Source organism: Lycium barbarum, chromosome 3 (genome assembly GCF_019175385.1).
Source record: "Lycium barbarum isolate Lr01 chromosome 3, ASM1917538v2, whole genome shotgun sequence".
Lineage (NCBI taxonomy): Eukaryota > Viridiplantae > Streptophyta > Magnoliopsida > Solanales > Solanaceae > Lycium > Lycium barbarum.
In genome coordinates, this window is record NC_083339.1 from 26091425 (window position 1) to 26163513 (window position 72089).

Here is a 72089-nt window from a genome sequence, read left to right on the forward strand (position 1 = left end):
AGTCTCACAATATAATATAATATAGGCAAGTGCGGAAGTGAATGAATCCACCCCAGTATCTGATCTGGTCATGCAAGAGCATATAAATACAAACACTAAGGTTTGAATAATAATAAATAAATATCTCAAATCATTTCTTGAGTGAAAAGTAAGACATAAGCCAAAGAAGAGTCTTCGAGGTCAGCGGACGCCATGCTCACCCTGGAAAGCTCAAGTAGAAGCTAAAGAGTCGATCAGCCACAAGAAAGAGAAGTAGATCCGACCTGATACTCTGCATTCATAAAAGAATGCAGCAAGTGCAGGTCAGTACAAACAACAGTACTGGTAGGCATCATAGGCCGACTAAGCATAGTTAACACAATTCAGAAAATAACAACGGTAAACAAGTAAACCAATCACGCATGGAACAATATAATCGTAACTGAGTATCCATCAATCACCTAGGTAAGTATCTAACCCCAATATGATAAGTCTGAGTATATCTAGTCCTGGAACAATCAACACAATAGAATCAACACCACAATCATCACAATACAATCATCACGACATCTCACTTAGGTCATAATGCAATGAAATACAATAATGGTATGAATGTGATACCATGTTATGCTATGAAAATGAGATGTACACATGTACTTGTTGTTTGTACTAACCTGCACTTGCTGCATTCTTTTATGAATGCAGAGTAACAGGTTGGATCTACTTCTACCCTCGTGGCTGATACTCGAGTATTGCTAATTCGAGTCTCTTCAGGGTGAGCATGAAGACGTTCACTGCCCGAAGACTCTTACTATTATTTATGTCTTGCTTTCCATTCTAAGACATGATTTGAGACCACTTATGTTTTATTATCCAGACTTGTAATATTTTGGATTAAATGCTCTTGTATGACTAGACTAGATACTGGGGTGGATTTCATTTACTTTCGTACTTATTTATATTATGTCTGTATGTTACTTTCTTTCGCTATTTTTCTATCATTTGTGAATGTTGGATTAAGGGTTCGCCTACCGAGGTGGGAAAGGTAGGTGCCCGCATGACTTAGTGCAATCGGGTCGTGACAATTCTTTTCATGAATCTTAAGCTGTATGGATTCATAAGATACTACCTTACCATGTTGCATTAGAATACACCCAAGAACAATTCCTGAAGCATCGCAATACACGATGAACCCTTCTGTTCCCTCTGGCAATGTCAAAACTGGAGCATATGTCAGTCTCATTTTCAACTCTCGAAACTTTGCTCACAGGCATCAGACCACTGGAACTTAGCTTTCTTCTGAGTCAATCTAGTCATCGGACCTGAGATAGAGGAAAAACCCTCTACAAAACACCTATAATAGCCTGCCAGACCCAAGAAACTCCTTATGTCTCGCTAAGGTGGTCTGGGCTAATTTTTTACTGCATCGATTTTTTTGAAAATCTACTTTCACACCTTCTCGTGAAATAACATGGCCTAGAAACAATACTGATTTAAAATAAAATTCACGCTTGGAGAATTTAGCAAAAATCTTGTGGTCCTAAGCTGACTATAACACTATCTTGAGGTGCTCTGCGTGATCTGTCTCACTACGGGAATAAACTAGGATGTTATCAATAAACAATTACGAATAGATGAAAATAAGTCTTGAAAACTCAGTTCATGAGGTCTATAAAATTAGCTGGTGCATTCGTCAAAGCAAACGACATCACAAAAATTCGAAATGCCCATATCGGATCCTGAAAGCTATTTTCGGGATATCAACTTCCTTGACCTTTAACTGATGGTAGACTGATCTGAGGTCAATCTTGGAATAACACTAGGCGCCTGAAGATGATCAAATAAGTCATCGATTCTGGGGAGAGGAAACTTGTTTTTAATGGTCACCCTATTCAACTGACCGTAGTCAATGTACATTCGCAAAGTCCCATCTTTGTTTCGGACAAATAAGACCGGTGCGCCCCAAGGTGAGACACTTCGCCTAATAAATCATTTGTCAAGAAGATCCTTCAACTGGGCTTTTAGTTCTTTTAACTCTGTTGGAGCCATGTGTATGGCAGAACAGATATCGGCTCTGTGTCGGGAAGTAAGTCAATCCAAAATTCGATTTCTCTATCAGGAGGAACTCCGGGAAAATCCTTGTAACGGTTCACTTTTTACGGGGCAGTTAAGGCATAAAAGGCTACTACGAACTCGTTGGTACTCTTTCGGACTTTGTTTTGAAAATAGTCGCCACCTAATTTTTAGGAAATTAGGAAAACCGGTTTTGAAGGGTTTATTCAAATACCGCGAAAAAACCTTCATAATCTAGTGTTCTAGGTAAGGGTTCTGATGATCCCCTGGGAAGGTGTTAGGCACCCTAGTATTAAGGATCTGTATTATACGGTTGGCCTTCGAATTCTAAAGTATGAGTATTTGCTTGAACTGTCTATTTTGTGTTTATTCTCATATTTAAAGAAACTGTCATTTTTTTGTAAATTGCATATCATTTTGGAAAGAATTTGAATATGTCCCCCAAATACATTGTGTATCGTAGTTTTTCGATTTATAATATTCGTGTATAAATAGTATCCTTTTATATATAAGGAGTATTTTTCATTTCATAAATGAAGAGAAAGGCAGGGTTCTTGATTTTTTTAGTACTAACTTTATGTCATGCAATACTTTGGCTCGTGTCGATCCGTTTTGGTACGCTCAGTCTTATCCGGAACATTACATTACAATTTGGTTTTTATGTTAAAAAGAGCGTTTTTGTATGTCCAAAGGAGTATATCTTGGTTGTATATACTCGTATTTTACGGCCTTTTCCTTGGCCCAAAACTGCAAACATAGGCAATGCTTTGATTTTGTTTTAATTTTAGAAAAAAAGGGTTTTATACATATTCGTTTAATCCAATTCTGGTCCCTGTTAGTTTTGAAAGGCTTAAGTATGGAATTGGTCCATTTTTTCCTAGAATTTAAAATAATACAAAGTTGGCCTTTGATTAGGGATTACCCGTGGGCTGAGCCCCAAAATTTGTTTTAAGTAGTTGTAAAAAGAAAGAAACTCTTTTGTGTAAACTTAAGAAAAAAAAACGAGTTTGTTTAAAGAAAAAGTTTGTCATTTTATTAAGTTTCTAAAAATGCTTTTGTTGTCAATAATCGTTTTTGCCCGTTTGGAGTTTAGAAAACCTCAAGTTCTGTAAAAAAGGATTTTCATGAAATCTCATTTTTATACTTAGCCTAAAAAACCTTTGAATTTGCTCGAAGTTTTGGAAATTCGTTGGGGACCTAAAGTCATCTAAACGGTATAAGCACCGTTGTCCTAAGATGGATAATTCGAACCATAACATTTCCACTATAATATGAGTTTGATACAAATTACAAGTACATCAAAAGCTCTAAACATATAATGCAAATGAAAAGAAATAGGATTAGACTAGGGGCGCACCAAGCCCCTAGTTTAGCCATTTTCACCTATGGCTAGGCCTTCTGTGCTCCTTGCTATTTGCTTTGCCTCCGCGGACTCGATTTTGAATTAATTTCCTATTGGGCCTTTGTCCCAATAGGTAGGCTTTGGCTGGACTCGAATGGCCATGCGAGTGAGGAGAGGGGGCGCGGGGGGGGGGGGGGGGGGGGGGACAAAGAGACCCGGTTAGTTTATAAACACTGAACTTATCACTAAAATAATAAAACTATACATGGTATAAAAACATGAAAGGGTACTCATATAATTTTACACTTACCCCGTTTCTCCTTGAGTGAATTTGCCTCGGTTGGAGATTTTGCAATGGCATGACGACTAAGTCCTTGCCTTGTATTCCTGATGTCACACAAGTTCCAAGGGGCTTCTAAGAACCCCAGGCATGGCTAACACCAACAAGGCCTGGACGACCCCAAACTACCATAGCTTATCTTCAACCAGTGCATCCAAGCAAGAGGAAATGGGTGTATAGAACTTGGGAATGGCAACATATTTCAAGCAAACTCATAAACAAACAACAACCAAGTGCCATACTTTAAAGGGAGGCATTTATATCAAACATAGAAAATAATAGCACCTAAGTGAGACTACATAATCAGCAAGTATAGAAGTAATGAGGGGGAAACTCAATATCATGACTAAAGGTAATGCACATAACTTCTTCAAAGGAAACACTGATAATGGTCAGTCAAGACATGGACTTGCTAAGACAATCCTAGTAACAGAAGGAATAAGAAGAACAATTCAGACATATCAAACCAAATACAGGAGGGTTTATGGTTAAATACAAGCTTGTCCCTTTTTAGACAATCACTTAGCCTATGGACTCCTCATAAATAAATAAAAAGACTATTCTAAATGCCCATGTTCAGATAGCCTAACCTATCCATTCATTAAGGTTCTAGTCACTTCCTAGAGGAAACAAGACCTGGTTATACTAATTAAAATGATGGCATTCACCCTATCTCAGCTAAGCTCATGACTGCACACAACCAAGTCCAAAACAAGCATAGTAATCTCAGAAAAAAGGGACCTGGGAAGACCTCACAGACAGCCAAGGCTCATGGCCATGTTTAGAACTTTTAGACTACACATTTAGAATTGGCATCCTTTAGAACTTACTCCTCTTTATTAACTTGAACACACCACAAGCTGGTGCATAAAGCAAGGCTATTGGTTAATAGACAAGTGAGCTTTGAAAACCTTTGTTAGAGAAAGGGAAATCCCAATAGGCAAGTCATATGGACACTCAACCAAACAACCTTACAATAGTTTTGGTTCCTAAAAAAGGGTCTTTCAACATATTTTAGACTAATCCAAGGCCTTTCCTAAAGAACAGAAAGGGAGGAAGAGAAAAGCAAGAAATGGATTTACAACATGATCACAGTTTTGGCAAATAAGGAAACCAAACATCACATAAAGAACAAGTCTAAACCAATAAACCAAGTGGTTCTGATGTGTTGCAGTTTTGTTACAACACTGAATTTGATTAGAGATCTGCATTCCTCTTATGGCTTATTTGCAGGAATTGTCTGAAAGAAATTGAATTTTGAAAGAGTGCTTGGATATGGTTTCCTATTATTATTTCAATTAAGCGAGATCTTTTTCAATATACTTGCATTTATGTCTATCAGAAAATGATATTTCATAAAGTTTAGTCTATCTGTATTAGTTGCACCAAAAGCAATATAAATTGTACAAAAAAGAGGGACGAACAAGGGCAATTTGGGGATATCAAATATTATTAATTTGTGCATCAGTGTACACGTGTACTACATTCTATAAACATGTCTCCTCTTGCTGAACTAAATTAAAAGACCTAATCACTACTATCGCGCATTGTAGAACAACAATTCCCTTTATCTTTCTCTTCCACCTTCAATTCCATCGCCATGCATAAATTTTTCTGTTCGAGTTTGCTGATGTTGGATTTTTATTCTGCAACAATTTTGGAATAGATAAATGCTGATAATCAAATCAAAATTGATGATTGAGTTGTTACAAAGCCGAGTTTATGTAAATGAGAGGAATTGGGTTCGTAAATTGCTTTGTAGTTGATACCCTCTTCGGACATTCTGTGCTCCTCATGTAGCATTTTTTCATTTGGTAAGAGTTAAATTTCTGTTTGGGTGCAATTTTTTTATTTCTAATGTTGTAATGTTGTTGCTACAGTCATTAGTTAGTTTATCTTCTAAGTTGATCAATTCCATTTTCAGTGATCTTCTTCATTGAATTTGTATTGGCTGGTTGAGTTGTTTACCTTTGATATTTTTCTTTGTCTGTTGTTCTCTGTTGTCTATCTTCTTCTTTTTTCCTTTTTTTTTTTGGCATTCAACTTTGGTCGTTTGTGCTATTTATTAACCTATGATTTTTATATGTACATGCAGAAACATCTATGGATGCACTCTCCAAAATTCATAATGAAAAGGTAAGAAATTTGATGCAACCAAGGTGTTTGAAGATATGCCTGAAACAACCTAATAATTTATTGAATTATTTTAAAAAATTGGGAAATTTCAAGACAAATTAGGATATTACAAAGCTTCGGTAAGTTCATTTTCTATATCTTATTTAGTATTCACTTTGTATATATTAGTAATTCTGCATATGCATGCTCTTATGACTGTCTTTTCTTTGTAATAATAATACTATAATTTTAGAAACTTCATTGTGTAACATGAATGTTATCATTAACAAATAAATTTACTTCATGATCGTGGCCTTTTATATTCTTGTGTTGTTCTTTACATTTTTCGTGTATTTACATTCCTAACACACATTGGATGTTTGAGAAAATGTCAGAATTAGAAATTTGGTCTTTGATGTTGCTGTTGAGAAGTAAAATTTCAGTTTTACATACTTTTAGCTCTTCTAATGTTCACTTAAGTTAATTTAGCTGTCATTGCAACAAAAATTCTTTTTTGGTCAATTAATGTTGATATCTTGCCATGACTTAGGTGCAAAAGAACTAATTCAAAGGTTTAAATGATTCAACTAACCAAGAGAATGAAATAAATAAATAAATTACAAAGTAACACCTCACTGAACCTATGAATTTAGCTGTTTATAAGCAAAAAAGGTTGTTCCTTGCCTCAAAGTAGGATTGGCTCCCTTGTGTCAGTATTTTATTACATGAGGCCTCTATATGAAGGTGTTGGATGGAATACTATGTGGGTTGTTATGGCAGTTGAAGTAGTATTTTTATTTCACTCTAGGTAGTATTCATATGTCGTACCTATGCTTCTTTCTTTTATTTAATTCATTGTGCATAAGACTTTTGAAAATGTTAGTGACTTGGAGTTAAAATTCCATTACCATATGTAGGTTCTACACTTTATAAGTGCGTAAATAGAGTTATGGCGACATGTCTCGCTAGATCCCTAGGAATTGGTGTTCATGGGTTGCAAGTCAATCTGGAGAAAGATTTGAACTTGTTATTCTCCAAGCTTAAGTCTTCCACTTAGGTATGTAGCAGTTTCTTTTAATGTCTATGAAAACTTTATACTAGCTTCATTAGGTAGATCTGAATCTCATTTGTGAATAAGTCGTCGACTGTTTAAGTTAACAAATACTCAATGTTGTAGCTTGATTATTTAAATCTAGTCTAGGGTCATAAATAACAAGCTTAATGGTGTGATTTAAGGGTTAAAAGTGGGAAAAATTAATTTCGGAAAGAATTAAAAAAATGTGGGCCAGGGAAGGATGACGCGGGCCGCTATAGCGGTCAAGGAACCGCCATAGAGGTATTTAGATCAACGCAGCGGTCCACGCGGAACAGTGACCACGTTTTTAGTCACTTAGTTTATTTTTCTCTTCTTTTTCAATAAAAGACTCCCAAAGGCTGCTCCTAGGGTTCCGTATGAAAGAAAACCCTTGATAACAAGAAAAAAGACCTTTCTAATTTCCTCCCCACGATTCCCTACGACTATTACCTCTCGTGGATTCGGATGAAAGCTAGGAAGACGAGCAATTCATGGAGATTCAATTAGCTATTCGTCAACGAGGTAGGTTATGGTTTACTTGAGTTAGACACTGATTAGCGAATCGTATATACTTTTAGAGTTGACGGGAGACTGCATGAATTGGTCTTCGGACATGGAGTTGGGTTGGACATATTCTATAATGTTATTAAAATCATGTTTAAATAGTAGCTAGGTTACCAATGAATAGTTATTAATAGGTTCTATTATCGCTGAGGGGTGCTTCGTGTTAATTTATGCATCCTCAGGAGTGGGTGATTTCCATCTTTCTTTTCGGTTGTATTGAAATATTTACATGGTTGTCTTACTTGTAAGTAAGAAATTTGTATTTAGAAGACCGAGTAAGTCGGATTAGCATAACTCTCATCAAGGGCATGATTTATGACTTGTTTGATTTATTGCATCATCCCATTGCATTGCATGGGTTCTGAGGAAATACATGCAGCAGAAAAGGCTGAGTATGAGCCATGGTGTTATCTGGTCTTTTGGCCGTTGAGTTGGATACGAGTATTCTATATGATATGGATCCGTGTCCGAGGTTCTTTTCGGAGCGGAGGATTTATGGCATGGGTTCGAGGAGTGGATCCAAAATGAGTGGTGCATGGATACCATGGTTCCCCTACAGGTCATGACTACTAAGCAATGACATCAGTTAGCATGTATGTACAGTGTGTTTAGGCCTTTGCATCGCATTTTGCATTGCACTACATCTCATATTTCCATGTTATGCACGTGTGTACCACCGCTGTTGGTATTGCTTATTTATCTTTAAGATTTCGTTAAGGTTGTGTGTGAAGGGGTGGCTAATATAAGATAAAGGTAGTAGTAGACTTCAGATAGTGAACCATTCTCTAGGTGCATCGTATTGTAGTAAGTAAATTGAGTAGGTGGACTTTACAGACAAAAAGTGTAAAAGCTAAAGGATATGAGGAGAGTGGAGACAAGAGTTAATAGGTTGAAGGAAAGGAAGAGAATGGTTGTGATTAAGTAGAACACCTGTAATTCTTGGAAATAAAAGAACCGAGCGTGTTGAGAGAGGAAAGGTAAGTGGTGAGGGTGTAATAATCTAAGTGATGAGAATCTTGAGGTTCATTGGCTTATCTTCTTATCTTATTGACTTTATATTGTATTACGTAAGCTAATCATAGTCGACCTATGATGCTTACCAGTACGTGTGGTGTACTGATACTACTCTTGCTGCGCCCTTCCTGGGTATAGATATGTTGTAGGTTTTAGTTGAAGTTTCGTCATGTAGATTTATCAGGCATTCTTTTACAACCCCGCTCATCTCCCTCCAGGCAGAGGCTGTGTCATTTATTTTGTCTTCCTGTATTGTAGGAGCTCTTGTACCAGTATAGACTAGATCCCGAGAATTAATTTTCAGTTTTGTTGTATTTCAAAATAGAGTCCGTACGAAGCTTTTACTTTAAAATTGTGTTTTTGAAAAGATTGTTGTAGCAACTGTTAAATGTTGGGTTAGTTGGTAAAGGTTCGCCTACTAGGGTAGTAATATGGTAGGTGCTCGCACGACCCGTGGGTTGGGTCGTGACAGTTGGTATCAGAGCCTAGGTTACCGGTCTCACAAGTACAAGAGCAAATGTCTAGCAAAGTCCTGTGGAATGGTACGAGGACGTCTGTACCCGTGCGCAAGAGGCTATAGGACATCTAGAAGTTTCCCTTCATTCATTCTATCATACCTCCCTAATATGCCATATCCTAGTTGGATCCATTTGGTATCTGGATGATTCTAATTGGTATCTTGACGGGCTAATTGGTATCTGTCGATTCCAATTGGCATCTCTCTATTTTGACTCGAGGAAGACTTTCTGTAGCAGGTGTGTAGTATTTGTGTGAACGGATGAAATTTCTATGATAATGTTGGTGTTATAGACTGGATGCTTATTCTGGGAGTATTAGCAAGTTAATAGAGCATTCGTACTCATAGGTGAAAACAATGTTTTTACGCGCTAATCATTTAAGTAAACCCCTATGCGATCCGAGCTGGAGGGAAAAAGTTTCGCCTACTGGCACTGTAGTACCGCTGTAGCGATACGGGGGCCGTTATAGCTGGCTTGCTATAGCGGGTATCGGACCACCATAGCGGACTCAAAATTTCTGCAAAGGTCCGCTATAGCGACATACTCATCGCCATAGCGGTACTGCTTTGACCAGTAGCCTCTTTCTTCTTCCCCTGTTTTGCCAACTTATATAATTCATCAACAAACCAAGAAGAAACCAATTTCCAAAGCAAATACATTCATAAAAGCATCCGCCCGACTAGGGCAATTGTCTTACGGGCACCCTTAAAACGGGGCACCCGCACCAAAACAACAAAAGAAAGATTATCCAACATGCCAAAAACAACCAAAAGCAAGCAAATTGTCTAAACATCAAAGCACTATAAGGGCAAGTGCTGACCAAAGCTGATAAAAGGGAGAGGGGGTCTCTAAGCCACTCCTCGGCTAGTCGCCTCGTCGCCACCATCCTCCGAGTCACTAAAGTCCTTACCAAGTCCGGATGCTCACCTTGGGAGGTTTCACCCTCGGGACTAGGGCCTTCAAGAGACTCTTGATGCCCTTCCACATCTTCACAAATAGCTTGTCCCTCGCCCGACTCTTCTTCTTCTCCTTGCCCAAGTCATCTTGGAGATCCACATGGCCTGAGCTAAGGATCCATAGGCGCCCTGCAAGGCATCCACAGCTTCTCCCATCTTGGTCTGGGTCTCCATGTAACTCTTCATCTGCTCCGTAGTAAAATAACCATTACCCGCAGCACTGCTAGACGACCCAGCCTCCATGGAAGGCCTCGCAAACCCCATCATAGCCTCCTTCACCGGAACCATATCAGCATTCATGCGCTCTAGGGTACCTAGGGTCTGTGACTGACCACTCCCGCCCTATGGGCCACCGCTGTCATCACTGTCATCCGAGCCAGTCCTCTTTTTTTTGCCTCTTTTTTTTGCCCCTGCACTGTGCTCCCCTGACCTTCAGCGGGTCAAAGGCAACATCACATTCCACATATCAGTCCCCAGGATCCAGAGGCACCCCAGCATTATGGCAAATATAGGTAATTAGGGAGGAAAATATCAAGCTTGAGCCAGCCTTGGCTATAAAACCTCGCCACTCCTCGATCACCTGCAAACCCACATTCACGGGTATACTATCCAGGATGCAAGCTACCACAAGGGCCCGCGGGTATGTGACATTAGTAGTGTTGCTCGAAGGGCAAACCCGTCGAGCAACGAGGTTTAACCATCTCCAAGCCTCAGGAGTAAAGTGTATTATACTGTTGATGGACAAATGGGAGACAACCCAGGTAGCCTTATTCCTCTTGGACTCTTTCACCAGCATTCTCACCAACCACGGACCGTTTCCCTCATGGTCCTTCTCTCAAAGCTCAACCTGTGAAGGGTTGTGTAGCCTATGAACAGCGTTGATGGCCTCAGCACCCACTTTTAAGTTAACCCCTCAGATAGGAATTTGCGGCTCCGGGACAGTCCAACCCACAGTATGGAGCATAGCATAGAACTCCCTGACCCAGTTATAGTTGATATCCTAAGGCTCTTCAACTAACGGGCCCTAATGAATGTGGTGTAGAGTCTGATAGAATTTCGGGGCCCGCTGGTGAAGCAAGCCCTTGGTCTTATATTCCATGAAATACCTCTTATAGGCATGGTTGGGGAACTTGACATATTGGCCAGACTCGAGGGTTGTTGTCTTTGTAGTCCTTGTTGTTGTTATTGTTGATCCGCTATAGTAAAATGAAAGGGTTAGCCTGAAATAGGGAAAAACAGAGTTAGAACAATGTGGTACTAAGAGTTAGCGGTGATAAACCATGCATGGAGTAGTAGATTGTTCCGATTTTTGGTTCTGCCTCAAGCAGCTCCGCTGCGACGGTGGTACAATCGCTGCAGTGAAGCCGCTATAGCGGTAATAGGGCTGCTACAGCGGAGAAGGCGTCGCGATAGCATTGCCTCGTCGCTGTAGCGGGATCTCTTGGAGACCGCTATAGCGGCTACCTCCCAAATTAGAAAATTCGCTCCCAGCGATCAATCTATCGCTACAGCGGTATCGCTGTAGCGATTGAAGGACCACCGCAGCGGGCCCATCTTCTCCAGTCCGAAAAATTCTACCCCAACCTTTTGCAAATCCAAAATTTTCACCATGATTTCCCTATTTTTGTCAAGGATCAAGTAGTATGATAGCATGCATGACTTTTACAATCTTTTATACCCTATTTCAATGACCATGGTTACCAAAATTTGAGCACGAACAACAAAAAATTGCACCACTACAAAATATTCCACCCAAACATAAAACTACCCCATATTTAGCATATTTTCAGTATAAAGTGTTGCTAAAACATTATGAACGTGAAATAGCCCTTCATGATCCAAGGAACTGCCCTCCCCAAGAACCAAAACCCCTTTTTGTCTGAGAAAATGAATTTCTTCCTAATCTAGCAAGTTAAGCCTAAAAATTTCAATTTAGGAAGCCAGAGACAAGCTATAGGACAATGAAGGAGAGCACATACCTTGAAATAACGAGAGATCTGCAAGCTTGGCAATAAAAATGAACTTTGGGGTGTAGAGAAAACCCTTTATTTTGTCAGACTTTTGTGTAGTATTTGGGTAAATGGAAGGGGGTAGGGTGGTTATAAGGAAGTGGGGAGGGAAATGAGGGGACTGAGTAGTGTATAAGGGGGAATGAATTTTGTAGGGAGAGGGGAAGTTTTTGGTTATCGGAGATAAGTGGGAAGTGGGTAGGGTGATCTGAGTTCACCCCATTTATTTTTGTTTCTGGCCAACGACCGCTGCGGGCGGCAATTCAACCGCTGCAACGGTACCGCTATAGCGGTCCTCTGGCTGCTATTGCGGTGGCAATGAAATTTTTTCGTTCTGTGTTCAAAAAATTTCCTTGGCCTTATGTCGATAGCTCAAAATCCTATCTCCTATGGTATAAGGCCCAAGAAGGTGACCCTAACCTCACCCCGCCATGTTCGGGACGAATAGTGGTTTAATTGGTATTTGATGTAATGACTCGTCCGGTCGTTATTTAATATTCCGCGAACCCATGCCTAATCTAGGTCTAGGATCGTAAATAATAAGCTCTATGGTGTGATTTAAGGGTTAAAAGTGGGAAAAATTAATTTCAGAAAGAATTAGAAAACTGTGGGCCAGGGAAGGATGCGGGACGCTATAGCGGTCAAGGAACCTCCAGAGCGGCACCGCTATAGCGGAATTTCGACCGCCGTAGCAATCCATGCGGAACAGTGACCACGTTTTTGGTCACTTAGTTTATTTTTCTCTCCTTTTTTCAGTAAAAGACTGCCAAAAGCTGCTCCTAGGGTTCCATATGAAAGAAAACCCTTGATACCAAGAAAAAGAGACCTTTCTAATTTCCTCCCCACCATTCCCTACGACTATTACCTCTCGTGGATTCAGATGAAAGCTAGGAAGATAAGTTATTCATGGAGATTCAATTAGTTGTTCGTCAACGAGGTAGGTTATGCTTTACTTGAGTTAGACTTTGATTAACGAATCGTATATACTTTTAGAGTTGACTGGGGACTGCATGAATAGGTCTTCGGACATGGAGTTGGTTTGGACATATTTTGTAATGTAATTAAAATTATGTGTAAACAGTAGCTAAGTTAACAATGAATAGTTATTAATGGCTGCTATTATCGCTGAGGGGTACTTTGTGTTAATTTATGCATCCCTAGGAGTGGGTGATTTCCGTCTTTATTTTCGGTTGTATTGAAATATTCACATGGCCATCTTACTTGTAAATAAGAAATTTGTATTGAGAGGACCGAGTAAGTCGGATTAGCATAACGCCCATCAAGGCATGATTCATGACTTGTTTGATTTATTGTATCATCGCATTGCGTTGCATGGATTCTGAGAAAATACATGTAGCAGAAAAGGCTGAGTATGAGCAATGGCGTTATCTGGTCTTTTGGCCGTTGAGTTTGATACGAGTATTCTATATGATATGGATCCGCGTCCAAGTTTCTTTCCAGAGCGGAGGATTTATGGCTGGGGTTCGAGGAGTGGATTCGGAACGAGTAGTACATGGACACCATGGTTCCCCTGCAGGTCATGACTACTGAGCAATGACATCAGTTAGCATGTATGTATAGTGTGTTTGGGCCCTTGCATCGCATTTTGCATTGCACTACATTTCATATTTCTATGTTATACACGTGTGTACCACCGTTGTTGGTATTGCTTATTTATCTTTAAGATTTCATTGAGGTTGTGTGTAGAGGGGTGGCTAATATAAGATAAAGGTTGTAGCGGAATTCAGATAGTGAACCATTCGCTAGATGCATCGTATTGTAGTAAGTAAATTGAGTAGGTGGACTTTACGGACAAAAAAGGTAGAAGCTAAAGGATATGAGGAGCATGGAGACAAGAGTTAATAGGTTAAATGAAAGGAAGAGAACGGTTGTGATTAAGTAGAACACCTATAATTCTTGGAAATAAAATAAGCGAGCATGTTGAGAGAGGAAAGGTAAATGGTGAGGGTGTAATAATCTAAGTTATGAGAATCTTGAGGTTCATTGACTTATCTGCTTATCTTATTGACTTTATATTGTATTGCGTAAACTAATCTTAGTCGACCTATGATGCTTACCAGTACGTGTAGTGTACTGATACTACTCTTGCTACGCCCTTCCTGGGTGTAGATATGTTGCAAGTTTTAGTTGAAGTTTCGTCGTGTGGATTTATCAGGCATTCTTCTACAGCCTCGCTCATCTCACTCCAGGCAGAGGCTGTGTCATTTATTTTGTCTTCTTGTATTACAGGAGCTCTTGTACCTGTCTAGACGAGATTCCAGGAATTGCTTTTCAGTTTTATTGTATTTCAAAACAGAGTCTGTACGAAGCTTTTACTTTAAAATTTTTATTTTGAAAAGATTGTTGTCGCAACTGTTAAATGTTGGGTTAGTTGGTAAGGGCTCACCTACTGATACGCTCAAATTACACCTATTAGTGGCGTAAAGCGGACGTTGTCAAATATAGTAACCCAAACAAGGTTGGGGTCGACTCCTACAGGGAATATGGAAGGGTACTGATTGTATGCGATATTAGTCTTTAAAGGCTTTAATCCTATTCCGAATAGTTTGAAATATTTGTTGTGTAATGTAAACAAATACTTTGACTTGAATTGTAATTAATGCGAGAGAGACAGACTAGGGTTGTGTTCCCAGCTTTGTTAGATATTATGCTTTAGGTTTCAATGTGATATATACTTCTAATAGTTTTTCTAAAGGTATGCACTCGATCTCTTAAGGACTTCCTAATGTTTCCCAACAGTTAGGCCGTATTTCCTCTTTATGATTTTTCCAAATATGAAAGAGTTGAAATCCAAGAGTGACCAATAATGTCAATTAGACTTGCTCTTATTCCTAAGTTAGTCTATTAAACGAGGGTTAACGCCCCGAGTTATCGTTATTCAATCTTACCAATGCTAATTCTCTTTTCTAAGAAAAGTTAGTATAATGGCTTAGGCTAATGCTTGCAATCATTACCCAACGCTAAAACACAAACATTGAATAAATACCAACAACCATTATGCATATATCAATAGTAGAAACTCATTCATATAATACCCATCATGGGGTCCACAACCTTAGAACTAAAATTAGTTACTCATCCTTTTGTTCAACAAAGAAAGCTTAAAAAGTAACATAATGTACTTACAATAGTAATACAATGTGGAATGAGGGTGAAGTTGATGCCTTAAATGCCCCAACAACTTCACAAATATCAAAGGCTTAAAGTTAATGCTCTCAAGATGCTGAATAAATGCTAAAAAAAACCTAAAGTATTTATAGGGCCAAAAATCGCACCAAGTTCTGGACAAAAACACCCTTCGCGGCATCGTTACGGATCATAACACGGGTTACGGTTCGTCCTTCGGTTCTATCCTTTGTCAGCTTGCTATTACGTCAACCGTTACGACTTCTTTCGACGGACCGTAACACAGATTACGGTCTGAATCTTCCATTGGATCATGGCTTCAGTCTTCAGTGGCCAATGCGTTACGCCATGACGTTACACCCCGTAACCTGTGTTACCGTCCTTTTGGTTGTAACATTTGACAATACTTAGGCTTTTTACTGGAATTTCCCTTCAGATTACGGTACACGTTACGGCCCGTAACACAAGTTACGGACAGTCCTTTTGAGCCGGCATGTATTTGGATCTTCTTCTCAGGTTACAGATCACGTTACGGTCCGTAACTCGAGTTACAAACCGTCCTTTTGCTCCAAGTTGTCCATTTTTCAGCAATTCTCATCATTTTCATTCCTTAGTCAACCAACCCTACAAAACATCAAAATAACATAAGAAACGATGTAAAACACTTAAAAGCAAGGAACACTTCTAGTGAAAAGACATCAAATGTGTCGAGTTTCACGGCACATCACCTACTAGGGTAGTAATATGGTAGGTGCCTGCACGACCCGTGGGTTGGGTCGTGACATTAACCCAACCAACAAATCATGATTTAGAAGCCTAGAACGAATATTCGTTATACCCATTTTTAATCTTCCATTACTTAATGAACTTACAGTCCATCACCGCTTTTGCGACGAGATGTCCGTTCCAGCAGCACCGCCCCTGCGGTCATGCCCAAATGGCACCGACCGCTTCAGCTGCAGGGTGACCGCTCCAGCGGTATTGCTGCCGCGGTGCTGGTGCCGCTAAAGCGGGCACCAGACACCAGATTTCACCCAAGTTTTCACTCTTCGATCCGATTTTTTGACTAATTCTCGAGGCTATCTGCTTACATACCACATACATAGACACCCATAAAAACACGCTACGAACGCGTTCGTGGCCTCAAAATTTCCAACGGAGATCTATTTGATCAAGTCAACCCCCGATATCTCAATTCCAACTTCCCAACCAAAGTCCCAAAATGCATCCGAGTGCATTGGGAAACGAACCAAATATAGACACAAGTTCTAAAGGACCATCTGGACCTCTCGAAAGTGACGTATTTTCGAAAATATTTGTTTGCCTAAAAGTCAACCTTCAGTCAACTCTTTTTCGGTTAAAGCCAATTTTTCCCAAAAAGTCAGCAAAATCAATCCCGAACACCTCAGAAAGCATGTCAACAGTCCCCTCAGGTCAAAAGTGAGCTAACCAATCTCTCACATCACTAAATCGAGTACCCATGTTACCTCACCTCCAGTCTTACGAACCTTAATCTCCTGAACCCAATAGCAAGATGTGTCATTGTAATCCTTCAATTCTCGTATTTCATTTCAATTCACTTTTATCACTATCGAGCAACAAACGCTCAAATCCACTCGATCCTCTAAACTAATCATCCATTTTAAGCCCGACAAACCACACAACAATATCCATACTTCTCCTCAAATCTAAGGGAAACAACTAGTAATTCCTCAAGTCATTAACTCATCGTATTCGCCCATAATTGAAGTCATTTCCATTAGTAGATTACTAACTTCTCAGAAGTCTACAACCCAGTCTATTTACCGATCAACGATGTGCCCATAGCATTCACTTAATAACCGAGTAGTCTTTTAACATAAACGAGCCTATATCAAGAATAGATTTTTGCACCAGTCGCATCCTTATTCTGACATCCGTGTCAGATACCAATTTTTCCTTTCCCAATCTCACGAAAAGTACTCCTGTCCAAGATATTTTGAGAAGTCTTACTTCGCTACACATTTGTACAAAAGCTTCCTTCATGTCCTTATTGTCAATTTCCTTTCTTTATTACACGTGATCACAATACCACATTCGATGTCATCACCGAACTTACACTTGTGCTCACATACCGAAGTCTAATACTCTACCGTTGCTGAATCGTCGACCTGCCATTGGTTCACCAGTGTCACGCACACCATCATAAAGCCCTAACGAAGCTGAAGTCAACTGATCATATCACCGATCTCCCCACCAATGAAACATGGAGATCATGTAACCTTCTAAACTATCTTTCCTATTTCTCACGAACCCCCATAATAAACGAGTCTAATCGCGACTCCACACAATTGAATCCTTAGGCCATAACTAGTGATCGAACTGGATCACGCGTCCGAATCAGGATAACACATCTCGTACCATACCACGACACGTCATAGATCAACCATTTGCATAAGAATTAAGCGATTGTTCATCACCCGAGGATGATCAGGATAAGAGAGTTCAGATACCAATTGGAATAGACTAGATACCAATTGGAATAAAGTCGCACGAGGGAATGAAAGAATTTGAAGTTTTTTAAATGTCTTATAGCCTCTCGTAGAAAAGTATGGAGCTTATTGTACCGATCCACAAGACTCTACTAGACATGCTCTTTTATTATAGAGCGGGTAACCTAGGGCTCTGATATCAACTTGTCACGACCCAATTTTACTAAGTCGTGTGGGCACCTACCTTTCCCACCTCGGTAGGGGAACCTTTAACTCAGCATTCACAAATAATAGAAAATAGCGGAAGAATTAAAATCACGAAAGTCTCATAATTATAATATAAATAAGAAAATGCGGAAGTAAATGAAATCCGCCCCAGTATCTGGTCTGGTCATACAAGAGCATCTAACTAAAATCTACAAGTCTGGAATATCAATAATACATCAAGTCCTAATATGTCTCAAAATAGGAAATAAGACATAAATGAGAAGAATCTTCAAGGGCGGCGGACGTCTCGTGCTCACCATGTAGACTCTAAGAAAATCTCGAAACGACTTTCAGCCACGAGAAACAGAAGTAGATCCATCCTAGAATTCTGCATTCATAAAAGAATGCAGCAAGTGCAGGACAGTACAAAACCACAGTACTACTAGGTATCATCGGCTGACAAAATATAGCTAACATAATTCAGACAATAAAGCAAATAGGCAGATAAATCAACAAGTATAAGCCAAAGACAATCAGAACCAAGCACACGTCAAAGTAAAGCATCTAATCCCAAATGTGCCAAGTCTCAGTATGTCCAATCCGAAACCAATATCACAAGTAACACACCAAATCATCTCAATTTAAGTCATGATGCAATGTCATGCAAATGCTGTGCACATATGTACTCCGAATGGAAGTATCGACGTCTCGGTAGCATAACCCATGGGGGACCCGCGAAGCCCATGTACTATGTCGCTCCGTATCACACAACATAGAGACGACCTTTCCACCTTTCGCGTCTGCCGACCATCCCGCATCACACAGCATAGAATGGTCGCGCAATTAGCATAAAACCTCTAAAGTATTTCAAAACAACATAGGCCACATCGTCACCGCCCTGTCAAATGTGCCTTATAGCTATTTATATGTATATGTATATGCAAGATGAGTACTCAATATATGATTCAAATATACAGATGACAACAACAAGATCTCTTATCACACTCATTCTGCCCCGGTACATGACCTCGGATCACGGACTCTTACATCACACCATCCAGGATTTCGGGACAACCATCGGATATCGGACTACTTGCATCACTCTCATGCAAACTGAGCTCAGCTTATCACAGTGTTTCATCAAGTACCAACAGTGTCTCAATAGTATATCATGAATAATGAGAATAAGTGAAATGCATGTGTCAACATCAAGAATCAGCTCAATATCACAAGTACCAACATGGGTACGCCAACAATATAATCAATGTCACAAGTACCAACATAGGTACGCCAACAATATCATCAACAACTATACGGATCATAGGAAAATCTATCACTACACCAAAAGAGGCTTTTAGTGGCAATATATTTTCCTTTTAGTGGCAATAGTTATTGCCACAAAAACATTTACCAGCAATTGATTAATGCCATTAGATCTAAGGTCGCTAAAGCCTTTAGCGGCATTTATTATTAGGGCTAAAGTTTGGTATTACCGGTAATAATTGATTCTAGAATATAATTAGCGGCAATTAAGTTATTGCCGCAAATTAATTGTCGCTAAAAGCGTATTTTGTTGTAGTGTATGCTCGTATCAACGTCAAAAGTAAAGTACCATCTTATCGTAATCAAGATGTAACAACAGTTCCCTGATATCTATTAACGACACGTGGCATCAAGCCAACACAACAGATCAATCAAGTCACACACAACGGGGTGGCTAGCCCCAATCACGCAACAGGGCCCAACCTAAGACAATATCCAACCTAACTTCATACCCAAAGGTTTATATGCTTTCTCTGATGATATAATCTAAATATATGTTTCGCTATACGAAGTCTCACCAAGGGTAAGCCATAACCTACCTGGATGGTCGAACCGCAACACCAACAAATCAATCTTTTGCCTTGCCCTTCCGCTAATCCTCAAAACCAAATAATTATAGGCTATTAGAAATCTAGATTAGAAATCATGAAGAACGATATTAATATTGCTATCAATCAATTTGGGAAAAAAACAAACCCTAGAATTTAGGGAAATGGGCCCACAAGGTCAAAACGGGAATATCGGGGGTAAATTATCCGATTAAACACTAGGTGATCAAAACCCATCAACTAATTGCTAAATAAACTTAAGGATTCATTCAATTTCGAAATCCAACCAAAACCTCCAATTTTGGGTATAAACCCTAACCCGTAAATTCAAGAATTCAACACTAATAATGGAGGGTATATAATTATCAACCTTAGATACATCAAAATCTAGCATAAACCCAATCAATTTCATCATTTAAAGAAACTTAGGAAGTTAACAAATTTTATGAAATTCTCAAGAAAGACCCGTTAACCTTCTTCATGAAAGACCCCAATTTCCTACTTTAGAAATCATGGATTAAAGCTTAAACCAAGGGAATGAATCAAACGAAAATACTTAGATTATGGTTTAGACCTTACCCCATGGAAGAAACTTGAAGAACATCCTTGAATTCTCCCAAACCCAAACTTTCAAGATGAGAAAAACTCCAACAACATTAATAGCCAAATATGCCCAGCTATTCTGTCTCGTTTCTTATGCCAAAAGATCTCGAAACTCACTTTTGATGCCTCCAATGGATTCCTTGTGAAATTCCAGCCAATTTAGGCTTTTGAATCACTCTATTTGACCTTATAATGAAGGAGATATGGAAGTTTTTATATTTGAAATAGTGCAAATTTTTAAATACGAATTCAGTCGCATTTTCGTAATTAATCTGAAAAATCTGGCAATCCAATTCTTGGTAAAATGACCATAAATCCCTCATACAATGTCAAAACTTGATGATTTCTGTTGCTGTTGTTCCAAAATTACGATATGGATATAATGGTTTGGTCAAAACACGAATCAAAGACCGTTTGCTCAATATGGTACCCTTTATGCTCAAATTGACGTCGAAATAAAAAACAACCACCATACAACTCAAACTTATCCAAAACTCATCGGAATCTAACCAAACCTTGTGGACATGTCCAAAATCATCATACAAACTTATTGAAACTTCCAAAACATCGACACGGGATCATCTTGACCCGATGTTGATTGTGGTCAACTCCAATTCTAACTTAACTAGTTTCTTAACTAATGACCCAAATCACGCCCGAACCCTCCGGGAACCAAACCAATGATACCACTAAGTCATAAATCACCCTCCCCCCCTTCCCAACCTAATGGAACTGTCAGAATTTGATTACGGGGGCACGTTTACCCAAAAGTCAACTACGAATCAAACGGTATTTCGCTTTAAGACCAAATTTTCTAAAAGTCATTCCAGAACCCAAAATGAGGCCTAGGGAACTGGGCCACCGATCCCCGCAGGTCAAAATAGTACTAACAAGGCTCGGGGACGAGTCAACGGGGCAAAAATGGTAAAAACGCAATAACGACCAAACGGGTCGTTACATTATATGACCACTGTCCAACAATCATTAAATGGGAAGATAATGTTCGGCAAAATGGAAGAATGTTTAGATATTTTAACATGTGGAGTTTTGCACCAGACTTTAAAGATAGAGTGGCAGCTGAATGGAGAACAAACAAAAGAGGAACGAAAATGTATGAACTAGTGGGGAAAATGAACAATCTCAAGGGCACACTAAAACAGATGAATAAGGAGAAATTTACTGAAGTGGAAAAGAGGGCAGACCAAGAAATGGAGATGTTGTTCCAATGTCAGCATCAACTGTAGGGAGATCCAACAAATATGGCACTAATTGCAGAAGAAATTAAGAGGAGCAAAGCATGTCTAACTTCGAATAAAGCTAGAGAGAAATTCATGGGACAAAAAAGTAAAGTGCAGTGGATCACACAAGGAGACCTAAATACAAAATTCTTCCATAGCATGATGAAGATCAGAAAAAGTACTAACAACATATTTTCTATAGAGGATACACAGAGACGAACCATCACAGAACCACAATGGATAGCAGATGCGTTTATTAGGTATTATGAGGCATTTCTAGGCACGAAAAAGGAGGATAGAACTCATGTGTGTAGTGACTTAGTTAGAATGGAACGTATACTAACAGAGGAACAGAGGACAAGCTTGACAGCACAAGTCACAAAACAAGAAGTGAAGGCACCTTTGTAGGGGATAGCTGGAGAAAATTCTCCAGGTTCGGATGGTTATGGAAGTCAGTTCTTCAAGCATAGCTGGAACACTGTGGGTCAGGATCTGGTAGGAGCAGTGCTAGAATTCTTCAGGAATGGAAAATTACTAAGAATAATGAACAACATAGTGATCACTTTGATTCCAAAAAGTAACCATGCAACTAAAGTGGAAGAATATAGGCCCATCTCTTGTTGCAACACAGTGTATAAGATGATCTCCTAAGTGATGTGCACCAGACTCAAGCTAGTATTACCAACAATGATCTCAGAGAATCAAAGTGCTTTTATGTCAGGTAGATCCATTATGCAAAATATTCTGATATGTTAGGACTTGTTAAGGTTATATAAGAGGAAACAATCTACTAAGAGTTGCCTTATAAAAATTGATCTTAAGAAGGCATATGACTGAGTAGAGTGGGAATTGGCAGTTGAGATGTCCATGCATTGAATTTTCCCCACAGATTTATCAAATGGATAGAGGAGTGTATTACCACTACACAGTATAGCATAGCACTGAATGAAGGGGTGTATGGAAAAATTCAAGGGAAGAGAGGACCCAGGCAGGGGGACCTATATCCCCCCCCCCCCCCCCCCCCCCCTCTTACTATTTGTCATATGCATGGAATATTTTACCAGAATCCTCAACCAGGTGGCACAAATGACAGGATTTGAATATCATACAAACTGCAAAGGGATAAAGCTCAACCATCTGTGCTTTGGAGATGATATGCTGCTTTCTGCAAAGGAACTTACCAGTCAGTAATATTGATTCTTAGGGGATTACAAACATTTACAAATGCTTCTGGGCTGAGTACAAATACAGGGAAGTTGAATATCTTTTCAGCTAATATGGATACCCAGCACTTAGTAGATCTTTATGAGATCACTGGATACCAGAAAAGGCACATTGCCACTCAGGTATCAAAGGGTTCCAATCCCTTCTAGGAAACTATTTGCACTGGATTGTGAAATGTTAGTAGACAAGATGGTAGCAAGGGTGACTGCATGGAGGTCTAGACATCTCTCATATGCGGGAAGAGTGCAGTTGATTAATGCTGTGCTCTTACATATCCACTCTTATTGGGCTTCAATATTTATCCTACCTAGTTTGGTGATGAAGAAGATCATAGCAATATGTAGGAACTTCCTCTCGGATGGAAAGGCAACCACGAACAAAACTCCTTTGATTGCTTGGGATTTGGTATGCAGGCCTAAAAAGGAAGGGGTTTGGGGGTGCTGGATTGTTTTTAGTGGAATGAGGCAGCAGTGGCAAAACATGTTTGGAATATAGCACAAAAGGCAGACAACTTATGGGTTAAATGGGTCAATCATATATACATAAAGAATGCAAATTGGTGGCAGTACCAACCACCAGTAGATTTTTCATGGTACTGGAAGAAAATTAGTTCTATCGAAGAGAAATTCAAAGGTGGATATATGGGAAATGGGTGGCTTACTCAGAATGGCAGGTACTCTATTCAAAGTGGGTACAAATGGAGAAGGGGAGAGCAGGAAAACCGGCTTTGGGAGAGGTGGGTATGGAATCACATAAACATCCCAAAACAAAGTTTTATATGTTAGTTGGTGGGTCATAGCAGGGTCCTCACTAGAGCAAGGATACTACAAATGAGGATGTGCCAAAACAGTAACTATGCCATATGTGATGACCATGAGGAGACAGTGGAGCACCTATTTTTCCAATGCTTATGTTACAGCCCGTACTTTTGTACATTGGATTATTCGTAAGTTAACCGACATAAGCTCGGAGGACAAGATTATTTTGAGGTTATAAGTATTTATGTAATTCTTAACAAGTGATAAGTAAGTGTCGTGAAGGTTAGAGGTTAAACAAATTCGGGCTATGGTTTGAACCGTTCGGACAGGACAATTTTTGGTCATACACAAGTATGCAAATAAAGAGATCGGAATATAAAAGGATGAGGTCCCGAAATAATTTAGGACTTAACAAGCGTGACCATGGTGATTGAGAATAATATTTCGTGCGTGCATAAAGAGGCTATGGATTAGTGTTATACCACATGATTATGATAATGAGTATAGAAAGTGCATTAAAAGTGATTACTATTTAAGTCAATTGAGATGAAGAAATTAATTAGGTGTAATTGGCTAATTTAGGATGGTAGTGGAAAATAGAAAGGGATTAACTAATATTCCTAGTGGATAAGTACCTAACACCCATTACACATGGCACAATCTTATGATATGAATAATGTGACTCATACTCATGTATACGGATCTGGTGGCATTCATGGAGGGATTTTCAAATCATGAAATTTAAAGTGTGCCCCATTTTCTAAATAAAGAAAGAAAGGGATGCTTGAGATGGCACTTTTGGTACTTAGCCAATTCCCTTGAATTATTACTAGCAGCAACGTACTTTTATGTATTCCTATCAACAATGTGTTTAATCTTTCAACAATACTCTTCACATTAGGAATTCTTTGAAGGAAAAAAACAAAGAAATGTCCAGCAACTTTAAACTTTGGGGATAAGTATTTTTGAGGAAGAAAATATGGGCAGCAACGTTAGCTTGTTCCAAACCAGAACAGCAACGTTATTCGATTTAATTACGGGTTTTGCTCACCGCTCAATCTCGTTGTTCCGTTTGGTTGTGTTGTTGATTCCGGGCTTTTTTTCGTGAGGAAGTTAGGTGGAAGAAGATTTTACCTTGGAATATAAGGTAAGAAATCCTCTCTCCTAGATGTATTTGAGTTATCCAAGTCGTATCTACATTGCTAGATGAAATAAATACGAACTTGCGAATAAAATTGTCATTTCATAGAGTTGGAGTTGTGGGCTGTTTTTCTTGTTGTAATTGTATGATATAAAGCTGAGATTTGTGGTAAATGATGCTCTTATCATATTGAGAACATTTTTAAGGTTAAGAAGGAAACATACGAAAAGGTGCTATGGAGTGTACGGATCCTAATCCGAGTTTGTCGCTCGTTATAAAGTATTATGAAGTTGTTATGGATATGTATGTTGTATTGCTGAGATTTACATTGTTGTTGGGCTGTGGTGATGATATGTAGAATTGGGACGTACTAGGATATAAACAGAGGAGATGCTGCCCGAATTTCGGCAAAATTCTTTAAGGATTTAATTTGGAGGCTTAAGATAAGCATATGACAACGAGCCTAATAATAGTATGAATTGTTTTATATGTAGATTACGAGACTATGAATGATCTTACGTAGATTGCAAGACAAGAAGTAAGTTGGAAAGTGAAAAGTAAGCTTCCAGGTATGTAAGGCAAACCTTTCTTCCTTTGGCATGATTCTTGTTGTTATTCATTATGTACTCCATATGATTCCATTCTTAGACAAGTAAGGTCTAAATGTTTTCCTGTGATGGCTTATTGATATTATACTCCTATTTTGTTCCGAAGGGAACACCCATAAGGTGCCAAGTTGAGTTGTGTATATGGTTTTACTAATTATTTCAAGGAAATGAGTTTTATACTAAAGGAAACATAAAGTTTGATTTTCAAGATCACTCCTAAGGGGGTGCGAGGTTTTACTACTTCTTTTCATTTACGATTTATGTCTACATTCCATAGTATCATCCCTTTGTATTGTTATGATCATTTATTCTTTGGGTAGGGAAATAAGATGAAATTGAGTAGAATATAAGTAGTAAGAATTTCATAACAATTCTACCCTCAAACCTGGAAGTATGTCCTCCTAAGTCTAGTGAGATACAAATTTGATAGCTTCTTATGAAAAACTAAGGCTAATAACTGGATTGTGATGAATTGAGTAGTGACTTATGATATGAATTGAAATTGATATTTGTGGATTGATTTTGTGTTGATATGATGGTGATATTAAGTCGGAAGCGCCTCCCCGAAGGGGCCATCATTATTAAGCCGGAAGCGGATGCCCGATGGGGCCATCATTATTATGCCGGAAGCGGCCGTCCGAAGGGAGTATTGTGATACTAGCCGGAAGCGGCTGTTTGAAGGGACTATTCTGTTAACATGTCAGAAACGGCATGTGTGTTGGATTGCATTATTTACTTAAAGATTGTTTAAGACTTCGTGTGGACATTTATGTTTCTTCCAGCGAAGGCTGCAGGTATTGAGTTAGATTGTGATTTCTTCTCTCCTAAGTCTAATTATTATTATGACTTGTTACCACCTTACATACTCAGTACATTGTCCGTACTGACGTCCTTTTGCCTGGGGACGCTGCGTTCATGCCCGCAGCTCTAGATTGTTTGACAGGTTAAGAGTATAGCTAAGATGCTTGGACGTCAGCTGGTATTGGCAAGTTCCACCTCATTCTGGAGCTATGTTGAGTCATGTATAGATATGTATGATTATGGGTATGTCAGGGCCCTGTCCTGACTCATAATATTCAGTTTACTTCTTAGATACTTCTGCAGATAGTATCCTGTGGTATGTTTGTCGAGATGTCGACAAAGTGATGTCAGTTGAGTCATTTGTGGATTTTAAAAAAGTATGTATTTTAGATGATTTCAATTGGTTTAAAGTACTTATTTGATTGAAAGTTTTCATAATTATTATAAAGATAATGATTTTTATTTGGAAAAGTTTTATGTTCTTAATGTTTTTGAAATGACAGGTTTTGATAGAGCGAATGTCTGAGGGTTCACTCGACTCTGGTGAGAGTCGGGTGCCCGTCATGCCCTATCAGGATTGGGGTGTGACAGCTTACTCACAAGGATGCTTGAAACTGATATTACAATGGATGGGCATGAGAATTCAGAACGCAAACACTCCAAGGACTATGGAGAAGAATGTCAAGGAAGATTAGGGGGAAGAAATGCCGAGGCTTTGTTCTAGCAGTATTGACAGCTCTAGTATACAACATATGGAAAGCACGGAATGAAGCACATTGGAATCAAAAAGTCTACATCCAAATGTCATACAAGATCAAATTCAGAGGGAATGCCGGATTAAAGTATATAATCATATAGATAGAAGAATGAATAGACAGGGATGAGAATGGATACAAAGCTTATACTGTGGAAGTAACACACTGATAGGATATAGAATAGATTCAGGTTTGGCCCTTGAGGTGTGTACAGTTACATTTGTGTATGTTGTTTGTTCTGGTGAGTAACAAAATTTTTTCGTTCCCAAAAAATGAAACGCCGTATATATTGGTGGGAATTATAATATAAGGATCAATAATGTAGGAATTCATGTGATGCATGAATTAACAATGCAACAATTGTATATTATATAAAATAATTAATTAATTCTCGCATGACTTATATATTATTTATAGGAAAAATAAAAATAAAGAAGAATAACCAAACCTCATATAATTAGTTGTATTTTTTATGTATTTATACTGGAATTTAAGTGAAACTGCAAAATATATACGTAATATTCAAATTTTGGCCCGTGCTGGCTACACACCACTAGTATTTCTATTTACAAAAACGTAGGTGAGAAAAGAACCCACAAAAGATTCTCTATTTTTATGTTACCAACCAAAAAAAAAATCTATATATAATATAAAGCTAGGCATATATAAGGTGATGTGACAATTCTCTATGGCCACCATTCCTATTTATCTTTTTTCTCTTTTTTTTTTTTTTTTTTGCTATTTTTCCTTTATATTCCTCTCATTCAATCTATTTAACAACCAGCAATATCTCTACTAACTAAATGGAGTAATAAAGGAAAGTAAAGCCACATAAGTTACCAATCATCAATTAAAGAAAAAAGGCTCAAAAAAGTCATAAAGTATTAACTAGGAGATTAAAACTCACGTACATAGCTTGAATGCAAAAAGCGAATTCTTTCCATTAATCTGGAAAATAGGAAGGCTCTACTTAATTGCGGAATTTAAAAAGGTTTCACCACTCAGGCACTAAACCTTGAACTCCTTTTTATATATTCACACAGGCTTATCCTTCAGCTGGCTTTTGTATGTTTAAGTGGATTTCATGTATTTTTGTTTTCGGTTAATGCTTATTACGTATAAATATTTCTATTTCTTCCATTAGACATAATGGTAATCGTTTGTTTTCTTGTAGGTGCATGATCTGAATATATTCATGTTGGTTTCTTTTTAATTCAGTAGTCACAACCTATATGTTACGATGACATCCTTTAGACACTGATCAAATGTTAGGCTTTATGTGTAAGTACAGTAATCTTACTGCTCCAAAACCTATCAATAGTTTCACTATTTCTTTATTAAATTATTAATATCTATTTATGTATTTTAAGGTTTCAAAAATCTTCTCCTCCCTCATTGCTTATATATTAGATTTATTAACATCTCATTTTTGTGTTTATTTAGTTAGCATGTTTTGGTAACCTTTTGCAAGTTTAAAGAAGTAGTTTGAGAAACATAAGTTAGTGAGCATAGCAACAACTTTTATGAGTTTTTTTTTTTTTTTGCTAATATGTATATTTGTGAGTTTTGTAGGAAGATATGTGTTTCTGATGATTTTGAATAAAATAGAAGTTACAGATAATGTGATTTACATTATACCTCAGGATGAATTTTTGTCTTTCTGCTCTTCTTAAGAGAGTTTCAAGTTATACTTAAAATAGAGTAATATGCCGTGGATAGAAAAGTGGCGGAATTTATGAGAACATATATTTTCAATTTGAAAAATATTTTGATATTTGTGAACACTCTCAATTAATCTATTTATTGATGTTGGGAGAAGTGACAAAAGAGATTTCGTAAAATTCAATTTGTGTTGTTGTTGGTTATCTTTGCCACTTTAAACAAGGAGAAAATTATGAAAGCTCTGATTCTCAAAGGAACGCAAAACTGAATAAAGAACCTCAAATGCATAAAATTTTGTTTTTCTCTAATAAAAGAAAAAAAAAACGAGTCTGTGCATATTTCAATGTACAAATGCAAATTCATGTTTTTAATCTTTAAAATATGCACATAAAAAAATCAATATTTCTTGAAAATCCTTTTTTTGATTTACGAGCTTTCTAAGAAACGATAAGAAATAATTTCACCTTTATAAACTTATTTAAAATAAAGTATTTCCACAAGATTAAAAGCTCTAAGCAGTGAAAACTCAAAGAAAAATACAAGACAAATTAATGTCAATACTAATAAAATGGGTTAAAACTTGATATCTCATTTATTTGGATTCAAAGACTAGAAAAGAAGACATGAGATAATTTTAATATGCGGATGCTACAAAACTAATAAAATGGGTTAAAACTTGATATCTAATTTATTTGGATTCAAAGACTAGAAAAGAAGACATAAGACAATTTTAATATGCGGATGCTACAAATAATACACGGACAAATTCCCTAGTAATGTCATAATGCCAACAGGTTTTACAGGTGCAATTGGTTCTGATTTGATATATGGGATTGTTTTTGGATGACAATCCTTCCGCAATAACAATACCTTGATCCCAATTTATTAGGAATCCTGAGATCAAGAATCCTTCAGATTCTCTCCAGTTCCTCCATAAATGCAGGTAAATTATTTAGGGAACAAAGTTGGTTATAAACTTCATGTTCATATAGCTCTAAACATGATAAATGACGCAGGTACGAAGCGATTTCATATTTGGCTGTATTAATATGAATTATATTATTTTATAAATATCATGTTCATATAGCTCTAAACATGATAAATGACTCAGGTACGAAGCGAATTCATGTTCGGCTGTAATAATATGAATTATATTATTTATACTCTCCGTTCCAATTTTAGTTGCTTAAAAAAATAAAGAAAAATAAAAAAGTATGCATTGAGTATCCTAAATATCCTTAAATCTTGTTTTGTCTCTTCAATTACCAGGTAAAATGAATAACGTTCTCTTTAGAAAAATAAGACAATCAAATTAGAGATCATAAATTAGAAATTAAAAAGGAAAAGTGAGATATATAATTAAAACAAAATAATTAAACCGGACGGTGCAAACGAAGGGTTCAATTATGATGCTTGGGTAAGAAAGTCAATTAGCAGATCATCAGCAAGGAAGTAGATTTGCCTGGTTAAATTAGGTTGCTCACTAAGCTTACCAAGTGTTTGGCCTTTCAAAATTTGATCGTGACATCGAGTTTCACGTAACGCAATAAACCAAAAACTAAGTCCATTAATACTTAACGCTACAGACTCCAATAACCCTTACGGAGCAGTAAGACACACTAATAAACTTGCTACCTAATCTAGGACTGGACTCTTAACAAGAACCAGATCGATTAAACCGTAATACATATAACATTTCAACTACAAGTGATCACCCAAGACTCAAAGAAAGACTTATCTAGGATTTGCTAAACTTGGATTCATCAATGTCAACACCTTCTTGAGTAGCACGTTCACCACCAGATTTGTCAGTGGAACTAAGTCCACCTTTTCGACCCATTTCTTGGTAGCCTTCTCTCCCTATCTGCTCTTTCCTTGTCTGTCCTCCTTTTTGACCTAAATCTTGATAACCTTCTGTTCCTAGCTGCTCCTTTCTTGTTTGCCCTCCCCTGCTTCGACCTTTATTTAATTCACCAACATCATACCTCATTAGCCAAACAAGAAAAGAAAAGGGAACAAAAGTATTTAATACTTATTAAGAGTTCGTCCTCTTTAACAATTTAAATTTTGACTAGTGAAAGAACAAAACTAGTCAGATTGCTTAATTTCGTATAAATTAAAACAAAGCAGTACGATCTCTCTCTCTCTCCTTCCAAATTTTTGTGTGAAGCTAAGCGTGGTGAACCCTTACCAAGGTTCAATTTGACTCCTCTTTCCTTTGAATCTAATTGAATTAAATTAATTTAATATTTTTCATTTAAAATTTAAATATTCAAAAATTAAAAAAAAATACATAAAAATTTTAGAAAATGTCAATCAAATTCTATGTAATTCGAAAAATAAAAAATGCCACATTGGGACATAGGAAGTACATGACAGTAACTCTTTATATACCGTGTAAATCACGGTAGTGATTAATTTTAAAATATTTAAAAATTTCATGACTAAACAAAAATCTCTAACTTGCTAGGAAAAAAATCATATTAAAAAAATTAACTTCTTCAAACTTACGGTCGAGAAGATAAACATAATATCATTAAAAGTAAAACGAAAATTAAATTATTTTCAAATTTAAACTAAAAATATGTGTTACATAAAATAGAATATAAACAGAATAATAGTCACATAAAGCAAAACAAAACAAAACAAAGCAGAGGTAGTAAGTGAGATGGCCAACAATTAAATATAATTATAAAAACAGATCAAAGCTCTAGATTTATTTCTCACAATCAGTAATCATCGAGAGAGAAAATTCTCTTATACATGAAAATACATTTTTCACGGCTTAAAACTTTTAGATTAAATAAATTGATCATACAGTACTAAAGATGTGACAGAAAAAGTTAGATAATTTTAACCTTGAGCAAGATGTTCCTGAGCTTCAAGGCTCTTTCCACCAGTGCCACCTGGGACTACTGTCTCTCCCTGTCTAGCTCTTGCATCAAGACGAGATCTTTCTTCTTGCCCTGATGCCATTCTTTCTCTACCAAATTAATTAAACCTTCTCAAAATGAACTGCACTCTCAAAGTAGTTAATTAATCTTTCTGTGAATTTTTCATGCAATGCATACTCAGGTTTGTATGACAAATTATATAATAAATCGAGCAGGTTACTGAAGAGGCAGTTTTTGGAAGTACGTACGTGGCAGAAAAAGAACAAGATGAAGACACGTGGTGGCCTGCTGAGGCTTGCATGAAAACAATGATGGCAGATGAAGAAAGACACGTGTCTCATCTACAATTTTCCCACCGCATGCAACTGCATCTTCCAGAATTTCTCTCTAGTTTAACCTTTAACAATCTTTTCTACGCAATTAAATTATTATTTCAAAGATAAATTTACACCTAATTGTTAGTAAATGAAATTAATTAACTTGGATACAACCATCTGCATTCTGCTCTCCAACAAATTAAAATTTATTGATAAAAAGATCATTACATGTGGCCGGCTTTATTTAATCAGCACCAAGTCAGTAGGGTTCACCTCGACGGAAGACCGAAGAACCATCCGAAAAGCTTATTCCGAACTCACCGCAAACTCATCACAGATTAATCGTATCGAAGCTATATATAGGCTTAATTGTCAGTGTCCGAATAGGATAAACAAATTCACATGCCGTTCAAAATTTGAAGTCTTGATTTAAAATTTGTGCTTGTTTATGTTATTTGAATAAACTTTCAATTTTATTTTGAAATTTTGATTACAAATTCCAAGTTCACTTAAATTGTAGAATTTCATTCTCAATTTTGTGATTTCAATTATTTAAAATTTAAAACTTGATCATAAAGTTATATTTTATAAACTAGACTCATAATTTTAAATCTTAAAAAAAAAAAAAAGACCATGCTCAACGTGAAAATATTGTAAGTATCATATAGTAGAATTATATTCAAGATCAATTAGTTACTATTATTGTCAGAGGGTCTTTGTAAAATTATGTCTAGTTGAAATTATGTTTTTAATAGCATGCATGTAATCACAAATATTTATTTGTAAAATAAACATGGAGATATGCGATTTATTAATGCAGCGCTTTAGGATATTCCATATCTTGTTTAAGAACTATGATTTGCTTATTTGGTAAGCTTATAAAAGACTTTGGGAATTTTGAATGTTCTTCACAAATTGTGGGGCTTTCATGTTTACAAGCAAAAGTACCTTTTAAAACTCAAATTGCATGTCCAAACAAAGTTTAAAATTTCAAATCGATCTCTACCCAAATCAATAATTTCAAATTCAAGTCAAACGCCTTCTTTGTTTACTATTCCCTCCATTTCAATTTGTTGGTCTTATTTTGAGTGAACACGAAGTTTAAGCAAGTAAAGAGGACTTTTGTATCTTGTGGTCATAAATTAAAAATATGTATAATGTAACCAAATATCTTTTAATCTTGTGTTCTTAAACATACCATGTGAAATGTTAAAATTAATGAATTTTTAAATTAGGAAAGAGACATCCTTTTAAAACAAACTGAAAGAAAAGTAAGACAAACAAATTGAAATAGAGAGTATTTTTATGTTACTTCTATGCAATTTACCATTTACTTCGTATGACTATAATCTTTATTTTTATCATCAAAATGCCAATTAATACTAAGTTAATTACTTGCATGTGGCCTTAACACAATATATTCAATTGTTAATTTTCCAATCAGATTTTAAGTTCGTGCATAATTTATACTCTTGTGGGCTAGGAGTAACATACAGTTTATGCTCGTGCGTTAAGAGCGTTTGACAATTTGCAGTTTAGGTTTGTACATCGAGAAGAATTGTGACATGCAATTTAAGCTGATGCGTCAAGGAGAATAACAATCGTCGAACAAAAGCAATATATATATTTCATTCCAGAGATTGTAGTCGCACTATGAGATTCACTTTTCTTCACCGTCCATCAATAGGTGAAGCCGAATCCATTCAAGCCACAAACATGACCAGTAGATGTAGTGGCGATAACGTCTTTGCGAGGATCGTCGTTCATAATTCTAAAGGCCATCACACCATTTGATGTTGAAGTTTGCAAACTTCGAATTACAAAGGAAGAGATCAAGCGAAGAGATGATCCCACTGAGCACGCAAATTTATTTGCAACACTTTTTTGATGTATTGAAATAAATAGTAACTACAAATAAAATATAAGGAAATGAGAATATTTTATTATAGTGTCATATGTACGCTTCAAACCTGGGGAGGCGTGGCTGGCACTGGGTGCCTCACTATGCCCGAGCGTACCAATTTGTAGCTCGTATAACCTGTGTCTCAATGAATAGCTTAGGCCAATGAAGCCGATCTATAAGCGTGGTATTGTAACTTAGACCGACAAGGCCATACACTAAAATATTTGTAAACAACAATCAACTTAACCAAAGTGGGATGATCCGGTCATATATAACATAAGTATTGCTGTGCAAGCCGACAAGGCCGCCATACTGACTCTACTGGACATACAAGATACGTCTACAAGCCTCTAAAGAGTGACAACTATACTATGGTCGGGACAAGCCCTGACTTACCCATCATCTGTGTATACACAAAGCTCTGGACCTGGTAACTCCGAATGACATGGAACTTACCACACTAGCTGGTACTCAGAAAATTTACTAATGTGGTCCTTCCGGCTGCCTATCTGAACCTGCGGGTATGAACACAACATCCCCGGCAAAAGGAACGTTAGTATGAAATAATGTACCGAGCATGTAAGGCAACTGAAATTGATACTGAACTAAAGTACAAGACAAACAGAAGAGTCAATAAAGAATCTGGCTATACTTACCTGCCTCTGTCATCTAACAACTAAACAACATAATATCAAACTACTTAGTCTCATGTATGACATCTAGACATATATAAATAGCCTCGAAGGCAAGTGCATAGCCACGAAGGCAAGTGTATAGCCCCAAAGGCAATCTGTATATTATAGCCCTGAAGGCAAGCGAGCATCTATATAGCCCCGAAGACAACTGTATAGTCAGTAGACTCGAAGGCAATATGTGAATAATAGCCTCGTAGGAAAGTGCATACTTCTATGACCTCTACAATTATCTTTTCTATCTACTAACTATATAAGCAACCATGCTAGTCTGAAGGTAAACTCCCGACAAGGGAAAGTACTATGAAGCTATCAAGAACAATATAGAGATGAGATCTTTGTGGAGGTACTTCCTTGTGATCTTATTCATAACTTGCTCGGTTGAGGATTCATGCCAAAACAAAGAAAGGGAATAGCCTTTACATACCTTGAATGCCGACCCTTCAATAATGACCATGAAATCAGTCCGCCCAACATATGTTAATCTACAAGGATGATAATAACGCCACTATCAAATACAAGAAAATACAATCAACCACACGACGAGTGGAAAGCTTGCTATAACCAACTATACGGCTTTTCTCCTCGCCCTTCTTTCTTCCGAGGTCATAACAACAACAAACTACATGTATACTAGCTGGACAGCATATTCAGAACTTTATCTCAACAAGAACAACCTAGCAATATCTTATAAAAACCCCAAACAATTGAACTCACAGCTTCAAAATATCGACCGGTGAGTTCTAAACAAATACACACTTTATATGTTCATATGAATTTGTAGAATATTGTAGATGAAGAATCGTATCATTGTCACCCTCTTTAGAGTTTTTCGTCACCTTACTTGACTATGAAGTAACCTTTGATACGCTTTAACGGGAAGACGTTGCTGCACGTTTAAGTAACGTTGTTGAGAGGAAAATATTCCTGCTACTAAATTGTTGAAGGAGAAGATTGATGCTATGTTATTGCAAGAGAAAAGTGCTGGAACGTTTTTGCCACTTCAAGTAGAACAATCCCAAAGTGATTTGCTCTCCAAGTTATTTCATAAGGAAAGGATACCTAAGCCCCTTTTAATTTACTACTATATATAAGTGTCGGTAGGATTTTTTTGTAGTCTTCACATCCTCACAACATCCTATAGGAATCTTACACGTGGCATTGTACTTGCATTTTTTTTCATTTTTGTGTCATTCATTACTAAAGGCCACTTCACACATGGGCTTTTATAATTGGTGTATTGTGTAACGTTTTTTAAAATCTCTTCTTGATGCTTATTATATTATTCTTGAATCCATATTATGGTGGTTTTAATTTTTATATTTAGTTTAAAATTAATAATTATTTATATAACGAAGCAAGTATTAGTATTTTTAAAAGATATTTTACCCTTATTTCTAATAAGTGAATTGCTACATAAGTAAAAAATATTAAATTGATAGTATTTAACTAAATATATTTTAATCTAGGGATGAGTTATTTTTTAAAGGGTGTGACTAAATTAAAAACATCATATAATATGAACTGGGGAAGTGCCTTTTAAATTGTTTGTTCTTAGACTGGTACAATTTAGGTAACTTTGGCGCCAAATTTTGTTTTTCAGTGAGATGACATATGCTTACGAATAAGAAAAGTAAAATTTATTGAATGGTGTTGTATAGTATTGAAGACGAAGGTAGCATTATCAGTCAAAATTGAATTGTCTTTATAATCTCTTGTTTGATTAACTAGGAGCTAATCCTTTTAAGCATAAAGTATATAAGAATAATTAAATTAATTCTTAAGGTTCATCTTAATGAATTTAAGTTATTTCTTGAATTTCGTCTAAAAGTAAGGTTAAAACCCGCATTTAACTAGCATAAAGCCTTGACACATAAAATAAATGAGTGAAAATTCAATAAAAGTAAGGTTAAAACCCGCATTTAACTAGCATAAAGCCTTGACACATAAAATAAATGAGTGAAAATTCAATTAATATATATATATAAAAAAACATTATCTATAAATGAAAATCGCATTCTCACAAAATCCTAAAAATACGAAAATATTTTTTAATTTATGATCCTCCCCCAGTTGTAACTGCTGACACCTAATTTTTGACCTCCAATAATTTATTTTAATTGCCTAGATTTCTTGGATACCATACAAAGTGAAATATGTATTTTTTATAAGTCAAAACAATTTTACAAAATTGTTTTGATAATATTTTACCATTTCATTTGGTAAAATAACTTCAAATATGTATTGTAAATTATTTAGAAAATAATTTATATATTTTTGTAATTAACATGGAGAATTTGCCAAGTTTAATCAAAAAATGATTTAAAACAATTAGTTAATTAATTGAAGGTCTAATTAACAAGTATTTTACTCCGTTTAATTCAAGAAATTTGATTAATTAAATAAATAATCATGTTACCTCTCAAATTTTAACCCTACATATTCAATTTGCATTTGTGCAATTTTTAGATTAATCATAATTAATTAAATGCTTAATTATGGTTATATTTGGAAATTTGTTTACTATGGGATTAATTGCGGCTACAATTGAAATAATCGATTGTTGGTTAATTATGGCCTTAGTTGAAATAGCCAACTTCATGGCTTAAATCAATTGAGGTCATTTTTGTAAAATTAGTCTTTAATTGGTTGATTAGATTAAATGTGGCCACAATGGAAATAATCAGTTTCATGGTTTATGACAATTAAGGTCATAATTGCAGTTTGAGTCTTTTATATAATTAATCATGCCTTTAATTTTATTAAGTGGATAACTAGTTAAATTCTGGTCATAATTGAAGTGTCTAATTAATAGACATTTCCAATTGTAGCCATTTTATCAAGAATATCATCTTTGCCCCTACGTGTATACATATATATACACATATATACATGTATATATGTGTATACATTGCATATTCAGGACAAATCCCCTCCCTTTTATTTTATATCCAGGCCCAGTCCGTTAAGGACCTGACCCAGCCCAAATGCGTGTCTAAAGGGGTTGAACCCCTCTTTTCTTTTCATTTTTTCCTTTAATACCAAACGAACCCTTATACTCTTTCTCCTCAGGGTTTTTTTTTATCACAAACCCTAGCCGCCACCATGGCCTCTCTCTCATCGCGTCATCTATGCCGAAAACGACAAAAAAAAGGGTCTTGTATAGCTTTGGATTGTTGTATGGCCGAGAATGGCAAGTGCATTTATTGCTCTGCCATTTCTCACCTATTTCCACCAAGGAACAACCCTGAACATGGTATTACACTCTTTGTCTTTGCTTTTTCTGTAATTTCTGGGTCAACTAGTACAAATCCTTAATGGATTTTGTCATAAGGCAAGTTTGAATCCTCGAATCCCATTGGCTCGATTGGAACCAAAAGGATCCGTTGGAGGTTGCCTAAATCTCACCGTTTATGCTTTTGTTTGCGTTAATCTTAGCCCTTGAATGTTGAAGGGGTGAGGACTACTCCCAGATTGGATTTTAGTCCCACATCGAAGGTTTTAGGGTTTGTCTTCAATTTGGGGTTTTATATAAAGAACCCCCAATTCACAAATTAGCTACACCGAATATCATATTCATCACCCAAAAACTCGTAACTAGAGTTAAACAAAAGTAACCGACTAGAATTGGATGCTTTGACCTAACTTTTGTTTTCTCGAGTTTAAAGTCTAAATTTTCATTATTTTTCTTGTGTGTGTGGCTGAGCTTTTGGGGTTTGTAGAGCAAAAGGGTTCTCCAACTTCGATTCTCGATCAGGGCTGCACACGAAGAAGGTAAATAATTCTCCTTTTAGTTAGTCTAATTTCAGTTTTAGTAGTTTAGTAGCATTTATGTGTTGATGTATGCTTCTTTGTTGTTTTAGTTAGTTTAGTTTTTTCATGTATGCTTTGTTGTTTTAGTTAATCTAATTTCAGTTAGTAGCTTAATGGCATTTGTGTATGTTTCTGTTTAGTTAGTTGCAGTTTAGTAGTCAATAGTATTTATATATTCATGTCTTAGTTTAGTTTCAGTCAATAGTATTCATATGTTTATATCTTAGTGTAGTTCAGAGTTAGCTCTAGCAGTATCAGTATGCTCATGTTTGGATGACTATGTTAATAATGCTTTGGCTTTAATCCATTAGTATGCTTATAATAAAGGCCTACCTCACTTAGTTATATGATATTGTTTGGTTTATAAGCATGATAGGTCAGATTCCTGTCTATTTTGAGCATGAATGATAGTTTAAATATAAATGTGTTAAGATAAATAACCATTCTATTAACTACTACTTGTTTAGAGCCCAGGAAGTTACTAGTATGAATATTATGTTGGTTGCTTACTTAAACTAGTCTGTGTTAGTGTGTGCATCTATGAACATGTGAGGTATGGTGTCATTTCTACTTTAATGTTAGTAATGCTAGTTGGGATCAGTCCCTTGTCTTCAAAAAATTGTTATAGGGAAGTCTTCAAACCTGTTGACCCCTTTACTATAAAAAATACATGTCCATGTTTCATATCAATGCGTTGTCTTGTTTTATCCTGGATTTGGTGGTATTCATATTGGTTTCTAGTGGTCTTTAGTATGTATTGACAGTGCAATATGGTTATATTTGAAATTCAAACTGAGGATTAGATATGCATATATGATTTTGGATCAAAAGAAATATGTTTGACCTTTAAATGTTTAAACATGACAGTTTTCTGAGAGTCCATGTGTTTCTACTTGTTTAGTGTTATCTTCAGCATTCTTAGGGAATATTCAATCCCTACTTTACTCAACTTTGAAGTACTTTCATCCCTTGATGTTTTGTATGAGATTTAGGCTCCAATAATGTGCGAGAAATAGGTTTAATGAAGTTTTTCCCACATAGAAAGGATTTGAACTACTATTAAAAAACCTTGGACATGATATTTGTTTTCAGCTGGTTTCACATAGTTTAGCATAGAAACAACCTTAAGTACTTTCTGGTTAGGCAGACAAGTCTCAAATCCTCTAAACAACTTGTTCAAATTACCTTTTTATATTTGGTTTGCAATCTTATTGTCCATAGTAAATCAATAAGGTCTGAAACTATAATGACCCGTTCGGTCATTATTAGACTTTCCTCCACCCGTGTACAAAAGCTAAGTTGATTTGTTGTATGATTAGTCTTCGAGGGGAAAAACTTCATTAAATTTTAACTATAGTCGAGTCAGTCGAGCAAAAAGGTGTAGGGCCCGGTGAACGTGCTTCGCCTTGGTGGTTGATGTACCACTATAGCGAGTCTGCCCCAACGAACAGAGGACCGCTGCAACGGTCGACGCAAAAATAGGCCCAACTTAAATATCTTATTACGGGGTTAAATCCCACTTTTCCACCAAACCTTCTTCTAAGCCGTCACTTGGGAGAAATTCTGGGCAGAGAACATAGAGACTTGAGTAACCCTTCTAAACCTTCATTTTGTTATCTTTTCTACAGTTAATTCCTCACCGCTAGGTTTAACCTCCGGATGATAATAAACAAGGTGTTCTTAAATGACTCACACATTAGAGGGGTTGGGACTCGAGTTCTTGGATTAGAATCGTAGAGGCAGGGGTAGTCAACTATAGAATCTAGATTACCGCGCATGATTTATTTTGACTTATCGTTATTGAAATTCGTGCTACTCCTAGAATTCTCCATCGCGGTCCCCGGATTTAGAAGCAAAGGATGAAGACTCCCTGATTGTTCGTGGCACCTGCCCGACCTCGAGATAGGGTATGGTTTACTTGAATTAGGCTTTGATTAGCGAAACGTATATATGTTATAGAGTTGACGGGAGAAAGCATGATTAGGTCTTCGAACGAGGAGTTCGATTGGATATTAGATAGATTGATATAAATTGTTGAATTACGTGGGCTTGTCGCCATTGAGTGAGTAGTCGAACTGAGGTGAATAGTCGTTGTGCTGGAGGGAATAGGGTGGTGTTTATGTTCTTAGAGTGGTTAGGTTAGAAGGTGGGGATTCGCATACATACTGAGTTGATAATTATAGAGCTTGTTGTACTAATGGGCGAGGTGACTTGTGTGGTAATTGCATGTGTCTTCATTAGAATATTCATGTCGTGATTTAGCAGAGTTCACCTTTGTGTGAATAACGAGCGGAGTTGTTTAGGTCTTGTTATGACTTATGGCATGATGCCTTGTGATCTTGATATTGATATTGTTGATTGATCATATTTCATAATTATTGATGAACTGGAAATACGTGAGGTACAAATTGTGATGAGAAACAGAATACCACATCTTCACCCCCTGTTAAATGTGCCTTTTCGTGTATACATACATATATATATATATATATATATATATATATATATATATATATATATATATATATATATATATGTATACACGAAAAGGCACATTTAACAGGGGGTGAAGATGTGGCCTAGTTAAGGGCTCATAATCCAAGGTCAGTTTCAGAGCGAGTGGTACATGGACACCATGGGCCCCTGTAGGTCATGGCTATTTGGGAAAATAATACCATTTAGCATGTGTGTACGGATCTGATACTAACTCGGGTTGCATTAAATTTTACTTACTTATCGTGTGATAGAGGTGATACTCGTCTTGGCTGTATTACATTGAATCATGACTCATTCTGGCGATTTCATATTTGATTTTCCTTGTTGTTGAGCTGTTGTGTCACACGTAATCTCATGGTCTTGTTTGACAAATGAAGGGAAGTTATGTTAAAGTGATCCCACTAGAATGTCTAAGGTTGGAACGTAGGAGAGAAATATTATCGCCACCCGCATTGCTTGTGCTTACTCTTATTGTTTAATCGATAAATTATTACCGACTGATGTTGTCACGACCCAAATTACGGATCATGCGCGCACCTACCTTCTTATCACCTGATAGGCGAACCCTAACCAACTAACCCTTTTCGTAAAGCTGCTTTGGAAACAAATGCAACCAATAATAGTAAATAAAATAACACATTACGGAGACATTCTTTAATCAATTAGAACAATTCACTTTCCCAAGGATCTAGTCTAGACCGGTACAAGAGCTTCTAAATTGCGGAGAGATAACACAATTAAAAAGATACAACTTCCGCCTTCGGAATGAGATGTACAGAAGCTATAGAAAGATATCAGCCACTGCAATTAAGGAAACCTTCAAGAAACAACTTGAAACACATCTACACCCCAAAGGATGTAGGAAGAGTAGTATCGGTACACCACATGTACTGGTAAGCATCATAGGTCGACTAAGATTAGTTCACGCAACACGATATAAAATCAAACAGAATAAACAGATGTGTCACGAGCCAATTTGGCTAAGTCGCGCGGGCACCTAGCTTTCCCACCCCGGTAGGCGAACCTCAAACCCACAATAGTAAAAACATGAATAAATAAGTAAATAAGCGGAAGAGACAAAATCACGTAAGTCTGACGATAATGATATAAAAATATGCGGAAGTAAGGAAAATACACCGCAAAGTTTGGTCTAACCATACAAGAGCATCTAACAAGAATTTATAATTCTGGAATTATCAATAATACATCAAAAGTCTGAATATGTCTCGGAATAGCAAATAAGACATATATAAACGAAGAATATTCAAGGTGACGGACGTCCTCGTGCTCACCCTGTAGACTCTAAACAGAAAATCTCGGAATGACTATCAGCCACGAGAAACAGAGATCAATCCCACCTGGAATTCCGCATTCATAAAGAATACAAAGTGAAGGTCAGTACAAACAACAGTACTGGTAGGTATCATAGGCCGACTAAGACTAGTTGACATATATAAAGACAATAGGTAAGAGAAAACAAGCAAACCATAGAGTACAAGTCATGCTTCCAAGAAATCGACTCACATAATCAAGCCTTGATGTAACAACTAACCCCAAGTGAAACAAATATCCAAGTATACCGAAAACCAAGTCTTATCAAGATAAATCAGCACGTAGCCCATATCAAAATACAGTCCAAGAATATGACCAACACAGTATCCAAAGCATAAGTAACCACGAAGAATAATCAAGCAGTGCAATATCAGATATGAATGCAATGCAATGCCTGTACTCTTGTACTCTGACAGCAGAATACCTCCACGCCTCGGCAGTACAACCCATGGGGGACCCGCGAAGTCCAAGCACCGTCACTCCACACACACCTCAGAGGACCCAATTATTTACAAGTGTCGCAATATCGGTGTCCCATATTAGCCCCTCCGCACATAACTCAGAGGTGACTTACTATGTTCCGTAATCATCAATGTTCCTTCTCATTTCCATCAATAGTGCTAGTCACGTAGCATAATAAGATGGTATGAAATGAATATGGAATGATGCAAGTACAAACAATGAATAATATCAAATTCAAGTTGTCCCACACACAGCGCACCAATATCATCAACAAGGGAACCACACAGTAATCATAATGAATCTCTAATTTCCATAACAATAAGAGCCAACTATCCCAAAATGGCTATACCAATAACGAGGCGCAGACTAAGTACCAATATCAATATCAAGTAATATCATATTTTCAATTTACTTCCAACTCACAAACAATCCAACAATTTATACACAACGTACCAAACGGGGTCCTATGGAGTCTACAGTTCACTAGCCCGATCAAACAAGTCACAAGCAATACCAAACCCTAAGGCAACATCCAATCAAACTTCATACCCAAAGGTTTACATGTATATCCGACAATATCATTTAAATATACGATTCGCTAGTCGAAGTCTCACCACAGGGGTAAACAGTAACTTACCAGGAAGGCCGAACAATAATATCACCAACAATCACACCTTAGCCTTTCCTTTCGTTTGAGCCTCGAGATCAAGAAAGCCTAAGCGTATTCGAATCATGGAATTAGAATCAAGAAGAATATCAAACAAACCCTACTTTTATTCAAGACCCAAAACCCCAATCTATGGAATGGGGTTTATCAACTAGAAGGTTAAAATTAGGAATCTAAAGGTCCCAACATGAAATTAAACCTCTAGGTGATTAATTCCATCAATAGCAAGCTAGAATAATAAACAATTCACTCAATTTCGGATTCTAGGCAAAACCCCCAAATTCAGGTATAAACCCTAACTTCCAATTCCATAAATTAGACTCTAATTAGGAAGAAGTTATAAAATAAAGGATTCTAATCATCAATTCAATGCTTAAAGAATCTAATCCAACCAACAAATCATGATTTAGAAGCCTAGAAGAATAATTCATTAATCCACTTTTAATCTTTAATCACTTAATGAACTATCAAGACAAATGAATTCTAAGGTGATTAAGGACAAAAGAATAGTAAAGGGATTAGAAGAAATTACCACCAAGAATTATTTCCAAGAATAGCTCCCAATAGCTCAGATTTCGGAATAGTAATAAATGAGAGACTAAGGGCTTTTAATACACAATTAATGAAATAACCAGACCCGATACCGTTTCAGCTACAGCGGGACGGCTATGGTCACACAAATCGCCGTGATGGTCCGCCCTCAAATGCAAATTGCTGCTGTGGCGGCCTATACCACCATTATGACGGTACCATTGAGGCGGTAAGGGTGCCGCCATGGCGGACACCAATACCAGATTTTCCCAAAAATAATCAGAATCTCAATTCGAAATCCCGACTAATACCCAAGGGCTTCTGCTCATAAACCACATACACAAACACACATAAAAACACGCTACGAACGCACTTGTGGCCTCAGAATTCCCGATGAAGGTCTCGTTGACTGAGTCAACCCTAGATACATGAATTCTTACTTCCCAACCCAAGTCCTAAAATGCACCCGAGTGTATTGGGAACCGAACCAGATATGCACATAAGTTCTAAATGACCATCCAGACCTCTCGAAATCGATGAATTTTCAAAAAAGGTCCATTTACCCAAAAGTTAACTTTGAGTCGACTCTTTGTCGCTTAAAGCCTAAATTTCAAAAAAAGTTATTCGAATCAAATCTAAACACCTCAGGAAACGTATCAACGGTCCCCTCAGATCAAAAAGTGCCGAAGAGACTGTAACGACCAAGCTGGTCATTACATCAAATACCAATTAAACCATCGCTGGTCCTCCAACGAAGAAGGGAAAAGAACGGAGAAGTACCTGAATCAGCGAACAACTAAGGGTATCGGCTATGCATATTAGACTCGGTCGCCCAAGTAGCCTCTTCAACAGGACGATGCTTCCATTGCAACTTCACAAAAGCAATCTCCTTGGACCTCAACTTTCGAACCTGCCTATTCAAAGTCGCAATAGGCTCCTCTTAATTGGTCAAATTCTCATCAAGCAATATCGAATCCCAACGACCAATGTAAGTATCATCGGTATGGTACTTCTTCAGCATAGAAACATGGAAAATCAGATGAACTCCCACCAAGCCTGGTGGCTAGGCCAACTCATAAGCAACATCGCCCACATGGTCAAGAATCTCAAATGGTCCAATATACCTCGGACTCAACTTGCCTCTCTTCCCAAACCTCATAACACCCTTCATGGGTGAGATCTTCAATAGAACCTAGTCTCCAACAGCGAACTCTAAATCTCGGACCTTCCGGTCCGCATACATCTTCTGTGGAATAGGGTTTATTATCTAGAAGGTTGAAATTAGGAATCTAAAGGTCCCAATATGAAATTAAACCTCTAGGTGATCAATTCCATCAATAGCAATTTAGAATAATAAACAATTCACTCAATTTCGGATGCTAGGCAAAACCCCCAAATTTGGGTATAAACCCTAACTTCAAATTCCATAAATTAGACTCTAATTAGGAGGAAGTTATAAAATAAAGGATTCTAATCATCTAGTCTATGCTTAAAGAATCTAACCCAACCAACAAATCACGATTTAGAAGCCTAGAAGAATAACTTATTAATCCACTTTTAATCTTTAATCACTTAATGAACTATCAAGACAAATGAATTCTAAGGTGATTAAGGACAAAGGAATAGTAAAGGGATTAGAAGAAATTACCACCAAGAATTATTTCCAAGAATAGCTCCCAATAGCTCAGATTTCGGAGTAGTAATAAATGAGGGACTAAGGACTTTTAATACACAATTAATGAAATAACCAGGCCCGATACCGTTTCAGCTACGGCGGGACGGCTACGGTCACACAAATCGCCGTGATGGTCCGCCTTCAAATGCAAATTACCGCTGTGGCAGCCTATACCACCGTTATGACGGTACCATTGAGGCGGTAAGGGTGCCGCCATGGCGGACACCAACACCAGATTTTCCCAAAAACAATCACAATCCCAATTCAAAATCCCGACTAATACCCGAGGGCATCTGCTCATAAAACACATACACAAACACATATAAAAACACGCTACGAACGCACTCGTGGCCTCAGAATTCCCGATGAAGGTCTCGTTAACTGAGTCAACCCCCGATACCTGAATTCCAACTTCCCAACCCAAGTCCTAAAATGCACCCGAATATATTGGGAACCGAACCAGATATGCACATAAGTTCTAAATGACCATCTAAACCTCTCGAAATTGATGAATTTTTGAAAAAGGTCCATTGTCACGACCCGGCTAGGGGGCCGCGACGAGTACCCGGTGCTACCCCACCCGGGCACCCCCTTATCGTACATAACATAACATCTAGGTGAACCATAAGTCAATTCGTGCTTTTCTTATCGCTAATCATATTGATCCCATTAAACGACCATCATCATTTAACATTTCATAGGCATCTATGCCACATCACAAGTACAAGGCCGACGAGGCCAACAAAAAATATACAAAACATGGGCCGACATGGCCGAACATCTCTACCCACATACACATGACTACGAGCCTCTAAGAGTATGACATATCGTATGAGCGGGACAGGACCCCGCTATGCCCATAATTATATACACAAAAGAATAAGTACCCAAAAGCTACGGCTCCGAAAGAAATGGAGCTCTGCTATGCAATCTCTGAATAAGCAGCTATGGATCAAGTCTGTCTCCCTGTGCACCTGCGGGCATGACGCAGCGTCCACAAACAAAAGGACGTTAGTACGAAGAATGTACTGAGTATGTAAAGCATGATCAACATCAATATAGAAGCATAATATATATCATATGAAATAGCATAGGAGGGGAGACAGTAATATCATCATCATCATCATGTTGCTTACTTGCATACATCGTCGTTCGTATCCCATAATAATACTCGTACCATACTTGTGCTCATATTCGTATACATGTCCTTATTCGTATTCTTATACATAGTCTTATCACATTCATATTCATATTATATACATAGTCATTTGATATACATAGCATTTACATAGCATACCCGACCTTATAGGATCGGTGTTTTATATATATACTTGGCCAACCAAGGCTCAAGATCATGTATACCTGGCCCTACCAAGGCATCAGGATTATCCGTACCATCTGCAGAGGTGTGCGCGCGTTTCGTAATCGTATACATACGCTATACATAGTCATATACATATAGTCTTACCCGGCATCATAAGCTCGGGGTCTTATCATAGCCCTTCATAGGCATGCATATATATATATCATAGCTCGTAAGCATCTCTAGTCTCATTTTACTCTCATCATCATTACTGTCCTCATCATTATCGATACATTTACATTATAGACTTACTCGTCATACGAGGAACATAGTATAATCATAGTACATATCAAGGGTCGTGAGCTTATGAGCTCGGAATGTCAACCATGTGAAGACAACATACTCATAGAGAGGAATTAGGAATTTGGCCAAGAACCATGCCTTATGAAAGAAGGGTTAGCCTTACATACCTTTCCGTCGAACTACTATACACTTGCACGTTCCCTTCCCATGCTAGCATTTATACCTTCATTAATATCATAACAATGGCCATTAGTCATTCACATTATCCACATTATCTAGATTCCTCAATTTGCCTCTAATTCACCCACATTCATGGTCATAACACCCATCTTCGTCCGTTCGTCTAAAGTGTTTAGTTCATGATCTTAATACCATTTATAACACATTCATATCACAACACAACAACATTCATAACTCAATTCAAACTATTTCTCAAAATGTCACTATTCATCATTCATGACCTAGTTGACCACATTTTCTACAATCCATGTATTTTAATTCTCCAATACCTTAAACATCTTGTAAAGATCATGAATCTTACCTTAGAAGTTGTAGGAACAAGCTTTGGTTGATAATACTCTTCTTTGAGCAAAACCCTAGTTTTTTTCCATTTGGATTTCTTGACTTGGATGATCCTTGATGATTCCCTTATCCTTGATTCACTTGTCTTAATGTTATTGATGGCTTATAATCCTTGAAAACTCATATAATAAATGTAGAGAGAAGTTTTAGAGAGAAGTGGTGTAATGTTGTAATGAAATAAAATAAGTCTTGATCCTCATATTTAATGAATTGGAAAATCTGTGCTGGGTGAACAGTGGTCGTCCATGGAGGTTTACGGTCCGTATTCCACTTTACGGACCGTCCCTCGTGGTCGTCTTTAAGCTTAAGCAGGACCAGAAACTTTGGCCTGCATGCATGGTGATTTACGACCATGGTCCGTCCACCAGGTCGTATTATACCTCTTCCTCAGCTGGTAGAAAGTTGAAGTTTGGCATGCTAGTTTATGACCTGGTAGTTTACGGACCGTATACCAGTTTACGGTCCGTATTTGCACTTTACGACCACTGGCAGAAAGCTGAAGCTTTTGCATGGCAGTTTACGATTGCCAGTTTACGGACCGTATTGCACTTTACGGTCCGTATTTTACAATATACGACCACTGGGCAGTTTTGCCAACTTTCAATTTTTCTCATTTCTCGACTTTTCATTCTAATCATCCACATCCCTTTACATACATTTCCCATGAAACATTATACACTCGCACTCCTCGCACACATCATTAGTTCATTTACTTGCGTACCAAAGAGAAATTTTCCAAGGTGTAACATCCATTTACCCAAAAGTTAACTTTGAGTCGACTCTTTTTTCGCTTAAAGCCTAAATTTCACAAAAAGTTAATCCAATCAAATCTAAACACCTCAGGAAGCGTATCAATGGTCCCCTCGGATCAAAAAGTGCCGAAGAGACTTTAACGACCAAGCGGGTCGTTACATTAGATACCAATTAAGCCATCGCTTGTCCTCGAACGAAGAAGGGAAAAGAAAGGAGAAGTACCTGAATCAGCGAACAACTGAGGGTATCGGCTACGCATATCAGACTCAGTCACCCAAGTAGCCTCTTCAATAGGACGATGCTTCCATTGCACCTTCACAAAAGCAATCTCCTTGGACCTCAAATTTTGAACCTGCCTATTCAAAGTCGCAATTGGATCCTCCTCATTGGTTAAATTCTCATCAAGCAATATCGAATCCCAACGACTAATGTAAGTACCGTCGGTATGGTACTTCTTCAGCATAGAAACATGGAAAATCGGATGAACTCCCGCCAAGCCTGGCGGCTAGGCCAACTCATAAGAAACATCACCTACATGTTCAAGAATCTCAAATGATCCAATATACCTCGGACTCAACTTGCCTCTCTTCCCAAACCTCATAACACCCTTCATGGGTGAGATCTTCAATAGAACCTGTTCTCCAACAGCGAACTCTAAATCTCGGACCTTCCGGTCCGCATACATCTTCTGTCGACTTTAAGATACCAAAAGCTTGGCCTGAATAACCCTCACTCTCCCAAGAGACTCTCTGAACAGTCAAATGCATCAAACCAGCCAACAGGAGATCTACATCTCCTACCATACCAAGCCTCAAAAGGCGCCATATCGATACTCGAGTGATAACTATTGTTGTATGCAAACTCTGCTAACGGCAGGTGATGATCCCAATAAATATCAAAATCAATAACACAAGCTCTCAACATATCCTCGAGCACCTGAGTGGTCTGCTCAGACTGCCCATCATTTTGGGGGTGGAAAGCTGTACTAAGATCCAATCGGGTACCTAACTCCTCATGAAAAGCTCTCCAGAAATGGGAAATGAAGATAGTACCCTGATCAGATTTGATAGAAATAGGAACCCCATGGAATCTCATAACATCACGCATGTACAATTGGGCTAACTTCTCTGCGGTATAGGAAATCTGAATGAGAATGAAATGAGCGGACTTAGTCTACTGATCAACTATCACCCAAATCAAGTCAAATTTACCCAGGGTCTTTGGGAGACCCACAACAAAATCCATGGCAATCCTCTCCCACTTCCACTAGGGAATGGGCATCCTATGAAGTACACTACCGGGTCGCTGGTGCTCATACTTAACTTGCTGACAGTTGTCACGACCCGTCTAGGGGCCGTGACGAGTACCCGATACTTGTACCGAGCACCCCTTGTCTATCGTTTTACCTTTACCTCTTAGCAAGCCATGTAAACAGAGCCATTTTTTTTTGAACATTAACATTAGCGGCGTCATTCTGAACATAGACTAATAAACTTCGTTATCACTTATACATTAACATTAGCATGCCAAAACACCATATACCTAACTATACTTAACTGACTGTACATATCTGTCTACGAGCCTCTAGACGTAGTACACTTATACATAGAAAGGGCTGAGTACTGTCGTGCCCGAATATATATACACAAAATAGTACCAAGGAAGTGAGGCTCCGGAATAACTGGAGCACTGTCAACACAGCTGGTAGAGCTTCTAAGTATCAAATCCGCCTGTCTGCTGACCTGCCCGGCATGAAACGCAGCGTCCACAAGAAGGGACGTCAGTACGAATAGTGTACCGAGTATGTAAGGCATGAATAGTAATATACAGAAAATATGAATCATGTATAATAACATAAGAGAGTTACAACACATGTCCTGAGATAGAAACATAACCTGTATATATATGTACCCTTGGCAGGTGCTATGTGTACTTAGCTTTCCTTTAAGAATCTTTCCTTGTTCATATACATATACATATAAAATAGGACATCTCATATTGCCGAGGCGTTGGCAGCCGATCCATTTAACCATAAATATACACATCCCGCGTCCGGGCATCCCGCGTCCGGGACGATATCATATCATGTAATGCCAACTGATCAGGTGGATATGCGTTCATAACGCTCTGCCCTTACCTCCATTTTCCCCGTATACACATGCATATATCATGTACATATATCAGCGTCTATAGCGCTCTAGCTCTTTTATCATATACATATACGTGTGTCATGTAGGTACATCAGCGTCTATAGCGCTCTAGCTCTTTCGTCATGTGCATATTTTAAAAATATATACGCATATCCTACATACATTTACATGTCTTATATGCATTTACGTATCCTATAAACATATATCTCATAGGCACGCAGGAAAGCCCAAAGAAGAATCATGTAGTCATCGGATTGACGTAAGGTCGGTGACCTCCAATTATATTATAGAATACTCGTGATCGCTTTGTCTCACCTTGAAGGAACGAGTATTTTAAGGTGAGACTACCAACGGGGAATAATATTAAAGTAAACGTAGAATGAAATCGGGGCATCATAGATGACGGTTCATAGACTTTGAAATCTTTTTGAAAATAAAGTCATAGCTAGGAAATATAAATAAGATTCAAAAATTAGTTTATCATTTTCATGTTTACATAAGATACTTAGCTTAGTCATCTTAGTCATAGAGTCGTTCCGGTAGTACGTATCATAGGCATATTCTCTTATCTAACATCATTGTTATCATTATCGTCATGGAAGTGCCCTCGTTAGAGGAGTCATAGTATTTATCATTTGGTATTGAAATCGGGATCAAAGGTCCCCTTTGGATTCACTTCAAGTAAGTCAAGCAAGACTGTAAGGAAAAATCCGAGAGTAGCGGGCCCACCTCGGGCCGGATGAGGTAGCGTATACGATTTACGTATGTTACGTGTCATAGCGTTACTTGTGAGGGCCTTAGGGTAATCGGGTCCCATTTATACAAGTTCTAAGGGTGTAGGAGGTTTTTCCAACAATTGGCACACTTTCTAGTTCAATTCTATTGAACAAAAAGTGGAAAACTTTAGGTGCGGATTCCGGGGAACCGAGTTGTCCCCGAGGCTCGTACCCAACTTATTTCAACTAAGACATGCCATAGAAAGAAGGGTGAAGCCTTACATACCTCTTTCCGCTCCTTTTGCTATTCCAAATTCACGTCACAATTTCGTCAAAATCTGCAAATTGGTCGTTTTTACCAAAACTCTCATTAGTATACTTAGAGTTGAAATCTTAAGGAAACACTTGGCTACCGAAATTTCGGCAGCATTTCCTCTGTAAATATACCATCCTCAACATTCAACATAGCCAAATTCTCAACCAACACAATCCGGGAATTCAAACCCGGCCAAACTATTAACATAATCAACAATCGCACTAGCAATTCACATATTTCATCCAAGATGCATGATTTCAATTTATTACCTTCTTCAAAACCTTCCGACTCCAATGAACACGATAACAACCTTATAGTATATATTCCAACGACATCATACCAATATCATTACATACTATCCATGCAAGAACATTATTCTTCAATATACATAATCTTCCAATTACCAATACTTTACCACACTTATCAAGTCTTTACTTGCTATATGCAATCTACAACACAACAACTAAAACACTAAATATAAATTGCTCATTATTCTTCAACAATACCAATAGTCGTAATATCATTTCCAACACCAACATATGTCATAAAACAACCCACACACTATTTTCCAAATTTCTCAACCAACCCACTTGTGATACAACTATTTAATAACTTTATTTCCGTAAAGAAGTTGAAATTAGTACTAACAACATCAATAATAACATCCCCAACATCCTACAAGATAGATATATGTATATTTCGTCCAATTTCTCTTCAAATCTCAACCCACAAATTAACAACATCAATACAACAAACTATCACCTTGTTCTTGCCATTATTTCTTAATTCATATTGATAGAGAAAGAGATTCAACAAATTCATACCTTGTTTTTCATGAAGGTAGCCAAATCTTCAACATTTACTTGTTTCCAAGCCACTCCAACTCCAAAATGAAATCATATTTGTGACTATGCGTTGCCCGGACTTCGATTAGTACTTCGTAGCTTGAAATTTCACCCAAAATCTTCACTTTTATGTGAGATTAAGAGCCTTTTAATGGCTGAATTTTCTGGAACTTTGTAGCATTTTTTGTGATGAAAATGGGGGTTTTTAGCCCTTTTATAGAGGGTGGGCCGACGTACTGTAGCTACAGTACTGCTGCAGTACTGTAGCGGTACTGTAGCATTTCTGTAGCAGCTCTGTTTCTGCGCGACAGTTCAGTTTGTAACGTCTATAATTCTCTACTCCGACGCCCTATCGATGAGCGGTTTGTTGCATTACAAACTAGACTCGACGAACTTCATTTTAGGATTTTGAAACGCCTTAAAACTCCAAATATACATGGAGATATACCCCTCCAAATTTGACTAAAAATCTTTCCAGCATTTCTCAAATTTTCATCGAACTTATTTTCTTCAATTTGCTCGATCTCGAAATATTCTGAAACTCTCCATACATGATATTTATCACTTATTATACTAATAATGATCATGTTCTCATGTTTCAAAATACTCTTTCCCGATTACGACTTACGAGATCGTAATTCACCCTCTTTCTTCGTTGTTACGTACTTTCCATGGTTGGGCTTTTCAAAACATTATGGGACGTCTCCGACACTCCCTTACTACGGTGAGGTAAATGTCATACTCCTGCTCTGAAAACGCGGGGTGTAACAACAGTTACCACACTTAGCCACGAAATCAGCTATATCCCTTTTCATTTGACACTACCAGTAGTGCTGCCTCAAATCACGATACGTCTTAGATGCCCCCAGATGAATGGAATATCCAGAGCTCTGGGCCTCAGCCAAGTTCAACTGAATTAAATCACCAATACGAGGAACGCACACGCGCCCCTTAATCCTTAAAGTGGCCTCAAAACCCTATCTTGAATCTTGCTCAACTGAGCATCCTTAAACCGATGAGTCTTGATCTGATCTAATAAGGAAGATCTCGCATTTACACAAGCCAAAACTCTGGTTGGGGCTGAAATACAAAGACGAATGAAACTGTTGGCCAGAGTCTGAACCTCCATAGCCAACAGATGCTCAACAGTAATCAAACGATATAAACTCCCCATACTCACAGCCTTATGAGTCAAGGCATCTGCAACAACATTGGCTTTCCCGTAATGATAAAGAATAGAGATGTCATAGTCCTTCAGGAGCTCCATCCGTCAGCGATGCCTGAAATTAAGATCTCTCTGGGTAAATACATGCTGAAGGCTACGATTATCGGTGAAAACCTCACAATGGACACCGTACAAGTAATGCCTCCAAATATTCAAAGCAAGGACCACGACCAACAACTCTAAATCATGGGTAGGGTAATTATTCTCATGGATCTTCAATTGATGGGAAGCATAGGTATGACTCTACCCTCCTGCATCAACACGATACCCAAACCCATACGGGATGCATCACAATAGACCTCAAAATCCTTACCCTCCACGGGTAATGCTAGAATCGGTGTTGAAGTCAAAAGAGTCTTGAGCTTTTGAAAGCTCTCCTCACAATCATCGGACCACTGGAAGGGAAGATCCTTTTGAGTCAATCTGGTCAAAGATAAAACAATTGAAGCAAAACCCTTCATGAATCGGCGGTTGTAGCTGGCCAAACCCACAAAACTACGGATCTCGATCACAGTAGTGGGCCTCGCCCAACCCCTCACAGCCTCAATATGCTGTGGATCAACCATGATCCCTGCCTTAGACACAACATACCCAAGAACGCCACAGACTCTAACCAAAACTTGCACTTCGAAAACTTAGCATACAAGCTATTCTTCTTCAACAACCCAAGTGCAGTACGAAGATGGCTCTCATGCTCCTCTCTACTCTTGGAATACACAAAGATATCATCAATAAGCACAATCACAAAGGAATCAAGGAATGGCCTGAAGATGCCATTCATCAAAGTCATAAATGCAGTCGGGGCATTGGTAAGCCCAAATGACATCACAAGAAACTCATAATGCCCATATCTCGTCCGGAAGGCAATCTTCGAAAAATCCTCAGCCCCGATCCTCAACTACTAGTAGCCTGAACACAAGTCAATCTTTGAAAACACTGAAGCACCCTGAAGCTGGTCAAATAAATCATCAATACGAGGCATATGACACTTGTTTCGAATAGTAACCTTATTCAGCTGGCGATAATCAAAGCACATCCTCATAGATCTATCTTTCTTCTTCATACACAACACATGAGCACCCCAAGGGGAGACACTCGATCTAATGAACCCCTTGCTTAATAAATCCTGTAACTGCTACTTAAGCTTTCTCAACTCGGTCGGTGCCATCCGATATGGCAGAATAGGAATAGGGCGACTGCTTGGATCCAAGTACACATCATCACCTATGTTTAGCATCTAAACCCAATTGTGTCAAGTCTCAATTACTCAGTCCAAACCCGCATATCATAAAAACATCACAAGAATATCATAATAAAAGCCATAACAGAACACTATCCTCGTATCAAACGTCAACAAGTAAGATACTATAATATCGTGATCAAGATATATCAATAGACCCCAATATCTATTATCTCTATGTGGCATCAAGACAATAACAAGGAACAAGACAAATCACAACACAACGGGGTGGCTAACCCCAATTACACAATAGGGCCCAACCTAAAGCATGACAGGCAGACACATATGAATAAGTAGGCCCCGGATCAAACAATACATACACAACTTTATGTCGGATAGAAATGGTATTTGAGATCACTGCATCTGAGGCCTTTACCTCGGGTCTACCCGAAAATGCATAAAATCTGCCTCGACTAGACTGCCCTGCCTGAGATCCACCTCGAGAACCCTGCGACCCACCTCTACCAGCCTGTGAACCGCTGCGACCTCACTCAGCACCGCTTCTAGATAAAGCACCGCCACGACCATTAGACGGTGCCGAAGTCCTCGAAGATTGAATATCCTACCTAGGTTGAATACACCCTCTACCAAAGTGTCCAAGCTCGCTACATACATAACAAATCCTCGAAGGCTAAACCTAACGTACAGAAGCTAAATACCCAATCGGAACCACACTACCGGTAGGTCAGAGATTAGATCACTCAGAAACACTCTGCCTGGAAGGCCCACTAGATGAAGCATGTAAAGCCGGCTGCACAGGACGGTTTAGAAGACTGATCGGTTCCCCTCGAGCTAGAACACCTATAACTCCTAATTTGTCATTGCCTCTTCTCACTATCCCCTTCAAATGCACGGGTCTTTGTGGCCTCGACTAAAGAAGCATGCTCAATGATGGACTGGAAAGAAGCCCCCATAGCCTTCATCTGAAGACAAAGAATCTGAAGGGAACCAACGAGCCCATCAATAAAGCGCCGAATTCTGTCAGGCTTAGTAGGAATCAAAGGACCTGAATAACGGGCCAGATATAGATAGCGAGTCACATAGGCCTCCACAGACAATTCCCTCTGCTGAAGATGTAGAAAATCATCCCTATGCACCTCTCTCAAAGCCCGAGGCACATGCTTTTCAAGGAAGTCCCGGTAGAACTGAATCCAAGTCCGGTAAGGAGAACCCTCAGGTCAGCAAGTAACAAAATACCTCCACTATATCTTTGTGTCTCCGCGAAACTGGTAGGACACATAGTCAACACTATGGGACTCTATGATCCCCATCCTATGTAATAACTCATGCATATCTAAGATGAACTCATATGCATCATCTCCAGAAGTACCTGAGAACCTCGGCGGCTCCAACTTCCTAAACCTCCCAATAAGATCCTGATTAGTCAAGGTCATAACAGGGCCTGCCACGGGTCTAAGATCATCCCCTGAGCTTGGCACTGCATCAATCTAAGGAGCCATAGCTACAGCGGGATGTGTTACTCGAGTAGGTCTCTGCTTAGGGGTTTGCGCTCTAACTCTAGTCTGCGAACCTCTGCCCAGAGTAGTAACACCAGTGGTAGCCTGCTGGGCATCTAGATGGAGTAGAACACGAATCATAGTATCCTGCATTATCTACTCTAAAGTGATCTCGGGTTGTGTCTATGCTGGGGCCACATCATCCTCGGCGGCCTGGTCTCAAACCTGCTGATCTTCAGGCTCTGGAGACGGAGATCTCTCACACTGCTGCCCTACTGCCGGAGCCCTACCCCTAGAAGGGGAAGCTCTGCGGCCTCTAGCTCTACCGCATCCTCTGGCTGTTGCTCGCCCTTTGGTGCCAGTCGTAGATGCGAGCTCTGGCACTTGGTATCGGGCTACTGAAGATCGAGTCCTCACCATTTGTGAAGGAGAAGTGATAAGAGTCAGATACCAATTTGATTGTTCCAGATACCAATTAGAATAAAGTAGAATAATAAAATGGAAGAAAGTGAAGTTTTCTGAATGTCTTATTGTCATGACCCAACCAGGGGCCGCGACGGGTACCCGGAGCTAGCTACCGAGCACCGCCCGCTCTACTACTTATCTTACTCATTTAATGCTCTTTTGCAAATTTTTATACATGAAAGTATAAGAAAAAAAATTTTGTATAGAAACGTAAATGCTTTATATCCATTTGCCTCTCGGCCATCAAAATATATATATATATATATATATATATATATATATATATATATATATATATATATATATGTGATAGCATCTTGTGAGACCATCTAACCCACACTGCGTATCTACGAGCCTCTACTGACATATTGTATATACATAGATGGAACAAGACTCCGTCGTGCCCAAAATATGCATATGTACCAAAAGAATGACCATAAGCACCTCGGAACAATGGAGCGCTCTCTATCAGCTGACAGCTACTGAGGATCTGGGCCAAGCTCACCTCTCTGTCTACCTGTGGGCATGAACACAACCTCCAAAGAAAACGGGCGTCAGTACGAATATTTTACTGAGTATGAGAGGCATAAACAATGAAGAAAGACATCAATAATATAATGAGAACATCAGTATGAAACATCTGGATCTGAATGAAAATCATAAGGGAAGTAATGCATGCTGTCTTACTCATACTCATCATCATGTCATAAATGCATAATATGCAAGCTGCCCGTCCATGTCGGAACGGTGTGATAACCAGTAACAGTAGCCCGCGTCCAGGCCTCCCGCGTCTGGGGTACCATCTCATGCCACCCACTAGTGATGTCTGCCTATGCCAAAAGGTCATGGTGTATTCGTATAGCTGCCCGCCTTGGCGGTGACTGCCCGGCCAACTAGGCACGGTGTGAAATGCTCATGTCATGCTTATCATAAAATACTTATAGTAATATGCTTATCATCATATTCTTATCTTATCATAGTACGTGCATAAGGCTCAAAATCAGCTTTACTCTATCGGGGTGACGTAAGGTCGTGATCCCCCGATCCCATTATGGAGCAATTACTGACATTCTGCCTCACCTTGAAGGAACTAGCACTTAAGGTGAGTGTAGGCAATAAATAACATCATCATACCGTATCTCTTATCTTATATAGACATTTATGAATATAGGCTTTTAACTTTCCGAAAAATGGGAACTCATGAAGAGGATAAAGAGTTTACACTATAGGATTCATGCCATTAGAAGGAAAGGACTAGCCTCACATACCGTGGTCGTTTAACTAGGCTATCGCTCACTTGTTCTCCTTCGATATCACGTCGCTACCTTCATGAGAGAATTCGAATTAACATTAGTTAATTGACTACAAGGACGCATCGTTAATTCTAGGAAAAATTAGGCAGCACTTCCTTTGTTTATACTACTTTTCCCATGTTCTATCTCAACTCCCAACATTCACAATACTACTCACAATATCACAATCAACAATCATCATTTATATATATTTAGCAAAATCCACCATTTTCCTCCAATTTTCCCATATTTCTCCTTATAACTCATCTTTGTGTTTTCACGCATTCAATACTTGTTTCATGATATAAAAATCATTATAACATATTCATAATCACAACTCTTCAACTTTCATGATTCAATTCCACTATCATTCAATTATGTCACTATTCACTCAGTAATGACCCACTTTCTATGTTCTTCTACATTTCAAGTATCTAAGCCTTCCAATACCTTAAGCAACATGAAGTGATCATGAAAATTACCTTGGATGATGGTTGAACAAGTCTTAAGTTGAAATACTTCACTTAGACAAAACCCTAGTTCCACATTATTTGGAATTCCTTGACTTAGATGAACTATGAGGAGTTTCACACTCTTGATTTCATGAATTTGGGTGTTATTGATCTAGATTTTCACTTGAATCCTTGGTTTGGAAGTGGTTGGAAGTTTCTAGAGAGAGATTGGGTCGTGTTGTGAGAAGGAGAAATAATAAAAATGAACTTGGATCATATTTTTTTTATAAATACAAAACCAGTCCCGATGCCATTATACAGTCCGTATAAATTTATACATTTCGTATAATTGACCGTAAAACTGACTCAGTGATCACCCCTTTCTGTGTCAACTTGATGGTTCATTTGACGGGCCGTATAATTTTATACGGTTCGTATAATCTACCGTAAAACCCACTTTTCTTCAACTTCTTTCTGTGACACTTTAACGGTTCATTATACGGCCGTAAAACCATTATACAGTCCGTATAACCTACCGTATAATTCGCCAGTTCACTGAGTCTTATTTTTTCACTTTGTTTAATCTCCGATCCTTACGGGACCTTCTTAACAATTGTTCAACACCTCGATACCAATCAAATGAACGTTACCACTTATCTCCACAACATCGTATACACTATATACTTGTTAGCCTATTCACTGTACGCTTAACGGGAAAATTTCCAGGGTGTAACATTCTTCCCCCCTTTTGGAACATTCGTCCTCGAATGTTAAACACTCGGGATTCTATAAAAATTTCGCCAGAGTTTCCCCTGTAACCTGGCACTACTGACCTGTCACAGCAACCCGTAATATCATCGCCTCACAGGGCTACATCACAATATCAACACATCTATGGCCACACATGACCAAAAAAACATAAAAATAAAGCATACATACCTTATATCGTCGACGTTTCATCTTGAATCTCTTCCGGGGATTGGAACAAATGGGGGTACATGGATCTCATCTTCTCCTCTGCTTCCCAAGTCATTTCTTCCCGGTTGTTGTTCCGCCATAGAACTTTGACTGAAGCAACCTCTTTACTCCGAAGCCTTCGCACTTGCCTATCTAGAATAGCAATAGGCACTTCTTCGTATGTTAGCTTCTCTGTCACTGGCACATCCTCTACCGGAACTATTCTTGTTGGGTCTCCAATGCACTTGCGGAGCATCGAAACATGGAATACTGGATGGACCGATTCAAGCTCCGAAGGCATTTTCAATTCATAAGCTGCCTGACCCACCTTATTAATGATTTCATAGGGTCCGATGTATCTAGGGCTTAACTTCCCTTTCTTGCCAAATCTCATCACTCCCTTCATCGGTGACACTTTCAGGAATACCCAATCGCCAACTTGAAATTCCAGGTCTCGTCGGTGATTGTCTGCATAAGACTTTTGGCGGCTCTGGGCTGTTAGAAATCGATCTCAGATCACCTTAACTTTTTCCACCGCTTGTTGGATCAATTCAGGGCCTATCAATTGTGCTTCTCCTGTTTCAAACCATCCAACTGGAGATCTACATTTCCTTCCATATAAGGGCTCGTATGGAGCCATTTGAATGCTGGAATGATAGCTATTGTTATACGAAAATTCAATTAGCGGTAAGTGATCATCCCAACTTCCACCGAAATCCAGCACACATGCTCGCAGCATATCCTCTAAGGTCTGAATAGTGCGCTCGGCTTGTCCATCTGTCTGCAGGTGAAATGTCGTGCTAAGCTTTACTTGAGTGCCTAGACCTTCTTCAAAAGACTTCAAAAACTTGGCTGTAAACTGTGCCCCTCTGTCTGTGATAATGGCCAAAGGAATTCCATGAAGTCGCACAATTTCCTTGAGATATAACCTCGCATAATCTTCGGCTGAGTAGGTAGTCCTAACTGGGAGAAAATGGGCTGCTTTTGTCAATCTATCCACGATCACCCATATAGAATCATACTTCCCTCGTGAACGGGGTAATCCCACAACAAAATCCATGTTAATGATTTCCCATTTCCACGAAGGAATTTCCATTGCTTGCAATAAACCTCCTGGCTTTTGATGCTCGGCCTTTACTTGCTGGCAATTCGGACATTGTGCCACAAATTCTGCTATGTCTCGCTTCATGCCATCCCACCAATATATAAATTTAAGATCATGGTACATCTTGGTTGCACCTGGATGAATAGAATATCGGGAATAATGTGCTTCCTCTAAAACCCGTTGGCGCAAATTTGCCACATCCGGTACACATTGTCACACCCTAATATCCCTAGGATGTGATGGGCACCCGAACCCATATCCGGAGCCGAGCGAACCCACTGACTCTTATTACAGACGTAATCCCCTGGACTTTTAATCAAACAAAATGACAAATATAATAAAATAAATGCTTTCAGAAATATTCTCTTTTGTTGTACTCAAACCAAATGAAATCTGTAAACATATGGAATTTATCATATAACACAGAAGCACACATCGGCTGATGGAGCTGCTTACACACTGACATCCTATACCCACGACTCTGTCTGCAAAGTCTCTAACATTAACCAGATGTCATAGCACATATACTCTGACTCGGCGACACTCCAGTAATAAGTGGAGCTTGCCAACTCCGCTGGAACATCTTCTGTAATGACTTCTACTCATCTGGGTGTACCTGCGCGGCATGAAACGCAGCCCCCGAAGAAAGGGGGTCAGTACGGAATGTGTACTGAGTATGTAAGGTATGAAGTACAGAAAACAGATCCATAATCGAAACAAATAGTACAAGGGTGAGCACATTATCTAGATTACCAAAACGCTTATTTTCCGATCACAATTCATATATGCAAGTGTCATATGTTAGAAGAAATACGGATCCAGAATGTCAGAATCATAAATCGTATGTCATGTATGCATATAACGTGCCCCGACCCTCAGTGAGGGACGCGGTAAATCATATATCATGTAAGCATATAACGTGCCCCGGCCCTCTACTGCGGGACACGGTGAATCATATATCATATGCCATCCTGGCCACCGCCCCGTATCATCATAAACATACATATAACAAAACCCGGCCCGCTAGTGAGAGGGACGCGGTGAACAATGCAGAGAAGTACGCACGAGAACATATCTTGGCCCGGGCTCAGTGAAATCCAAACTGAGGCTTGCACGAACAGAGTAGTGCGAAACCATATGCACACAAATCAAGGCTCGATAGATACGTACACTTGCTGACATCTGAAGGCTCAGAAACAAGTTTCAGGTCAATCCGACTTCGTATGAGAAAGTTACAAATGTTTGAAGTACAGACGTTCTATAAGCGTTTCAAAGCAAATCCGAGATCTTTTTCGAAGGTTAGGGACATTAAGACTCACAAAATTCCTTTCAGAAACAAAACTCTTTACGCTCATCTCGTTACTCAATCGTATAACAAACTCGATCATATCAGACATACTTATATCAGAAGTGAATTCAGAATCATAGGCAGACTCGGAAACATATTAAATAGAGCTTCAGAAATCATAGAGACATATCAAAAGGGTGAATACGAATCATGAACAAACTCGGAATCACAGAATAGAGTAACCTCAAGATGCATATCATACCTTATTGGGCTCTAGGACATGCCAAAGAAAAAAAGGGTAAGCCTTACATACCTGTTCCACGACCAACTAGCTACGTTTATTTGTCCAAACTTGCTAATCTACATTCAAGAGAATTGACATAATCATTAGATTCATCGACATATACTTGTCTTAGTTTTTCAAATGAATTCACTTATATTCTGCCGAAATTTCGGCAGCATTTCCCCTGTAAATGCAACATCCCCGAGAATCTAACTCGGCCAATTTAACAACAACAACAAACCCGAGAATGCAACTCGGCCAAACTACCAATAGCAATACCAACAATCATATCTCCAATCTTCAACAATTTACTCAAAATGCATTCTAACATTAATAACTTATTTTACATAATTCAACAGCATTTCATTTAGGTGCCAACCGATTATTACAGCACAATACACAACCTTCCAAATTAAATAAAACATCAATAACACATTCCTTACCTTCAACTTCATGAACTAGATCAACAACCTACATATCAACAACTTCTTTTCAAGTTACCAAACCATCATTTTCATCATAGAATCCACATCGACAACTACTAAAATATCAAATAGAATCAATTCACCATAACTTACCAAAACAACCCCTTATTCGGCCACAACAACAACCTACATATTTTCATGGATTTTCATCTATTTCTATACATTACAACAACAATTTAAATACTAAGTAAAATTAATCCATTCTTTCTACACAACATCATACATACACGGCCAACACTATACATATTCGGCCACAACTCCAACATCATTATTCCATGAATTTCATTCGTTTCTACACACTCTAACATGTATAAATCATCCATAAAATATGTAAAAGAAGATTGAACCTTACCTCTTCCACTTGGCCCTTCAACTTTCGGCTAGGGTTAGGACAACACCAAAGGAATGGTTTGCTTTCTCTAACAACTATACCACGTCGTAGAGGACCTTCCAATTGGTTGAAAAGCTAGAAGAAAATATTTTTTTCTTGAGCACCTTCCATGGCCAAATTCGGCCAGCCCCTTGGCCGAATGTCTTTCTCCTCCTTTCTTCAATTTTCTAGAATTTGCAAGGTGAAGAATATGTGTTATTTTGCCCCCACCTTTCTCTCTCTCTCTCTCTCTCTCTCTATATATATATATATATATATATATATATATATATATATATATATATATATATATATATATATATAGTTTCCACAAGCATGTGAGGGGCACATGCCCTCTCTCTAGAAGTTTCTTAAAATAAATAAATATGACCACTTGTCTTGTTATATAAACTTTGGTCCATATGTATTTATAATTGGCCCCATTCAAGAACCTTCTTGAATATTTTGTGAAATTCCCATTTTGCCCCTAGTCTTCCACAATATTACCATGAACCACTTTGTGAATTTCCCTTTCTGCCCTTAGCCTTTCTCAATATTTCCATACTAATAATATTCATAAATAATATTCATAACAACTTGTACATTAAAATAAATTTTGGAAAATGGTCTCGCCCTTAACTTCTCGCGATTGTGTCGAATTATCTGAACGTACAAAATACGGGCTATAACACACATAGCCTGCCTCGATATCTAAGAATCCCATCCATGGAAACTTCAAACGGAGACTTTTCCTTTTCATGAGATAGATCTCGGTAGCGGCTTAACTGGGAATCTTCATATTGCCGTTCCTTCACTTCTATATTCAAAGATGAAACTGTGGGGTTATTGATGCTAATCCCTGAATTACCCGAATCCATTACACTTACTCCAAGATTTGCTAGTCGATAGAGCTCACGAGCCATTTCTTGCTTCTCTGAAGGAACTCCACATAAACTACCCATTGATCAACGGCTAAGTGCATCTGCTACTACATTTGCCTTTCCGGGGTGGTATAAAATATTCACATCGTAATCCTTCAGTAATTCTAACCATCGCCTCTGCCGCAGATTCAACTCCTTCTGTTTGAAAATATATTGAAGAATTTTGTGATCTGTATAAATGTCAACACGTACACCATACAAATAATATCTCCATATCTTCAAGGCATGAATAACCACAACTAATTCAAGATCATGAGTTGGATAATTCCTTTCATGTTTCCGCAACTGTCTCGAAGCATATGCAATAACTTTTCCATGCTGCATCAATACACATCCTAGTCCGACACCGGAAGCATCACAATATACGACATAGCCATCTAACCTTTCTGGAAGTGTTAACACTGGGGCTGAGGTCAATTTATCTTTCAACTCTTGGAAGCTACGCTCACAAGCATCACTCTACTGGAATTTAGCTGACTTCTGTGTTAGTCTCGTCAATGGAGCTGAAATAGATGAGAAGCCCTCTACAAATCTTCTATAGTAGCCTGCCAGTCCGAGAAAACTACGAAATTCCGTGGGTGTTGTAGGCCTTGGCCATGTCTTCACCGCCTCAATTTTTTGAGTGTCGACCCGAATGCCATCATCTGAAATAACATGACCCAGGAATGCCACGGAATTAAGCCAAAACTCGCACTTTGAAAACTTTGCATATAATTCCCGAGCTCGAAGAACGTCAAGAACAATTCTTAGATGATCTGCATGTTCCGATTCTGTGCGAGAATACACCAGAATATCATCGATAAATACTATCACAAAGACATCCAAGAATGGTCTGAACACATTATTCATTAAATTCATGAACACCGCCGGGGCATTCGTCAACCCAAATGACATTACTCGGAACTCATAGTGCCCATACCTCGTCCTGAAAGCCGTTTTGGGGATATCTTCTTCTCTAGTTCTCACTTGATGATAACCCGATCTTAGATCTATCTTGGAAAACCACTTAGCACCTTGCAATTGATCGAACAAGTCGTCAATTCTAGGGAGGGGATATCTGTTCTTTACCGTCACTTTGTTCAACTGTCTATAATCGATACACATTCGTAGCAAACCGTCTTTCTTTCTCACGAACAAGACTGGTGCTCCCTACGGTGACGAACTGGGCCTAATGAAACCCTTCTCAAGCAAGTCTTTCAACTGTGCCTTTAGCTCTTTCAATTCTGCTGGGGCCATCCGATAAGGAGGAATAGAAATGGGCTTGGTGTCCGGCAATACCCCAATGGCGAAATCAATTTCCCTTTCTGGAGGAAGACCTGGTAGTTCATCTGGAAATACATCTGGGAATTCACTCACTACCATAACTGATTGAAAAGCTAGTGGTTTTGCCTCGGTATCATGAACTCGAACTAAGTGACAAATATAACCCTTAGCTATCATCTTCCTTGCCTTAAGGTAGGAAATAAACCTACCCTTTGGAGAAGTTGTATTACCTTTCCATTCAAGTACGGGCTCTCCCGGAAATTGGAATCGAACTAATTTTGTCTGGCAACAAAACATTAGCATAGCACGATGCCAACCAATCCATACCCATAATTACATCAAAATCTATCATCTCGAGTTCAATTAAATCAGCCTTTGTCTGACGATCACATATAAAAACTACACAATTCTTATATACTTGTCTCGTTATTACGGGATCACCAACCGGAGTGAACACCTCAAAAGGTTTAATCGGCTCGGGTCTCACCCCAATACAATCATCAATATACGGAGTAATATATGAGAAAGCAGAACCCGGATCAATCAGAGAATACACATCACTGGAAAATATAGCCAATGTACCTGTGACAACATCTGGGGAGGACTCAAGATCCTGTCGCCCAGCTAGAGCATATACGCGGGGCTGGACAGCACCTGAAGTAGATGCTCCCCCTCTGCCTCTACCTCTACCTGCTGAAGTCTGGGGAATCTGTGCTGTCGGGCGTACTGAAGAAGAACCCGCTGCTGAACCTGTAGGCTGAGTCCTAGCCCTACCTCTCGCTGAAGGACAGTCTCTCATCATATGACCAACTTGCCCGCAAGCATAACAAGCATCTGAACCCTGACGACACTGTCCGGAATGCAATTTGCCGCACAGGCTGCACCGCGGTACTGGAGGTCTCCTCTGACTAGAGTCTCCCCTAAACTGAGAATCTGGGGCCCTCGAACTCTAGCCCTGTCCTGACTGAAAAGAACGGTTAAATTTCCTATCTGAGAATCTGGGAGGCGCACTGGTCGCTAACTGACCTGAGTGCCTAGAATGCATCTGTCTCGGTCCCCCTCTATACTCACTGCTCGTTCCTATAGATCTATCCCTCTTACCTTGTCTTCAATCATTATCACGATCACTCCTCTGCTGCTGTTGTCGTTCCTCAAGATTCTGAGCATGAGCCTGTATCCGGGAAATATCCATCCCGTGTTGCAAAAAGGCCGTCAAACAATCTCTAAACAAGTGTGGCCCCAGACCGTTCACAAATATATAGACCCGGTCTCCCATGTCGGCCACCATAGTTGGAGCATACCTAGCCAAAGAAATTGCATACTATACTCTCGGGCACTCATCCTTCCTTGCTTTAAATTCAAGAACCTGTCCGCTCTAGCTCGGCAGACCTCGGGTGGCAAGTAATGACGAATAAAGGCATCCACAAATTCTTGCCAAACGGGAGGTGGTGCATTCTCTCCTCTTGATGCCATCCAATTTTTGTACCATAACACCGCCACATCGCGGAGTCTATAAGAGGCCAACTCCACGGATTCGGTCTCGGAGGTATGGATAATCTTTAAGGTCCTCAACATTTCATCAATGAAGTTTTGCGGATCTTCATCCGGCCTCGATCCAAAGAATTTCGGGGTATTTAGGGTCATAAAATCACGGGCTCTCGTACTAGCTGAACGATCACTTGGGCCCGCATTCTGTCGTCGTGCCTGAGCGGCAACCAATTGTGTCAATAAATGTATGGCCTCAGATACTTGTTGACCCGAAGCACCCAGTGGAGGAATCGGAGCTGAGGCTCTTCCTTGCTTTTCTACATCGGGCACGGCCTCATTTTGCGATTCACCTTCCTCTACATTCATCGGAAGCTCTCGTTCTGCCCGCCTTTTTGTCGTAGCCTTGCCCTTCTGGGCGGCGGTAGCTTTTCCCTTTGGCGGCATTTTTATGAAACCATAACACACTTTTAGGAAGGATGCAATCTTAGGCATGGCTCTATCGCACGATCTCATGAGAAGAAGGATGGTCATTTTCCTAAATGCCCTGTAGCCTCTTGTTTATTAGCGTGGCGCGCAACACGCCATAAAAAAGACTCTACTAGACACGGCTCGTAGACACTTCCTAGGACGAACTGCTCTGATACCACTTCTGTCACGACCCAACCAGGGGCCGCGACGGGTACCCGGAGCTAGCTACCGAGCACCGCTCGCTCTACTACTTATCTTACTCATTTAATGCTCTTTTGCAAATTTTTATACATGAAAGTATAATAAAACATATCTTACTCATTTAATGCTCTGTTTCTCGTGCCTGATAGTCGTTCCGAGATTTGCTGTTTAGAGTCTACAGGGTGAGCACGAGGACGTCTGTCGCCTTGAAGATTCTTCGTTTATATATGTCTTATTTGCTATTCCGAGACATATTCAGACTTTTGATGTATTATTGATAATTTCATAATTATAAATTCTTGTTAGATGCTCTTGTATGGTTAGACCAGACTCTGGGGTGTATTTACTTACTTCCACATATTTCTATATCATTATTGTCAGACTTACGCGATTTTGTCTCTTCCGCTTATTTACTTATTTATTTATGTTTTTACTATTGTTGGATTGAGGGTTCGCCTACCGAAGAAGGAAGGTAGGTGCCCGCGTGGCTTTGCTAAATTGGGTCGTGACGTGTTGGTATTAGAGTCGTAGGTTATCCGGTCTATAATACAAGAGTGTGTATAGTAGTCGCTCGGAGATCAGTACGATGAGCTTCGTACTTATCTGCGAGAGGCTAGAAGTGTTACACCCTGGAAATTTTCCTGTTAAGCGTACAGTGAATAGGCTAACAGGGATATAGTGTATACGATGTTGTGGAGATGAGTGGTAACGTTCATTTGATTGGTATCGAGATGTTGAACAATTGTTAAGAAGGTCCCGTAAGGATCGGAGATTAAACGAAGTGACAAAATAAGACTAAGTGAACTGGCGAATTATACGGTAGGTTATACGGACCGTATAATGGTTTTACGGCCGTATAATGAATCGTTAAAGTGTCACAAAAAGAAGTTGAATAAATGTGGGTTTTACGGTAGATTATACGGACCGTATAAAATTATACGGCCCTTCAAATGAACCGTCAAGTTGACACAGAAAGGGGTGATCACTGAGTCAGTTTTACGGACCGTATAATGGAATCGGGACTGGTTTTGTATTTATAAAAAAATATGACCCAAGTTCATTTTTATTATTTCTGCTTCTCACTACACGACCCAATCTCTCTCTAGAAACTTCCAAACACTTCCAAACCAAGGATTCAAGTGAAAATCTAGATCAATAACACCCAAATTCATGAAATCAAGAGTGTGAAACTCCTCATAGTTCATCTAAGTCAAGGAATTCCAAAGAAGGTGGAACTAGGGTTTTGTCTAAGTGAAGTATTTCAACTTAAGACTTGTTCAACCATCATCCAAGGTAAGTTTCATGATCACTTCATGTTGTTTAAGGTATTGGAAGGCTTAGATACTTGAAATGTAGAAGAACATAGAAAGTGGGTCATTACTGAGTGAATAGTGACATAATTGAATGATAGTGGAATTGAATCATGAAAGTTGAAGAGTTGTGATTATGAATACGTTATAATGATGTTTATATCATGAAACAAGTATTGAATGCGTGAAAACACAAAGATGAGTTATAAGGAGAAATATGGGAATGTTGGGAGTTGAGATAAAACATGGGAAAAGTAGTATAAACAAAGGAAGTGCTGCACAATTTTTCCTAGAATTAACGATGCGTCCTTGTAGTCAATTAACTAATGTTAATTCGAATTATCTCAGGAAGGTAGCGACGTGATATCGAAGGAGAACAAGTGAGTGATAGCCTAGTTAAACGACCAAGGTATGTGAGGCTAGTCCTTTCCTTCTAATGGCATGAATCCTATAGTGTAAACTCTTTATCCTCTTCATGAGTTCCCATTTTCCGGAAAGTTAAAAGACTATATTCATAAATGTCTATATAAGATAAGAGATACGGTATGATGATGTTATTTATTGCCTACACTCACCTTAGGTGCTAGTTCCTTCAAGGTGAGGCAGAATGTCAGTAATTGCTCCATAATGGGATCGGGGGATCACGACCTTACGTCACCCCGATAGAGTAAAGCTGATTTTGAGCCTTATGCACGTACTATGATAAGATAAGCATATGATGATAAGCATATTACTATAAGTATTTTATGATAAGCATTACATGAGCATTTCACACCGTGCCTAGTTGGTCGGGCAGTCACCGCCAAGGCGGGCAGCTATACAGATACACTATAACCTTTTGGCATGGGCAGACACCACTAGTGGGCGGCATGAGATGGCACCCCGGACGCGGGAGGCCTAGACGCGGGCTAATGTTACTGATTATCACACCGTTCCGACATGGACGGGCAACTTGCATATTATGCATTAATGACATGATGATGAGTATGAGTAAGACAACATGCATTACTTCCCTTATGATTGTCATTCAGATCCAGATGTGTCATACTGATGTTCTCATTATATTATTGATGTATTTCTTCATTGTTTATGCCTCTCATACTCAGTACAATATTCGTACTGACGCCCGTTTTCTTTGGACGCTGTGTTCATGCCCACAGGTAGACAGGGAGGTGAGCTTGGCCTAGATCCTCAGTAGCTGTCAGCTGATAGAGAGAGCTCCATTGTTCGGAGGTGCTTATGGTCATTCTTTTGGTACATATGCATATTTTGGGCACGACGGAGTCTTGTTCCGTCTATATATATATAGTATGTCAGTAGAGGCTCGTAGATACGCAGTGTGGGTTAGATGGTCTCACAAGATGCTATCACGTATATATATATATATATATATATATATACAGGTAGACAGGGAGGTGAGCTTGGCCTAGATCCTCAGTAGCTGTCAGCTGATAGAGAGTGCTCCATTGTTCGGAGGTGCTTATGGTCATTCTTTTGGTACATATGCATATTTTGGGCACGACGGAGTCTTGTTCCGTCTATATATATATAGTATGTCAGTAGAGGCTCGTAGATACGCAGTGTGGGTTAGATGGTCTCACAAGATGCTATCACGTATATATATAACGTGATAGCATCTTGTGAGACCATCTAACCCACACTGCGTATCTACGAGCCTCTACTGACATACTATATATATATAGACGGAACAAGACTCCGCCGTGCCCAAAATATGCATATGTACCAAAAGAATGACCATAAGCACCTCCGAACAATGGAGCACTCTCTATCAGCTGACAGCTACTGAGGATCTAGGCCAAGCTCACCTCCCTGTCTACCTGTGGGCATGAACACAACGTCCAAAGAAAACGGGCGTCAGTACGAATATTGTACTGAGTATGAGAGGCATAAACAATGAAGAAATACATCAATAATATAATGAGAACATCAGTATGACACATCTGGATCTGAATGACAATCATAAGGGAAGTAATGCATGTTGTCTTACTCATACTCATCATCATGTCATTAATGCATAATATGCAAGCTGCCCGTCCATGTCGGAACGGTGTGATAATCAGTAACATTAGCCCGCGTCTAGGCCTCCCGCGTCCGGGGTGCCATCTCATGCCGCCCACTAGTGGTGTCTGCCCATGCCAAAAGGTTATAGTGTATCTGTATAGCTGCCCGCCTTGGCGGTGACTGCCCGACCAACTAGGCACGGTGTGAAATGCTCATGTAATGCTTATCATAAAATACTTATAGTAATATGCTTATCATCATATGCTTATCTTATCATAGTACGTGCATAAGGCTCAAAATCAGCTTTACTCTATCGGGGTGACGTAAGGTCGTGATCCCCCGATCCCATTATGGAGCAATTACTGACATTCTGCCTCACCTTGAAGGAACTAGCACCTAAGGTGAGTGTAGGCAATAAATAACATCATCATACCGTATCTCTTATCTTATATAGACATTTATGAATATAGTCTTTTAACTTTCCGGAAAATGGGAACTCATGAAGAGGATAAAGAGTTTACACTATAGGATTCATGCCATTAGAAGGAAAGGACTAGCCTCACATACCTTGGTCGTTTAACTAGGCTATCACTCACTTGTTCTCCTTCGATATCACGTCGCTACCTTCCTGAGATAATTCGAATTAACATTAGTTAATTGACTACAAGGACGCATCGTTAGTTCTAGGAAAAATTGTGCAGCACTTCCTTTGTTTATACTACTTTTCCCATGTTTTATCTCAACTCCCAACATTCCCATATTTCTCCTTATAACATCTTTGTGTTTTCACGCATTCAATACTTGTTTCATGATATAAACATCATTATAACGTATTCATAATCACAACTCTTCAACTTTCATGATTCAATTCCACTATCATTCAATTATGTCACTATTCACTCAGTAATGACCCACTTTCTATGTTCTTCTACATTTCAAGTATCTAAGCCTTCCAATACCTTAAACAACATGAAGTGATCACGAAACTTACCTTGGATGATGGTTGAACAAGTCTTAAGTTGAAATACTTCACTTAGACAAAACCCTAGTTCCACCTTCTTTGGAATTCCTTGACTTAGATGAACTATGAGAAGTTTCACACTCTTGATTTCATGAATTTGGGTGTTATTGATCTAGATTTTCACTTGAATCCTTGGTTTGGAAGTGTTTGGAAGTTTCTAGAGAGAGATTGGGTCGTGTAGTGAGAAGCAGAAATAATAAAAATGAACTTGGATCATATTTTTTTATAAATACAAAACCAATCCCGATTCCATTATACGGTCCATATAAATTTATACGGTCTGTATAATTGACCATAAAACTGACTCAGTGATCACCCCTTTCTGTGTCAACTTGACGGTTCATTTGAAGGGCCGTATAATTTTATACGGTCCGTATAATCTACCGTAAAACCCACATTTATTCAACTTCTTTTTGTGACACTTTAACGATTCATTATACGGCCGTAAAACCATTATACGGTCCGTATAACCTACCGTATAATTCGCCAGTTCACTAAGTCTTATTTTGTCACTTCGTTTAATCTCCGATCCTTA

General features: G+C 38.6%; 1 protein-coding gene and 1 long non-coding RNA gene across 5 annotated transcripts; one reads left to right on the plus strand and one right to left on the minus strand.

The window, feature by feature from the left end:
* Window positions 1-4603: 4603 nt before the first annotated feature.
* LOC132630835 (uncharacterized) lies at window positions 4604-27197 on the plus strand. Of its 4 annotated transcripts, none has more exons than XR_009578710.1 (4): window positions 4604-5548; window positions 5830-5870; window positions 6767-6906; window positions 25140-27197. It is a non-coding gene; the product is annotated as an uncharacterized LOC132630835 (long non-coding RNA). The 4 variants fall into 4 exon arrangements; XR_009578712.1 differs by lacking the exon at window positions 6767-6906 and having other exon boundaries at window positions 4708-5548; window positions 25140-26431; window positions 26558-27197; XR_009578711.1 differs by lacking the exon at window positions 6767-6906 and having other exon boundaries at window positions 4709-5548; window positions 25140-26047; window positions 26179-27197.
* A 2821-nt stretch (window positions 27198-30018) lies between these two features.
* Window positions 30019-31547, minus strand: LOC132630836 (carrot ABA-induced in somatic embryos 3). The gene is made up of 2 exons (XM_060346438.1): window positions 31330-31547; window positions 30019-30430 (listed from the first exon to the last, which is right to left on the minus strand). Exons 1-2 carry the CDS (start codon window positions 31445-31447, stop codon window positions 30210-30212), a joined length of 339 nt encoding a protein of 112 aa, XP_060202421.1. The 5' UTR covers window positions 31448-31547; the 3' UTR covers window positions 30019-30209.
* Between the last annotated feature and the right edge of the window lie 40542 nt (window positions 31548-72089).

Bases quoted from the DNA above. Each gene is read 5' to 3' on its own strand.
- LOC132630836 (XM_060346438.1), bottom strand. From the start codon at position 31,447: ATGGCATCAGGGCAAGAAGAAAGATCTCGTCTTGATGCAAGAGCTAGA. The intron at 30,431-31,329 runs GTTAAAATTATC...AATTAAATAAAG, and splicing joins TCAGGAACATCTTGCTCAAG to GTCGAAGCAGGGGAGGGCAA.